The sequence below is a fragment of the Larimichthys crocea genome, chromosome X (assembly GCF_000972845.2).
Source record: "Larimichthys crocea isolate SSNF chromosome X, L_crocea_2.0, whole genome shotgun sequence".
In the NCBI taxonomy this organism is placed as follows: Eukaryota; Metazoa; Chordata; class Actinopteri; family Sciaenidae; genus Larimichthys; species Larimichthys crocea.
The window spans coordinates 36427322-36499410 of NC_040020.1; the positions used below are offsets into that span (position 1 = coordinate 36427322).

Below are 72089 nucleotides of genomic sequence, written 5' to 3' on the forward strand. Positions count from 1 at the left end.
CATGGCCCATTGTGGTCTTCTGAGAACCAGACCAACAATGTCATCAGCTTACCATGACTTTGACCAGCAGAACAAGACTGTTTCCTACAACTCCCATGACCATCTCCAGGCCCAACACCGCCACCAGCAGCCACTTCTCTGCCTCAGGCCACGGACGTTCCACAAACACAGTCCCATTAACCCACTCACTCACTGCAGGACAAGGAATAAAGAAAATGAACTACCTGTGTAGAGTTAGGGGAACTTACTGTGCGTCCACCAGACTACAGCCAACATGAATGCCTGTTCCTTTAAGTTTTGTGGTGCCATTAATTGGAATGAGTTGTAGTAACAGTAAGTAGTAAGTAAAGTAACTGATACATTTTTAAATATTCAAATATAACATGTTTGAAATCTTTTTTTTTTTTTTTTGGGATGTCTGAATTGCAGTTATCGATGATCATTTAGGTAGATGATGCCACATGGACTCAGCTGCATCTTTACTCTCTTTATGTCATGTGTGATTTATTATCAGCTGTTATAATGTCAGATAAACTGAAACCAATTTTACAGCTAACAGACTGTGATAATTCATAGCACAACAATTAGACTGCAAACGTTAAATGATGTGATACAGCAGGCATTAGGTATATTAGACACTCAGTGTACCTGAGAATGCAAATACTGTATATGAATGGAAAATGTGAATTACTATGAATCACTGCATCATCTGAATGTGTGAGCAGATTAGCAGCAGAGGACAAAAATCAAATCATTCTAAATTATAAGTGCACAATAAACATGCAGTTTGTTAATGAACGTTAACACACTGAAGAAGACATATTCATAACATATAAACAATAAAGACAACAAACATCTATTTGCTGTTACTGTTTTCATCTCACATCTTACAGCTCTGATGTTTTCATACAGATGAAGACCGTTCCTCATACAGGCAGATACAGAAATAGACATATTTGATATTTGATAGAGAAATGGATAGCCTTACTTTTACAGTGAGCCCTCAGTCCACAGCCTTCAGCAATGGTTACTAGGCGTTATAGTAGAGAGCTCAGCTGGAAGCATCATCAATTAAAAGTCACATGCTCCATTAAACTAGAATGGCTCTAAAGCACATTGTGTGTGTGTGTGCGTGTGCGTGTGTGTTCAGCTTCTTCTACTACAGTACTACTAACTTTTACTATCATTATCCTGTAGCTGATGATAACAACAATAACAACAATAAGGAAAACAAGCTGCTATTAGGAAGCAGGTACGATTGTTGCTGTCACTGTAGCAAGAATATTATTTCACTTTAAACTCAACTGTGGCATTTTATTTTAAAGTTTATTACAAAGTTATTTATAACTTTAATTATAAAGTTATTTATAAACACTGATGACTTGATTTGAGGTAACATTTCAGTTCAGTTTTATTTACATAGCGCCAACTCATAACATCATCTCATGTTCAACATCATTATCTCATGACACTTTTCATATAGACTGTACTCTATATAAAATTATTCAGAGACCCAATAATTCCCACAATACTGGTAAAGAAAAACTTCCTCTGAGAGGCAAAACCGGGCTCATTGTGGAACAAAACTGCAGCAGCAGTAATAATAATCTAATGATGTAATATGTAATAGTAACACGGTGGATGTTTCCACATTAAGCACTTTTACATTTGATACTGTATTTTGCTGGTGATACACTTACATACATGAACATTCATGCATACATCAATGATTTAGCTGGTAATATTTTACAGTGTAGTATGATTACTTTTATTGATTTTTTTTTCTCTTTATGATGTTCTTTTAGGATGTAAACACGTCCTCAACCACTGAGAAATGCAGTGAAAATAAAGCTAAGTAAAAAATGTTACCATGATTATAATAAGCTCTTGTAAAAACCCTTCAGCACAGGTTTCCCAGTGAAAACACAGTCAAACAAAAAAAAAAGGTTAGCTGCTTGGGCAAACTAAAGTGCACATAAAATATTTCAGTTTGCACCTGTAACCAGAGTCCACATCCAGGCAGCATTCACATGTAAAATATGACCTGGGCACATGAAGACATCATACATTTGATTCAGTGAAGAAGTTTGTTTCATGTCAAGGTATTTTTTCATAAAGACATTTTAATTCAATGGCTACATTTCTAATAAAATGTGGTTTACACAAAAGGTTAGATTGACGTCTTACTACAGCACAAGTAAACTAAACATGGTATGTTGTCTTACAAAATGTACTTAAAGTACTCATTCCACATTAAAATGGCCACTTGAAAAACTCGCTGAAATATTTATGACATTATTATGATCCGTGGTTCCTAGTTTATATAGAGGTCAGGGCTCTGGAAAGGTAAATCAGATGATTAATGGGAGGGAAAGAAAAAATGGTCGCCATTCCAGCCGGCGGCCTTTGTTGCATGTCATGCCATATCTTCATATCTCCTCTCACCCTGTTTGCATCTCAACATCAATATTGGCATTAAAATAACAATGACAGCAACAAAAAACAAAATTAAATGTGATGCTCTTTGATACATATAATTATGTGTTTCATGCTGTTTGTGACTGATAGCACCAACTGATGACTTCAAATGTGCTGCCCAAGAGGGACAGCTTTACCAAACCTGAGTTCAGGTAAATATTCACTGAGGGAGCATTTCATTTTTTGCACATGGTCAGCATGATATGAACTGAAGACACTAAGACAAAGTGGCCATAGAAGAAAAAAAAATGAGGTTAGGAAGGTTTTACTACATCAACCTATACACATTCCAACAGATATGACTATCCTTCAGCCTTTCCCTCTTGAATCCAAATTCAAATCCCATCAATTGCTGCTGTCATTTGACCAACTCAAGCATGTCCATTCAAGTCTTCCACTGTGTCTACTTCAAGCAGCCATTAATATGGGAAACAGCTGTCACTACACTGTGTATATGCCTGTCACATGTCACTTGACAGTGGACACAGGTGGATGATCATGGTGTCTTTACCTGTCCTGATGAGGGACGCACACTGACTTGAATCTTTTTAGGTCTTTTCTGTTTTCTCGATAGTTACAGCAGCAAAGTTTCTGGCCCAAATTATTCATTTAACTGCTAAAGAACAGCAGCAATCAGCAATCAACTTTGGTGAAGTTTGTCAAAATGTAGACTGTCTTAACTGTTCTGACCTTTTAGGGAACACAGAAATCATCTGTTTGTCACAGGTCAGTTAAATAAAAGAAGTTCTATAACTGCATTGATTATGCTTTATAAATACACTCATAACCACACACTCAAAACTCATTCATATTGATGATAGCTGTAATACTTTTATGTACAGTGTCACGTCGGACTCGGTCCACAAGTACCCCTGGCTGCAGCCCGCAGATCGGGGTGTGCCTCAATGTTGAGCCACGCCCACATTGAGCCACGCCTCCCACGCTTGACTCCTTTCTGGGGGCCATCTGGTGGCGGAGACTATGAACGGCAAGTGGCCGCTCTGTGGACCGCTAAAGAATAATGTGCGCAGACGAAGACGAAATAAATCAGTTTGCAAAATAGAAGTAAGCAAGGTATCTTTTTTTTGTTTTGACGTGCTATTTTGTGATATTTGTGACAGACAAGGAAGGAAGTAACGTTATTTTATTTCTGAAACAGGTTAAGCTCTGTATGTATTTGTGTTCTACACCCTGATGATCCACCATGTATTTAGTTCCTAGATTACCAGGCTTTAATCTGGTGTAAACTATGGAGCATTTTTTTTTTTAGGCTGCGTACTGTAGTCAAGCCAGTAGCTCCAACATTGATTGAGAAAGCCAGCACTAACCTACTACAGAATGTGGAAATGTCCAGTTTTCAAAACAAACGAGGACTGCCAAAATTTCATTAAAAAGCCTTGTCTCATAAAACAAAATATTTGAAATATGAGAATTTAGCTTAATAGCTTCAAGGTCGTGTGACAGCTCTTAGCATCCATGAATCAACATTTGTTGTTGAGGTGAAAAATTCTTTAATATTTATGGTCTTGTGGATTTCTAATTATTATTTTTGTGTCTATTCTTTTCCTCTCTGATATGTAGAGACATGTCACTATACTGCTGGAAGGTGATACACCAACCATGCACCAACAGTGCTATTCCACTGCCCTTTTTGCAAGTATGCGGCTGCAACGAAACTGGACTAGACAGAGGTGCGTCATACATATTGTTTGTGAATCCAGTCATGTTTAGTTTATTTTGTTTTGTCTATTTTGTCTTTTGGATTCATATTTTATTTGGAAATGTATCTCTGTCTTATTTAATTTCTCCAACCCTTACTTACATCATAGAGGCAGCAAAGTGGTGTACCACACAAACATTCAAGGGGAAACTTTCCCTTCCCCAAGTCATCTCAATGGACCAGAAAGGTCGCTTGAGGGCGGTGGAACGCCTCAGAATGTCTGAAGGCCTGGATGAAGAGGAGAATGAAGGGGTCTGGGAACCGTTCATCTTCCTGTTCAGTCTGCAGGAAGACCATGAGGCATTCTGCAGTGAAATTATGGACACGCAACATATGCAGGCATTTTCTGCTTTTGAAGTGTAGGCTACTGTCATGGTCTGTGTCTTTTGTTTCCTGTTTTATTTTGAAGTTCAGTGTTAGTGTTCGTGTTCAACTAAGACCGGAATAAAATATTGCACTAAATGTAACACCTGAAACTATCCCAGTGTATATATTTTTCTTTTTTTTAAACAATTATAAAAATAAATAATATTTAATTATTATTATATATATATATATATATATAATATATATATATATATATATATATATATATAATATATATAATAAATTAATAATTTTTATATTATATTTATTTATTATATTATATCCTATTATAGTATATTATATTATATTATATACACATAATTAAAATATTATTTACACAGAGCGGCCACTTGCCGTTCATAGTCTCCGCCACCCCGGGGGCGTGGCTCAATGTGGGCGTGGCTCAACGTTGAGGCACGCCCCGATCTGCGGGCTGCAGCCAGGGGCGTCGGTGACGTTATCACGTTGTGTCACTTCCGGTACGCGCACGGTCCGTTTCTGCAAATCGTCCGCTGTTCTGGTTCAGAAGGCCAAATAGCGACATTTCGGTGAGTTTGAACCCATTTCATGTTATAAAATACTTATTTCTTACAAAGCTCATTCACGCCATATTAATTACTTAACTTATTATCATTCATATGTGGTCTAGAAATGTTTATAACCATCCTTAAATCACCTCACGCGACCTCTGTCAAAAGTCCTTGACAGTACAAGCTCGAGCCCGCTACAGCAGCGCGAGCTCAGCTCAGCGGTAAACTCTGAACATCATAAATGAAACTACAACTGTGTGTGTGTGTGTGGAAGTTTAGTCATTACAAAGGTGTTTTGTGTGTGTGCTCGCTCTTTGCACGTTAGCGTTGGCTAGCTGAGCAATGTCATGCTAGCCTCACAGCGGGATTAGCTCGGTTGAAATGCAGCTCTCGGTGACTGTGAGGTCAGTCCGTCAGTCAGTGTGCCTCACTTTGACTTCATGACACACAGTGAGACCAGGTTATGGCTGACAGCAACAGTAACGGCACCGTGCACAGCAGCTCGTGTTAGTCAGTGGGTTGTTCTTGTGGCGGGTTTAACCTCAGTGTCTACTTCACTAACAACGTCCTTCAGTGTCCGTAATGACTGCTTGCTCACACACAAACAATATAATCACGTATTGATACAGATTTTCTGAACTGTTCCTTTTCATTCTTTTCATGTGTCATTGCAGCTTTGAATACGGGATGGCAGCAACGTTGCGTTTACTGTACTCCGTGTCAAGACCAGGTAGGAGACACACATACACATTCACATGCACCTACAAAGTTACCCGAGGTACAAACAGGATGTATTATTAGCATCATTTATGATTATTTGACAAGTAATCACATAAAGTTTGATTTCCTGTCAGCCTGTCTCGGTACTGTGACACTCACACACCGTACACTGACTTCAGTCACTGTTTGTGTACATGAGCAGAGGGCTTGTTGGTCTCAAGTGGCAGCCTCTGTGTCTGTGAGAGGAGGCCAGCGCAGAAGTGCTGAAAACTGTCAGTCTTCAAACGTCCACTTGAGGCTAGCTACAAAACATGTCTCTCTAGATAATTTCCCCGTTCATGACAACTGTACTGAGGATGAATTTATATACAACTCACCTGATATTAAGGCTTAAAGTTATGCAGGATTAACAGTGCAGTAGGGATGGGCGATATGGACTAAAAAATGTATCCCGATAATTTCTAAAAAAATAAACACCAATTCAGCCTAATCTTTTTGACTATAAATCTATCACCACAGAAAAATAAAGGCTAGGGGGAGCGTGTCTATTCCTGCTGAATGTAACCGCTGTGAAACAATCAGGAAATAACTTTTTAATTCTCTGATTAATAACAGCTTTATCAAGGCCAGTGCTCGCTCTCTGTCATTGTTATCTGTCTGTCTGTCTGTCTCTCTTTTTCTCTTGTTCTCTCACTCGCTGTCTAATCATCGGACACAAATCTAATTCAGCTTCTTCGTGTCATTATTTTGGGCGTAAATTGAGAGTCAGACTCAGATTTAGAAGCTGGTACATGAAATAAACAAAGTGAGAACACACACACAGGTAGATGATCAGAGTTTAGTCAGTGAATCCACCTGGATAGTCTCTTGATTGGTGGCCAGAGTGTGAGGAAAGAGCTCCACGCTGCCTGCCGTATCTGCTCTCGCCTTTCGCCATGTTTGTCAATATGCATGTTGGGCTGTGAGTGTGTCGCGCACATTCATACGTCATCAATGGGAATTTATCATTTTTATCGTGGGATGACATATTCTTACCGTGGGGAATGTTTTTGACAATATATCGCACATCCCTACAGTGCGGCCTCTTAGATTGACAGGTAGGTGCCCTTACAGATGGCTTATTTAGAGCACCCAGGTGTCATTCAGCCCGCCTCAGTTCTGCCGATGATCCACGTCTTTGCTGATTTATAGATTATTTTGGAGGCGGAAGCCGCAGGACAGCCAACATGGCATCCGCGGTCACATGCAAGAAGTTGTCATAGTAACACGTCATAAGCACACTGTGTAATATCCTTCAGTTATGTTGGCAGTGGAATGTATAGCAGTCTTAATGAGAATGTACTTTGTGGTTCATCTCTACCTGCAGGCACTTCTGTGGCCAGCCAGAATCTAGTGAGGTCCTTCAGTGTGTCTACACAAAGGCAAGGATTCAGTAAGTACCACCACAGCAAACACACACTTACCTCAGCTCATTGTGTTGTATTGTTGTCTGTGTTGTGTCTCCTCTTAAAATACTTTCACTGCCTGTACGGTGACGTGAGGTCAGACAGTTAGCCAGCTGTCTTTGTGCTGAACTCACTCACTGAAAAATGGACATAAATGCAGAGCTTGTGATGAAGAGCAACAGATTTAGATCTTTCAATAGTTCAGTAGAACACGTTTCTGTTAGCAACTACTTCTAAATGTTTCTCCATCACCTCCATGTTAAAAGTCATTTCTGGTCTGCTGTTCATATTTTCCTCTTTACTTTAATGATTGTCTATGAGTTGTCTTAATGTTACAGCCTGTAAATCATTTATTTTCTGATGCAAACATTTGCCAGTGATTATCTTAACTAGGGCTGTGCAATTAATCGAATTTTGATTTCGATTTTGTTGTCAAACGATCTCAAAAATCATATAATGGAGTTTAAACGATTTATTTTCCACTTTTCATCACACAAGTTCTGAGAGACGCGCATGCGCAATACATTCCATTTCAAGACCATCAACCATCTCAAACAAAAGCACAAAGTCACTCACGACGAATTAATAAAGAAACAAAAAGACAAAGCCAGTGCCACAACCAGCAAGACGTCAACACAAACTCAGTCATCGATCACAGACACATTGTTTAATGCGACTCCTTATCCGACAAGTTCGGAGAGGCACAAGACATTAGGCTACGTTTACACATAGCCGGGTTTGTTGAGAACCTAATATTTCCCTCCCTCCGTTTTCCAAAATAACATCGTGCACATAGCATCGTTTTCAAAAAAGTTTTCGTTTACATCAACCCGCATAAATACGCCATCGAGCGCCATCATAACTACACCAAGCCTATGGGCGGCTGCTTCCATGGTCATCGTCATAGCGAACGGTAAACATTGGTCGCACTTTTGGTGCATCAGCTGCCTAAAACTCGATTCATTTTCAGAGGCGAATTCACCGTTTGCGTGTAAAAGATCGGTACAAACGAAGGGAAATGTCTCCGTTTTTTAAAATACCCGTGTACGTGTAAACGGGGCCTAACAGCTGCCATTGGATATTTCTTAGCTAAAGATATGCAACCCATTAATACAGTCGAGGGTGAGGGTTTCAAGAAGATGCTTATTGCTTATTGATGCTTATGCTTATTATTATATTTATTTTGTTCTATAAATATAGAGAACTTGCAGAGCAGCTGGATCCATAGTTTATTTTGGATACAATTATGTTTTTCTATGCCTTATTTAATGCTCCATAAAGTATATTTATTTTATTGATTTAATGCTTTATACATTGCAAAACAGCTGTAAAGTACATATTTGTAGCCAAAATTTTATTTTCAATTTGCATAAAGAATCAATAACAAAGTGTTTTTTGAGAGTTTCAATTTGCATAAAGAATCAATAACAAAGTGTTTTTTGAGAGACAGAGAAATGCTGAATAAATGCATTGTGAAACTCAAAATTAATCATTTGAATAATCGTGATTTCAATATTGACCAAAATAATCGTGATATTGATTTTTTTCCATAATCGAGCAGCCCTAATCTTAACTGCATACTCTTAAGTTCCAGTGTGTGACATCTATGAGTGTTAAGTCATCTTAAAAAAAGAATTGTGACGTTTTTGTTATCTTACGATCAAAGTTTGACATTCACAACCTCTTCCACAGAGTCCGCAGCAAAATAAACACTGACTCTAGATCGGGACTTTTGTGTTTTGGCGAGTTCACAGCCACTGTAAGCTCTCTTACATACACAGAAGGGAGGATGATGCAAGGGTTGATTTGTTTGGTTGCAATATTTTCATATAGAGGATGATTCTTGGGTTGCTCCCATCCCATCTATGTTCTTATATTTCTCAGAAGCATGATGGACGGTACTCGTTGTGATCTTCTTGTCTGTACCAAATGTTCGTACAGAACTTGAGAAGAGGGTGTTTGGCTCCTTGTCACCCTCCGACTGAATGTTTTTTAGATTGTTTGAAAATCTTCATTGACAGACCTCAAGATAGAATAGTGTGGATGTCGTTGCTTTAACTGATACTGCTGAATTCATGGCTTGTACCGCAGTTATTATTTTGTTAGAAGCTATGTGTTTCTGTTTGTTTTGTATCTTATTTCATTTACTCGTTCAGTTTGTCCTGCTGCCAGGACTCCCTTGAAAACAAGGTTTTTTAATGTCAACGGGACCATTCCTGCTTAAATTCAAATATATATCACACAGTACTGACATGGAAATTACACCATTTTCAAAATATGTCATTATGTTAGCACACACTGACTGGCAGCTCTCTCTCCTGTGTGTGTGTGTGTGTGTGTGTGTGTGTGTGTGTGTGTGTGCGTGTGCGCAGAGTATGTGAACGCTCAGGAGATGCCCACAGACATGAAGTCCATCACAGACCGAGCAGCTCAGACACTGCTGTGGACGGAGCTGTTCAGAGGTCAGCTGAATCCCACACACACATCAATAACAATATGAATGAATATTTTACATGTGACAAAGTGAAGTGATTAAATGTTTCACAGCAGTTTATCTCAAGAAGTTTACAGACCAGGAAAGAAAAAACAGTCTTGAGTCACAGAGGGACCAAAAACACGTTTTATTTCAACCAACAGTTAATCAGTTTCTTTTTAATCAATTTCAAAATGTATTTTATGTTTATGTTTTTTTTGTCTGCGTGATGCATGTGTGTTTATGAAATGTTCCTTCTCATTCACACATGAATGATTGTGTCACAATGTCAGGTCTGGGCATGACGATGAGCTACCTGTTCAGAGAGCCCGCCACCATCAACTACCCGTTTGAGAAGGGGCCGCTGTCACCACGCTTCAGAGGAGAACACGCCCTGCGCAGGTGAACAACACTCCATCAGTGGATCATATCAAGTCAAGTCATCTAATGATGTTTTATGGCCAGATTTCATTGGGCACGGATGCAATACATTCTGGCTTACGGAGCTAATTGCAGCCATTCTAGTCAGTGTTTCAAACCCCACCAGTCCCTGCCACGGTCCGTTTCAGAAGCTCCGCAGAGAATACTCAGCTGTTCTATTTACGATGGACGCTGCAAGCAGCCCGCGTCAATCTGCACAGAGCAGCTGAGTGCCAGGAAGTCAGACACAGAAACGCCATAGAGAATCCGCTCAAAATAAAACACCCTGTACAAACTGCAGAGACAGCCAAGAGGGAAGCAATCTAAATACATAGCATATTTACATATTTAAAAGCAGATAAACAAACAAAAAAGAGACCAAATCTGAGCAAGTTGAACTCTGGCGATCAAAACAAGATGCTTCTGAGACGTACCTGGTGGGGTTCTGCTCTGTCTGAAAGTGCCTTAAAATCTACATTTGGAGTGAACTATAATCGAGTGGCTTAGCAGCTCAGTTTATGTTGACCGCAGCTCATAATGACTGTATATGCTGTATATAACTGTATATAAGAAGCTCTTGGTGCAGTAACAAAATGATGTTACACCAGGTACCCTTCAGGGGAGGAGCGGTGCATTGCCTGCAAGCTGTGTGAAGCTATCTGCCCTGCCCAGGTACACACACACACACACACACACACACACACACACAGACTTGCATTCATTTCCCAGACTCACCATAACCTCGACCTTAACCACTGACCACTAATTGCAATTGAAGACACAGCTTTTGTCTCCCACTTGGAAAAGCTGTCCCTATTTAACCTCTTTTATCTGAAATGTGTCCCCATATGTAGCTTAGGTCAGACACAGACACTGCCCACATATGATCAGCTGGTAAACGCTGCCTGTGCTGATGTTTTAATTTGAATGGGGGGGGTGAGGTGAGGTGCAGTGCGTTGTTCTTGGGACACAGCTTGAGGTTTAAATGGTCTCAACTTTGACCTCTTGTCGATGCTGACCCCAAGTGCAAGCAATTAGGTCACAGCTGCATGTGACATAGCCGGAAGTAACACAGGCAATCGAGGGAGGTGAAGAACAATACGTCGAAATCACAACAGTAGAAACAAAACGTGAAAGATGATCAGCGGTCAGACGGGAATAAGCATGTAGCTTCTAAACTTAGCTAAATACAATGCTAAAGTTAGCTTAACACTTTTTGATGATGTATATGTGCGCTGTGCTTTTTGTGTCTGCGCCCTACCTCTGTCCACTAGATGTGGTTTGACTGCATCAAGCACACATACGTATGTTTATACAAGTCTTCACTGTGAATAACGTGAAACCTGTGACTATATGTACAGTTTCTGTAAGCCATGAATAAAACTCTAAGAAAATACTGTGTGTGTGTGTGTGTGTGTGTGTGTGTGTGTGTGTGTGTGTGTGTGTGTGTCCCTCCTCATCACCAACTATGTGTGTCCAGGCCATCACAATCGAAGCAGAGACTCGTGCTGATGGCAGCAGGAGGACGACTCGCTACGACATCGACATGACCAAATGTATCTACTGCGGCTTCTGTCAGGAGGCGTGTCCTGTGGATGCCATCGTAGAGGTGTGTGTGCAGTAAATTCAGATTTTCACATCATGTTAAAAGATGGCTCTTATAGCTGACTCAATGCAACGGCAGTAGGCGTCCAGCAGATGTCACCATTTTGACTGCTTCAGAAAGTTTCCTGGGTGTGTTGTCTGTCCTCTTTCTTACCAGTTCTTCCGCCCCCCTCTCTGTCTGTCTTTCCGTCCTTCTCGTCTTCAGGGTCCTAACTTTGAGTTTTCCACCGAAACCCATGAAGAGCTGCTCTACAACAAGGAGAAGCTCCTCAACAACGGAGACAAGTGGGAACCAGAGATAGCTGCCAACATACAAGCTGATTACCTCTACCGATAGACACTACACACACACACACACACACACACACACACACACACACACACACACACACACACACACACACAGTGTACAGCATAACCTCTCTGACGTGCACATACGTCCATACTGTACATACTGTAAGAAGACAGGCTCAGCTGTGATGGATGGAACATAACCAACACTTTTCCTCCTGGTATGATGAATATACTTTGATTTTTATTCTGGCATTGTTTGGATGACATATTTCTTATAGAATGATGGACACCACCCTGGCTGTCTGGGTGGTGAGTGTACAACAGTCCAGCTGCCTCCAGTGAGATTCATGTAAGTCATGCTGTGGTGGCAGTACTGGTGCTGTACGCTGGTCACAGATATTAGACTGCTTTGATTTTGATGTCTCACACGTGTACATGGTTTATTGTTATCTTGGGTCTCAGTGCTGTTTCCACCCTGACTCATACAATAAAGTTCTGGAAGAGTCACTAAATGTGTCGCGCGTAAAAGTTCCATGTTGAAAAAAAATGACCGCACATCAAACATCTCGACGTTTTCTAACTGAGCAGACGATGTCCATCGATAGACTGTGACCCCTCTGCATGAAATAACATAAATGTAGAAGATGCCCAACACAGTGAAAGGTCCATCCTACATTTAACACAAGTATTAAAGAGTTTTATGTGGACAACTCATCAAAAATGAAGAACAAACTTCAATAAATGTTTTAAATATTTAGAAAAATATCTCATCTATCTATCTAATGTCTAATATGTTATGTCTGACCTTTACTGCAAGGTATAATTTTTGTTGATGTGTAAAAAGAGACATATGATCTCTGAAAAAAAACCCGATTATATTTATTATAAATGATCTGCTTCCTACACTGAACATTCACATAGCAACAGATGAAAAGCCTTTAAAGCTGGAGGCTCGTGAAAGCAGCCTTTATATGAACTAACTCGCTGATTTTGATTTGATTGATTTAACACTGTAAGAAATAATCAAAAACTATTCGATTGATTATTACTGTGGCATGTCTTCTGCCACTGTGGGTAACTCAGCAAAGGACACAACACAGACTGGGGACTGTTTCAGTATAAACACTCCAAGCATTCACAAGCATCACTGCTCTCTACCCGCTGCCCGGCGTCTGCTTCGTAGTTGCTGCTGTCTGGACGTGTTTGTTCCACCTCCTCCTCACAGGTCCAGCACGCTGCTGTCTTAGTGATGACGGTGATTAGCCAACTGGTTACAGGTGTGTTCACCTCACCTGATGCTGCATATGATCGTACTGTTGACACTGAAATTACATCATAAAACCAGTAAACAAACAATGTGCTTAAAGGGTTGCGGTCCCCTATCTTATCCAGACTGTCTGAAAAAGGTGACATGTATATATCACCATGATATTGATTTTCTGTTAACGTAAATACTAGCATAATATCAATATTAATGCACTATGCTTCCTATGATGAACTCCAGTTATTATACTGGGAGGCTCTAAAGAGTAAATAGGTGTGAACTTAAAATGACCTGAGAATATATATATATAGATAAAATGAGATGTGTGTGAAGTATCATGTTGCGTCTTTTAAAAAGGGGTGTAAAGACAGGAAGACAGTTGATGTAACTCAAATAATAAATCATTTACTGAATGATTTGTGTTTAATATCTACCCAACTACAAGCTGAACAAGGTCAAAACGAGATCATCAACATCTCTTTATTATTATTGTAGACAAAGAAGAAGGTTCTAAATGAACAGATGTTATATGAAAGGCTTGACATTATAACAACTGAGGTCAGTTTACAGCTCCTATAGCAGAAGTGATGTGGGTGGTTTTGTGAAATACTGTCGAGCTGGTTGCACTTATGCACCAGAGATTAATAAACCACCATGACAGCCCACAGACTTTAAGTCCACATCCACGTTCTATGTGGGCCCAATCTCCATGTGCCACAGTCGCAGGTGTCTGCCCCCCGTTAAGACATAAGTAGCAGGTTTGTCACAGGTCAAGGTGGCCAAGTTAGATCATGTGTGGCCTCATTTCCTCATCAACCAAAGTCAAGTCTAGAGCAGCAGAAAACTAAAGGTGCTTGTCTCCATCTACGCTCACATCCTAAAGCTGTACAGGAGGTGGAGCGGGCTGGCTCACTGTTCAGCAGGTAGCCAAGCCGTTTGAGACCTTCAGTGCAGCTGAGTCCTTGGAGGTGTGGCCTTTCTGGCTGGGTCCATGGTCAGTGGCAACTTCTCACCACAGAATATAAAATAATTAAAAATAAAAATGATTCTCTTCTTTGCTGTAGTACTCTCTGTATACTGCCAGTCATGCATGTGTTTATGAAGTATCATGTTGTGTCTATATGTATACACACTACTCACCAAAAGTTCAGGATATTCAGCTTGGGATGAAATTCCAGAGTGCCCCTAAAATGCACTCTAACCTTTCCAGGTGAACTTCATTTGACCTTCTCTAAACTTTTGAATGCACTTGTCCAACTGTTCATTGTTTCAGTACTTATTACATAACATGCTGTTCTCTAACAAACAAGTGATCCATGAATGTTCCACTAAATGTTCTGCTTCAATGACAGTTTGTATTGAAACAGTCCTCTTCATCATGCTGTTCACATTCTGACATCATGACAGCAAGACGACACCTAACAATCCATCAGCAGTACCTGGTCAGTGTGAGGCTTCAAACAGGAAGTCCTCAGAGGGAAGTTACCACTGAGCGCTGAGTGTCACAGAGTGTCATCAGCAGGTTGGAATAAGTCCACTTGTGAACAGCATGAGACGTCTCGTCGAGCTGCAGTTGATGCTCAAGGTCACATGACAAGTTACTGAGACATTCAAATGTTTTGTTGTGGTATACACACCACTGTTGTTAACTTTTGTTTCAATTCATTGTTTGAGATGAAGAAATGACCATTACCCTTTCTATTGTGTGTGTGTGTGTGTGTGTGTGTGTGTGTGTGTGTGTGTGTGTGTGTGTGTGTGTGTGTGTGAGTGAAATGACTAAATGAAATGAGAAGACAACTAAACATCCAGCAGGTGGTGGTAGACATTGAAAAATGAAAATTAAAAAGTCATTACTGCATAATTTGTTGTTATCTCATTGTATAGGGCAGCATTTATGTAGACTTGGCAGACTTGAGAACAAAATGAAGAGAGCTTTGTGTTCACAGAGAGGAAATAAGAGACTCAGGACGAGCCTTGCACTCTGTAAAATCACTGGTGAGAACTTCCCTTTGATGACTGCGTGGAGCTAAACCTGAAGTAAGAGGTGTAAACAATGGAAAGTTGGACACAAAAATGATTCTCAGAGTACTGCACTGCAAGCAGATAACACATCAGTGCTCCAGTGCAATTTGCATATATTTAAATTAGGCCAGGCACACATTTGGTGCAAAATTCTCCCCCTTCTATTAAAATGAACCTCATTGCAAACATTTACAAACACCAGTATCAAAAGCCACACAGTGAAATGATTGTCTTCAGAGAGCTGGCTGTGATCCAGTATGATGGCAGCTGTGAATGATCCCCTCACCAGAGCCCGTCATAGTCAGAGTTTTTGAGGCAAACATAGCTTCACGTCATTACTGGGACCACTACAGAAAATTGCAGCTGTGCACAGAGTTGGTAGTTAAGTGACTTTTCAGACCATTTTAGTGACTTCATTTCTAAAAAGTGAATAGAGACACATTTAGTGAATGTTTCAGACCATCAGGGAAAATGTTCCTTTACGGCAACCAACACGTTCAGAATCAGATTTATTTTCAAGTAGGTTTTCACTTACAAGGAATTTGTCTTGGTGTAATTGGTGCATAACAAACATTAAATAAAATACGAGGAAGATTAAAAAAAATCAAGTATTAAAAAATATAAACAATATAAATAAATATGTGCAAGTATTTAACAAAACAAGGAAGTCCAAAAGATGTTCAGTAAAGGCTGAGTGTTAATGTAATGCATATAGATGTAGATGTCCATGTGACATGTAGGTTAGGGTGGAGGATCTAGCAGCGGACGGTAGAAACTGTTCTTGTGGCGTGAGGTTCTGGTCCTGATGGACTGCAGCCTCCTGCCAGAGGGGAGTGACACAGAGTTTGTGTCCAGGGTTGGAGGAATCAGCCACAATCTTTGCTGTACGCCTCAGAGTCCTGGAGGCGTACAGGTCCTGAAGCAACGGAAGGTTGCAGCCAATCACCATCTCTGCCGATGTTGATCTGGGGACACACAAGTATTTTTAATAAAACTCTAACTCTTTCAGTTCACTGTGTTTTCTAGTAGTTCTTCTAGTTTTCTATTGCTACTTTTAAGTGTACTGTTTCCTTTTTTGGTTTGACTGGTTGTAAAACATTATCACCCAATTCTGTGTTTCTCCTTGTTAGTCAACTTCACTCAGTGAAGTTGACTAACCTCCTCCAGCTTCTCCTCCTCTATCTCCTCCAGTATCTCCTTCTGCATCTCTACTATCCATCACCTGACAAAAATATATTGATGCATGACATGAACAGTGGGACAGTTTGGGGTACAACAATCATCAATTTTGATTATACAGTTATAGAGGAAAAAACTTAGTTTCACAGTTATCATGACTATGGATGTATAAAATCACATTTGTAATCTAATTGTGATTTAAATCTTACATTGTTGGTGTTTTTTTTAAACAGTTGCTTCCTTTCAACATAAAAATGATACATGAAAATAGTGTATCTCATTGACATTAAATATAAGCTTTTTTTAAATGTTTGCATTGTTGAGGTTCTGCACTTATAATGAAATGATAATAATAATAATAATAATAATAATAATACATTGTATTTATCAGCACTTTCAATAAAACTTAAAGACACTTTATAGATTATTGAGAGCTTTGTAGTTGATGGAGGATCTTGAAGTGGATCTGTTGCTTTATTGGGAGCCAGTGAAGGTGTTGCAGGATGGTGTAACGCATTTCTCTGACTAACGTACACTTTGACTTCTAAAGTCTCTTATGTGCGCCTAATTACCAAACACACACACAAGGAGGAGCTTGTGGGCGGGTCTAAATTAAGGGAAACAGGCTTCAGCTTGAGCGGCCGTTTTCCATGTCCATGCCAGATGGTGATGGAGGAGGTGAGGATGGACTCAATGATGGCGGTGTAGAAGTGCACCATCATTGTCTTTGGCAGCTGCCACAGGAAATACATCTTCTGCTGGGCTTTCGTGATGAGAGGTCCTGGGAGACGATGGTTCCCAGGAAGCGTAAAGACTCCACAGAGTCGACTATTGAGTCACACAGGGTGGTGGGGACATGTGTGTTCAGTTCTTCCTGAAGTCCACAACCATCTCCACTGTCTTTAGAGTGTTAACTCTAAGGACAGTGGAGACGGTTGTGGTTGTTTCCTTTTTATCCCTTTAGTGCTGAAGTGAATACCAAACCAAAATGTTCTTCACAGTAGCAGCACTTTTAGTGCTCTGAAGAACATTTTTATGTTTAATATTCATTTTTTCCACTTTAGGTTCTATCTCGAACCTTCATTTTTAAGGGTGCAGTGAAAGCCTTCATGACCTACTGGATGTTCTGGTAACTTTCAAAGGCAACACTGACCCTAACATCTAAGAAGCTCTCTGACAACACACACAGGTGTTGTGGTGAGACTCACAGGGTAAAGGTTGTCTGTTCCACAGACTGAAAATAAGAATGTCTCGGGCTAAAATGAAACAGATACTCTCAGTTTCTAAGAGCAGCTCATTCAGTGATCTCCCACTTCTCGGTTCAGTGCTACATCATAGATCACAGAGTGACTGTGTCCAGTATATTAAAGAAACACTGGCACATAGCAGCATGGGTCCCTCTTTGGACTAGACCTTTAGTTAAGGACAGACCTTTGGCTAATGCGATTTACACCATCCCGTCTACTCTACACCACATTTTATGGATAGTGTTAGTGTTATTATTTCAGAGTTGAAAAGGTCAGCTGTCGACACCACGTCATCGTTACGTTCTGCCTCACTAGAGAAACCTTCCTCATACAGTATACTCATCTGACCCCTTCACACCATGGGCTCTAAATCTGGAGGCAGATTATATGGAGGACTTCAGAGCAAAGGCCAATGGCTTGATTGACGTTGTAATTCATTTAAGTGTTTTTCCCTGGATATTGATTCATCTTTTTCATTCATATGTGTACATTTGTAGTAGTGGCTCTTTGGTAGTGAGGCACAGGCTCTTACATTTTTTAATATGTACCCTCAGTGGGTTATTCATTGTGTTCAGCCTGAGCATTGAGTTTCTTTCTTTCTTTCACCTTCTTTCATTTTTCATTTTTTTGTAATTATTCTTCCTTTCCTGGCCCAGAGGCTGCTTTGTCTCCTTCTGTGGGGCTGCAGTCTGATGATCTCAGACTGAGAGCTGATCTTGCATATAACCAGGGCTGTGACTAAAATCACTCGTTCACTACCCCATACATATAAAACACATTTAATGGTTTACTCTATAAAAAGCAATAAATTGAGATTTTGAACTTGTCATTACTGACAGGTTTAGAGTCACACAATAGTCATTTTTTCTAAAGATTTTTTTTTGGCCTTTTTCAAGCTTTTTTATTTTTGACAGAGACAGCTGAACAGTTACAGGAATGTGGAGAGAGAGATATCGGGAACAACACGCAGCAAAGGGACAGGTTGGATTCAAACCCTGGGCTGCTGCTGGCCTTTGTATGTGGGGCGGATGCGCTACCAACTGAGCTAATCGACGCCCCATGATAGTCATTATTAAGAGATATAGTTACTGTAGATGGAATCTCGCTGGCCTCCAGCTTTACCCTAAAGAATCTTGGAGTTATCTTTGATTATTACATCTCCTTGCTGTCTCTTAGGACCTTTTGATTCCGAATGCTGCTGCACGTGTTCTGACAGGAACCAAGATCAGAGATCACATCTCTCCCATTTTGGCTTCCTTGCATTGGCTACCTATTAAATCTAGAATAGAATTTTAAATTCTTCTCCTTACTTACAAAGCTCTTCATGGTCAGGCACCATCATATCTAAAAGAGCTCATAATACCTTACTACCCCTCTAGAACACTGCGCTCTCAGGACGCTGGGTTCCTCGTGGTTCCTATAGTTTCCAAAAGTAGATTGGGAGCCAGAGCTTTCAGCTATCAGGCTCCTCTTCTGTGGAACAAACTACCATTCTGGGTTTGGGAGGCAGACACGGTCGACACCTTTAAGGCTGGCTCAGGTCATCCCTTACTTATGCTGCTACTGGATAAGAAAGCTGGAAGACTTCCAATGAATGAATGCATGTTACTAAATCAACTTCTTCCCTGGAGTTTTTGTGCTCTCTCGTCTCATCAGGTTATCATGAATCGTGGCTACACCTAGATCAGTGATTGGTTGAACCTGTTGCTGTGGTCCTGCTTGATGGACATCCATATACTATTATTATGATTATCATTACTACTACCTTTGGTCATATCTTTATTAAAGTTTGTTGTTACAGGTATCATTATTTTATTCCTGTTGTGCATTTGTGTCTGTCTTTGTCTCTGTATTCATTTATTTGTTTAATTTATTTATTAGATGCCCCTTAATGACACACTGGGCCTTTAAAATGGACATAAAGTACTAGTGACTAATATGATTAACCTTTTTTTTTAGCTGACATTATTTCACAGATATTCACTTACGTGAGTGCCACATACTGCAGTTTTTGTTTTTTGTTTTTTTACAGTATTTAAGTCAGGACTGGAAATTCAGAGGAAAAGATAGCCTGCGATGCTTATATTGTGATATGGTAAATGGTAAATGTACTGTATTCATATAAAGCCTTTCTAGTCTTTTGACCACTCAAGGTGATTTTACACATTCACCCATTTATACATTTTTAGAATTAGTAATTAAAGAAGTAATTTTAGATATCTTCAATGACGCATATATCTAAAATGAATATGTTAATTTGGGTGACATCAGTCCATCATCCACCATCTCCCCATCTCTGCCCTCTTCGTTCTTCACAAACAACTTCCCTGGATAAGAAGGAACCCTGCTGGCCTCCTGTTACCAGGTACAGGCCTTTATCTGGGAGGGGAGCTATGGAAAGATAGCCAAGTGTGCCAACACTGTAACCAACAAAAAGGTCAAAATAATCAAAGACAACGTCATTTTCACTGAATGAGCACTGGTAGAGCACAAAGCTGTTTATTTAGCTAAACTGGCACTGGAATATATATCTATATCTGTCTATCATTAAAAAAAAAACTTCTAAATGTGGTTTTAATGTTCAATTGATTAAAAGACACCACCTACCTCCTTCAGCAGACACTTTAATTTGGAGGAGGTAGGTGGTCTCTTTTTGTCAGTCAATAATATGAAGTTATTACAAGGTCATCTTTGATTAAACTGATGAGTTCTTTGGAGGCTTATTTACTGACTGCATTACATTGTTGTATCCAAGTCCACCACTCATGAGAAAATTGTTTTTACTTACTGCAGAGGTGGATGATGAGGAGTCATGTCTGAAGCTCTCACAGTCTGCTCGTGTTTATAGTTTGGAATAAACTAACATTGTGTCTCTTTGCGGTTTGTCTTGGGTTGTAATAGAGACTAGCAGTGAGGCGGTGGGCTGTGTCAAGATGTTCTTTACCAGGACCAGAAAAACCTTCTCCTGCTGCATCCACTGCTGACTACACAATACTGACTGACTTATACTACTTGATTATTGCTCTTAATTACAAGAAGTAGAATAGAGGGAGTGTGAAAATGATTGTGACTTACTCAAGGGTAATTAACTGCAGTGTTAGTAAGTGACTGTAAGTGTTGTTTTCAGTAATAACCACACCAGCACAAATAATGACAGGTAAAGTTGCAAAATAAATATACAATATTTACCCTCATATAAAGTGGGAGATTACTGAAAGTTTTGACATACAGTGCATTCTGAACTTAACAGAAACACATTGAACTAAATTTAGTCAGTAAACTATGTGTAAAGGAATAAAGAATTAATAAAAATCCATGTGAATTGAACAATAGAGTGAATAATTGTCATTTGATTTGATAAACTTAATAAACTTTTCCCAATAACTGACTGAGCTGTGTTACTCTCTGCTGTCCACAGTTCATCAATCACACCCAGTGACAGTGTAGCTTAATGAATTTATTATAAGTTACTGACAATAGACCATATACGAGTCAGTTAAAAATGGTTGCTCTTGCTAGGATCATATTTTTTATTTTCCAGGCTTCTAATATTCCAGGAGCCTGGTGAAGTTTTGATTTGGCAAAGCAGCCACATGCTTTGAGGCTCTGAAACCTCCCACTCATTACAGAACGCACACTCTCTGAAAGAACATCACAGTTTGTTGGACAACTGGTTTTGGCTGTGTAGACTTTCTGATGTTGTGCCAAACTGCGAGGAGGCAAAACAGTAATCCGTCACCTAGAAGTCAGTAAGATGTTATATATAATAATACAGGATGTTTTTGTATGTTTTAGATGTTGACAGATGGGCAGAGACATGTTGCGTTTTCATTGTGCATTTGAAGCACACCTTTCACTTTTTACATATTGGAATACAAATAACTCAGAAATGTACAACTTCAGCTGATGGTTTTGTAGACCACAGCACCCGTGCTAATTCTGACAGCAACATTTGAATCTAAATTCTAAATCTATGTGTAATCCATTATTGAAACATTTGTGTACAATTTCCAAACTCACACTCTGTGTGGCTGGAGCCTATCCCAGCTGACTTTTGGCTAAAGGTGAGGAGATATCCATTATAATTAATAATACTACTTTTTGCTTTAGACTCTTCCCATCTTGTTTTCTTGTTTTTGTACATTTTCATAACATGTAAGATGTGAGATTTTTTAAGATGTGGTGTCCCTGGTTTTAGAGTACAGTACTGGGCTCAGGAGATAAAGCGTGTCATCAACTACCCAGCTCCTCCAGTCTGCATGTAGAAATATCCTTGGGCAAGATACCTTGCATGGCAGCCAATGCCATCAGTGTATGAATGTGTGTGAATGGGTGAAAGAGATATGATTATAATTAAAAACTAGCGAGTCCACACCTTTGGTAACAGCCATATAAGCAGGTGTTCGCTTCACCTTTACCTTAATGGAATATAAATGAACATATTGGAAAAAATATGTTTAAAGTAGAGTTGCTCCAAAACAGATATAGGAGATGTTTTAATACTGGCTTAAATATGGTATTGGGTATCAATGAGTATGCATCTGTGCACTGATCTGATACCATACCCAGGAGGGTTAAGTCATGATCCACCTTACTCTGTCCCAATAACCAGCTCAAACCAATGAACACAATGAGCACTAGGTCAGAGGTATGCTAACATTAGCCAGTCAGAGTAGATAAGTAGGCATTCATTCTCTGGATGTTTTAACCTGAGCCAGCCTACAGTATACAATAATAGCAATCATATATGGTTAGAATGCAGCTATCGAAATATATTATATATACAGTATTTATATATAGATATATATATATATATAGATATATTAATATATATATATATATAGTATATATATATATATAAATATATATATATATATTGTGACAGAAGAAAGTCACAAAACAACAGCCACATTTGACAGCCTCTATTTTGTGTAATGGCCTTACGTTTCACTGGCTAAAGCAAACAGCTGCCAACTTTCATATCCAGCTGGAGTCATTTGGACTCATGGTCTGTCCAATATTCACTCTTCTTTTGGCAGCGTTTTGGTCTCCACACACAAACTATTTACTACTCGCTGGCATTTGGTGCTGAGGTAATATTTATACACATATGATACATTTTGTCTATATGATGTTAAAACGATGTCTTTAAGGCTTCCATATCAGCTCCTCTAGTCGTTGTATCCACCTCCAGGGCCAATGCTGATCAGACGATGATTGGTGGCGAAATGTTTGCCGTGTTGTAGAGCTGCCTCAAGTGGATGTAGACCGGCATGAACCGGTTTTCACTTGTTTTTCAATATTAAATTAAGAGTTTACTCTGTCATGGCTCATTAGCATAGCATTGTGTATATGATATTTTATTTTAATTTGTCTCTGTGTATCTAATAATATATAAAAATAGCTTTATATGAAGAAATTTCCATTGAATTCTGCTGTTTACATTCAGATTTTCTATTTTTGGTGCATACATTATTTAAAGAACAAAGCTAGAGATAGAGATGGATACAGAGATGGATGCTAGGCATAGAGAGAGAGAGAGAGAGAAAGAGAGAGAGAGAGAGAGAGAGCAGTGTTGAAACAGGGACTTCCCTGAGCCTCCATCATCTGCAGGGAGGGAAAAAACACTCACACACACACAGCCTCCCACATACACACACACACGCACACTGTGCTGAGAGCTAGCAAGGGGCTTTAAACTGCTTCACACTAAACAGAGACAAAGGGACTGTAACCTGCCACGATGGAGGAAAACATGGATGAATCGCAAAGCCAGAAAGGTAGGACGGACGAGGACTTTGTTCATTTTTATCTTTCATCTGCCGTGCCATTCTGCCATTGTTCTGTTCATGCATCGCTCTTGGTATCATGGGATTCCTTTGTGTGTGTGTGTGTGTGTGTGTGTTGTGGGCAGAGAGAAAGAAGACAGCATGTCCTGCAGGGGAAAAAACATCGATTTTACATGCATTTCATTTTCACCTTCTTCTTGGCGCAATTCACCAATTCATCAGCTGTTCCCTTGTTGTTGTGTCCTGCAGAAAAGCAAAGATGTGAATTTTAATTGTGCCGTCTGCTCCTGATTCCATAGATTATGCAACTCTATTCTGTTGTGTTCTGATGAATGGATGCATAAATGAGCAGATTGTTTGGGTTGAGGATGACAAGGGATGGCAGACACTGAAGGGTTGGTGTTGTTTTGGAGGCTGGACGGACAGATGGATGGATAGATGCCTGGATGGATAGATGGATGGAGGAGGTGGGAGTGGCAGTGGGGTGTGGGGGGTTCAAGGGGGTAAAAGACGGTGATAAAAGGAGGGAGCGTGGGGCAAAACCTTGCAATAAAGACTAAAAATCAGAGGGAGGAGGGATAAGTGGAGCAGTGATTGATGCCTCCATTGGGATTTTCTTTGTTAGCCTCCATTGTTGATGCTTCACGCTTGTCTGAACGCCTTTTCCTCTCCTCTCTCCCTCGCTCTCTGCACGTCTCCCTTTTTTCCCTCCTGCTGTCTGTGTCGCTCCCTACCCTTTCCCTCCATTTTCTTTATATCTCTCCATCACTAGTCCTCTGCCTCGATGTATTTTTTCTTCACTCACTCTGACTCAAACTGGATTTTCTGCTCTCTCCGTCTGTCTCTTTGCCTCTGCAGGTGTCTGTCTCCTGTCTCTCTCTTTTTCTGTCTCGCTCTCCCTAACCCTCTATTTTAACTCACCTCCATCTCGTACTGCCAGTTCCCTCCCTCTATTCCTCCCTCGTTCCCTGCCTTTTGTTTTTACTCTTTATCTTCTCCATCTATCTTTTGCCTTTTTCTAATCTTTCTCATTTCATCCATTCAAGGTTGCTGTATGTTTTTTTTTTCTGCACGTAGTGTATTGATGTTGTTGTTGTCTGTGGCAAAAATGGGCGTGTCCATTTTCTTCATCGCACCTTCAGTCTGAAATCAAACATAAGCAGTGCTGTTTGCATAGATTCAGGAATCTGAGCGACAATGGAGGCATTTTCCATTAAAAAATAAACAGTTATTTGCTTTTATCACAGTATTAACGTTTATTAATACTGTATCTATGGTAACACCATTATGGAATTGTCTTCTGTTGTGTGATAGGTGGATTCCTGTGTTTTTTCTGGAACCGACCTGCGTTAGCCAATCAGAAAGCTGAAATGGGGAGGCATGATGTTTCAAACAAACATGATTTTTCATTCCAGACACTTGTTTTTTTTCTTTCTGTCACCCCACTCCTTCTGTTCGTCCATTCAACTGGTTCCCGTCCCACACCCATGTCATCCTCTCCATCGTCGTTGCTTTCTTTATATACGCTCGTTTCATTTAACTGTCGCTGCTCTCTTCCCATCTCTCTCCGTCTTCTCCTGGTTTGAATAAATTAGATGCACACGGCTGACAAAATGCAGGTGTGTAGGATTAAAAATGTCAGGACAGGTGAGGATGTGAGATGGAGGAAAATGTGAGTTCATAAGACAGGTCACAGGAAAAGGGAGTGATGCAGAGTGGCTGTTAGAAACAGTTTCAGACTACAATTATCAACTCCATTTTGACCTGATTAACTACCTTTCATTTTCATAGTGATGATGATTATTCAGATTTTTAATGCTTGGATGCATTGTCAGTTTGTCAAAAAAATAAATCAGTTTAATCCAAGGTCTCGCTGTTAAGCTTGTTGCATAAACCGAGTCATTTATTGAACTTCTGATGAAGAAGCTGGCTGTGTCTTTGCTTATTATGGTGAACAGATGACTGACAGATGATTTATGGTGTGTTGTTGACTAATATCATTAACAATAAACAACTTTATTACAAACATTAGGATTCTGAACCTGATTAAAGGGTTTACTAATTGTCATGCAGACCAATTTAATAATGAAAATGGACTGAATGAATAATCTTTAATTACTTATCAGTTTTCAATATAAACTATTCTAGTGTTGTCACAATTTGTCACATGACCTAAACTTGTGTTGCTGATTGGTGATTGGCTCACTCCATTCTTGATGAAACATCAATTAATAAAGCCTGAAAATGATCACATGACCAAGTGTTGTTTACCAGATGTTCCCCTTCGGGTTTGCCAGTAGTTACTTTGTTGTCCCTATAGGATGTGATGTAATATCAGAAATTCAGGACAAATCTCAACACGCAGACGTGAAACAGATATTGATATGATCCAGTGTGACTTCCTGAGAATCCCATTATTTCTGACGTCCATCATGATTGCATGTCCAAAAATCCTAGAAATCATAGAGAGTTTCCCGAGAATCATCACATTTTTAGGTTTTCTTCAGTATTAAAGTAAATTGGTGATATCTGTTATCTAAAACTCTGTTATTGTGATGACAGATTATTGTGTGGTTGGGCAAAACTCAAATCAGAAGTGCTGATTTATCATTTAAAGTAAATGACTAATACAGAAAGCCTCTTCTCTGTTTGGATGAAGACTTCATCAACACAGGTGAACACAGTCATTATCACTCACCTCGTTTATTTAGAATGTTACAGAGAAATGTCTTTGATTTGTCACCATCTTTTCTTTGTGCGTCGATGAAAGAACCATACCATGTTTTTGCAACATGTATCTCATTAACTAAAGAATTGTACAAACACTGTACTTGTGCTCATCATTTACCACAGAATGTGTCTGTACTATCTTTTTTTACAGGCATTGATCTCCATTCATTTCTGTATGATATGAAAATCATTTTGAGTCATGAAACCTGCTTTGGGAAAAAAAAAACAGAGCTTGAATTTGGCTCTGCTTCAATCTGATGACTCTGCTAATTGATTTTCATTCTGTGAGGAAGTGAGTGGAAGTCAATGGCATTTCAGGAACTTGCTGTTAGCAAAATAACAGCCACTTTAAACGCTGCCATGAAAAAGTGAATGTAAAAAAAGATTTAAAAAGAGTCAGATTTAAAGGGAAGCGAAGACACCTGCACTCACTGTCATTATTTTTTTTATTTTATGTAAAGTTATCCTCAATACATAATTTCAAATTCAGTTAATTATGCTGTTGAGCTGTGAGTTATACAAATATTCTCATTAGCTGTCAGAATCTGGCCTTTCTCTGCAACACAACCACTTTATGCTTTAAATATTTACTCTCTAATTACAACAAATCGTAAAAAATAATACTCTGTTATATCCAAGCCTTGTTTTATATATTAGAGTGAGATGACACGGACATCAGGGTGTGACCAACACCTCACTTGTTCTGTCTTCACAGGACTTAAGTAATTGTCCTCATTAGGTGAGTGATAGTCCTGTATTACAGTCCGAACAGTGTGAACTGGGCCTGACCGTGAAGACTGAATATGTGTCTATGGAAGAATATTAATTCACAGATGTCGTCTTTAATGTAAGAAAGAGAGCAAAAAAATACTGAAACAAAAGAAATCAAAAACACTACGTGAACCTGCTGTGGTCTGATCTTCAATTGTTTGATCTGTCTCATTTCCTGTCCAAACAAGGCGCACATCACAACTATGATGCAGTTATTGTTAAATTTGGTTCAGTCAAGCAGGAGACATAAAACAAGGATCTTTCCCAGGAAAGACCTGCTTGTTGCTTCAAGTGTCACTGAGAAAATGTAAATGACGTTTTAACGAACTGGCTGAACACCGACTCACTAGAAAGAACTGTTACTGTACATGTGAAGTAACAGCAGAAGTAAGAAAAGGATTATGGGGCGTACTCTGACTTGGTGATTTATCTATGGATGACTTATATGAGCACCTCCTAAATATGCAGAAGAGGCAATAATCACTTGCCTTGGACAATTTGTAAAATAAATTTCTAATTTATTGTAGAAGTCAATGTGAAAACTGACAGGAGTCATACAAGTGGAAGTGGACCGTGTGTGTTTGCCTCATATCCATTTCATTATTATGACCACTAATAGAAAGGAACTTAATGGAGTGAAGAATAAGTCAATACAAATTGACTTAACAGACCCACAGCGGGTGAGAGAGAGAGAGAGAAAATAGAGAGCAGTGAAGGAGGAGAGAGGGAGGGAAACAGATACTGGACAGCAGAGGAGGAGGCCACTGAAATGGGGTTTCTCCCTTCTCCTCTTTGGAGGTAATGTCATTACCATCCATTGACATAAGAAATGAAAACTAACTCAACACAAGGTCCATTCTTCTGCCTGTGAGCGGATCACATTTACACACTGAGCAGACGGCCAATTGGGCTCCATTCTGACCCAGAGTGTAGCCCAAGTGTGTAAAATTTCTCACATAGTTTTAACATAGTTTTTCTAAATATTCGGCTGTTCTCACTCCCAATTCACCAAATACAGCAGCTTGGCTCAGTGGTCCTATGCCTCAGAATGTGACAGTGTACCCTTTAGCGTCATGATTGGATGCACCAGAGTAGCTTAGTGGTTTAATGTACTCTCCAAATCAGGTTACATAATATATGGGCGTGGGGGGGTTCATGGAAGAAAGGAACACGGGTCTTTAAAGTTCGTCAGGTACATTATGCAACTTTGTAACAATCTTTTTCTCAAGTGTGACAGTTAGCTCCCCCAGTTTCAGAGTGTAATCCCACTGTGGTAAATATGTTCAGCTGTACATGTTTTTGTGCTGATTACATTACTTATGATCAAAAACTACAGAGTCAACAACTTTGCTAACAGCTAAACATCAACAAGGTCGACAACACAAGACAGAGCATACTAGTCCAACAGCAGTCAGCCCAGCTCAGTGTCCACTAAACCAACACACTAAAAGTCAGTCCCACATTTACTCTTATCCGGCACCTTCTTGCTCGCTCACTCTCTCCTTTTCTCCTCTTAGCTTCCTCTGTCACAATCCTCTTCAGTTGCTTCACCATTGGCTGCACCATTGTACTGTACATAGAGGCTACTGAGCCCAGTTACATTGCCAGCCCACCCGGCTATGGTTCTGGCACTATACCGACTCCACGCCTGAAAATCTCCTTTTCCCGGTGGTTCAAAATACCTGTGGCGCTCTGAGCTCACAATCTGGGCAGCCTGGCTAACAAACTGAATTAATATCAGTTAACAGTAGCTATAGCTTGCTGCTGTTTACTTTTGGGCCCATCGGGAAACATTTTCTCCATAAAATATGATCCAGTTTCACCAAAATCAGTGAAACAGTTGGATGCAGATGCAGAGTGGAAATGACAGAGACACCCTTCACCTGATTACAAGCAGGACCAAAATGCATGTCATTGTCAGTAATTGACGAGTTGGGAGTGAGATAATGTTGTAATATTCCCTGCAACCAGGAGCTGTAGTTGACTCCATCGCTGCACTATAAACACACACACATCAAGACGGCAGGTTTAGTGTTCGTGCTGGATCAATATATGAGCTTGCTGAATGTGTGTTGACTTGTGTTTGAATTTCCACTCATATCACCGTGAAGTCACCGAGGCCGCTGTCATAGAGTCCTGGCAGTGTTTTCATCGCCTCTGGAGCCGCTCCAGCATGAATCTGTGGATGACATCATCACTACAGTCTGTCTCTATGCTTTTGCTGAGGCAGGGAGTGGTTCACAGTCTCCATCTACACATTTACAATGAAGGAAAAGATCACTCCGTTTATGAATTCTGTTTCAGGGGAGATTTTCCTTTCAACTCGCTTAACTGTAGCTCTAATATGTGTTTAATGCCTGTGGTGATGAATTGGTTTCAGTAAAAGGTCTGTAATGTGTGTATATAGCTGTTTTAAGGAAAAATACAAAAATCCCTTTTTCCAGTTGTGTTCATTTACTAAGTTTGATGTTCACACATTGGAATTGGATTTTATACGTTAAACCACAGGAAAGACAGATACTGTACACTTTACATTTCTGTCCACCATTTTGCATTTTATCATCTTTTCCACTCATTTCAAGCAGAATGAGTTTTTCTCTGGTGAGTCACTTTTTGAAAACGTCTTGGTGGAGCGTTCATGGACACACTGAGTTTAAGGGCAGGCTGCTGACTCAGCAGCAACTTTACAGTGAAAATAAAAAGACTCAGAAAAACAGTCACAAAAGACACACATACACACACATACCTTCAATACTGCATAACTTCAGTGAGAAAACATTTTTTTTGTTGGAGTGTTTTGATCCTTTGTTTAATAAATAAGGGAATCACATATTCCCTCCAGAATGTTCATGTGTGTTAAACCTCTTTAATTTGCGAAATATCTAGATCACTTTAACACCTCAAAATGTACTCCTTGTAAATGCATTACTGCATTTCATTTAACACAAGCAGTACGTGATCATTCCAATAGATTGGTTTTTCACAATATCAGCTGTTTAATGATTGTTATAATTTGTCCTGTTTACAGCGTGTCTGGGCTCTGTGTGCCTGTCTGAAAGGCATCCATCACTGAAATGTGATTAGTCTCACTGGGGCTTCCCTCTCCTCCTTTCTCTTTTTATTGCTGCTCTCTATCCTCTTCCTCGTGATTACCATAACTCTTCATACATTTGCACAGATCTGTGCTGTAGCAGACATCCTTTTCTCCAAATATCACAGCTGTCAATATTTTCATAAACAGAAATGGATAAAATGCCTACATCACCCTACATTTTTGCTCAGACGACGGCTGATTCTAAAGTGCAGAGAGCCTCACAGAGACAAAGCCTTTTGGATACTTGTTCACATGAATATGGAATGAGGGGAAGGATTGATTCCAGTTATTGACTTCTCTAATAGTGATTTCGCAATTCATCCAGTCAGCACTTTTGCACTGATCTCCACCTGCTGCAGGTGATGAAGAGCACCAGAACAGCGAATGATCTGCTGTTATATCTGAGATGTTTAAACAATCTAACAACATTGGCACATCACACTCAGAACAGGAACAGGACCTTTGAGGCTGAGGTTACTTCTCTGTGAGCGAGCGATGGATGGAGAGATGGAGAGGCGAGCAGGGATTTGTGGATGAACAGATAATTTGATTGGCAGCTGGGAAAATCATTTCAGGAGGCCATTCCAGCAGAGGCGACCACCATTAACTCTGTGTGTGTGTGTGTGTGTGTGTGTGTGTGTGTGTGTGTGAACATATCCATATAATCCATATGAAAAGGGGCCTTCTGAAGGTCTGCCTCACACTTGAACAAATTACCACCTTTTTATTAATCACAGCCTGAAGACAAATGTCACCTGCAGCTGAACTTTGATTTTCAGTCTACATAATGTAGATGTAGACTGAGAAAATCAAAGTCTACATCTACATCTACATCTACTGTACATTCAGATTTATCTAGGTTATACTCCACTGTGCTGAACTGCATCTCACTCTAAATGGTGCAGTGGGGCTGAACATGTCATTTTCCATTAGAACAGGGCTTTTTACTCTTGAGTGCATCTTCAGGCCACAGTTTCTGTCTCTGTATGTGTGTGTGTGTGTGTGTGTGTGTGTGTGTGTGTGTGTGTGTGTGTGTGTGTGTGTGTGTGAGAGAGAGAGAGAGAGAGAGAGACAGAGACAGAGACAGAGACAGAGAGAGACCTCAGTAATCTTCTCTCAGAGCTAAGGCACAAGTGATGCAGACAGACACAAACACACATGTGGCAGCTCTGTCGTCTGTGAGACAATCAGGCTGGACAGAGCTGTCCAAATTGTTGCCTAATGAGCACTAAGACTGGATGTGAAAGTATTCACAGTGTGTGTGTGTGTGTGTGTGTGTGTGTGTGTGTGTGTGTGTGTGTGTGTGTGTGTGTGTGTGTGTGTGTGTGCACCACAGCCAGGTAACACACAACATGTTCATTTCAATGAACATATGATCCTGCCAGAGGAAAGATCACTGAATGATTCAAATATAAAGGGTTAATTCGTGTGAATGTATTAATGTATTAATTACTTTTCAATGTTCTTGTGAGTGTGGGGTAGTTCTGTCCTTGTCATGGTGGTACCAGATTCAAAGTTTTGTCATAAATCAACGAGAGGTGAAATAACATGACACATCAGGACGAGTGTGTTGGATGAACAGACTGATGGATGTTGCCTGGTTGACTGTCATCTGCACGTAAATCACAAGAAAGTTATACAGAGTCATTCCAAAATTCTAATTATACAAACAATTCTAAATATACAATATCACATCATTGACATAAAATATAAACATCTAATTTATGTGTACTAAGACAATTTGTCAAGACGTATGAATGACATTTTATCTAAAAATGCCCGAAATTAATAAACAAATGAACAATAAATAATATATCATGGTTTGTTGACATGATGTCACATTTATTTATCATGTTATAAAGTGAAATGTTTATTGTTATAACAAGGTAAATGGTGTATTGTTTTAACAAGAAGTTCCTCACTGTGATGTATTTGTATTTGTAAAGAAATTCACTAATAGTGTTTCACAGCGTCTCTCGCCTTAAGTCAGCTGATAGGCTGCAGCTCCCTGCAACCCTGATGAGGATTTTTTCACAGTCCACCAACCTTCATAAATCATATAAAAACATATAAAATCATATAAAAACATATTAGATTTACTATGTACGTCCCTGGATAGGCATCAACTCCGTGATCAGTGCTGCAGTCACAGTCTGAATGGATGACTGTCATCAGATGGTGTCTGAAAATATTCACCTCTCCTTAAACAAAGAAAACAGCCACACGAATGGATTCTGTAAACAGCTGTTTGTGTTTAGCGTGTCCCAGTTTTTACCGGGTCACTGGGTCTTCCCCACGTTTAAAGCCCAAATATGGAAATATGACGAGGATTATAACATGGCTGAAATTCAGGGCACACACGCGCGCACGCGGTCAGAAAACACAGCTGTATGGTCACATGCAGATATTTGCAGATCTGAAAATACTCAAACAAACTGCATCAATTGTCAGAAACACTCATCACACTTCCCCTCCACGAGCTGCCTTACTGATGTGGCCTCATATTCTTGTTTATGTGTAAGAAGTAACGGACACCAAATGACTCAGGTGTGTGTAGAGACCCACAATTAGCATGTAGCATGTTAGCGCTGAACGTTTTACTAAATGGAATCAGGCGGTGCAAAATGGAACCATCCTGCTGGGCATGGCAGAGGATTTCTGTTCCTCTGTTAGCGGCTCAGATTCCGTCGAGAAACACAGAACTCGCACACTGAGAACAGACAGTCTGTGCAAATGGCTGCTGTGTGAGAGTGTTTCTGTGTGTGTGTGTGTGTGTGTTTGTGAAAAATGTGCATTGGTGTGACTGTAACGCTTGCAGAGCCGCGCTGTTGCCATGACAACGCTACAGGCAAACTGGGTCAGCAGGCTCCCGCCACACCCCTGTTGGCATGGCAACAAGGCTGGTCAATTAAACCTGAGCAGCATGATGACTCACACACACACAAACACACACACACACACACACACACACACACACACACACACACAAACCTCTTTCTGTGCAACAGGGAGGTGAAGGAGGGAAGTGATGTGTGTGTGATTCTCTTTATCTTTCTCTCGCTTTCTGTAGCATCGATGCTCTGTCGACATGGAGGCTAAATGTGCTCTTATTTTGAAGGCTCTCTGTGTGTGTATGTGTGTATATTACTTTATAGATTTTAGACTTTTGAACTGAAAATGCTGGAGTATTATATATGGAGGCAGCATCTAAAAGAAGAAGTGCAGCTTAAAACACATCCACAGTGAATTTACCAGTCATGTTTCCACTTCATTAAACTCAACGACCCCTCACCATGGACTCTAAATCTCTCCTGCATTATGTATGTGTGCAAGACAAACGAGTTCAACAATGTAACAATTCACATTAAATCGAATGAAGTTATGACTATAGACTAAACACGGATGTCATATCTGTGACGCCAACCACAGGTTTCTGAAGCTCAGAGTGTGGTAGCTCTGGCTGATGCCATGTCGGCAGAGTTGCCTCCACCAGCTCCACACTATTTCAAAATTGGGCAAAAAGATGGAGCGTTGGTGGACGGGCTGAATGTCAGATCACCTGTAAGAGCACCCACCTGTCAATCAAATTTCTTTTATTGTTAATTCTGCATAACCTTAAACCTTAACATACCTCATCCTGTTAAGATGGTAAGACTTGTTTTGTGTTTTCAAAGGGAATACATGTATCTCTGTACTGGACAGATGAAATCGATACTGATCATCCGAGCTGACTCTGGGTCAGATGGAAACACAAGTGTCTTGTTATATATGTTCCTCATACCGCCATGGTGTGTGTTCTTGCTCGTCACCATCAGCTTTCTGAATCACCTGAATGTTCTGCAGACTGCTGTATCCTCCTGCTCAGTGTGTTACCATTCTGTCTTTCTGTCTGTGTTCAGGCTGTAAGGAGTGCTGTGAGCGATGCGTGGGCAGTCTGCCCTGGGCCTCGCTCATCGCCACCATCCTCCTCTACATGGGCGTGGCCTTGTTCTGCGGGTGTGGCCACGAGGCTTTGAGCGGCACCGTCACCATCCTCCAGAACTACTTCGAGGTCATCAGGGCCCCTGGAGAAACACTGGATGTGTTCACCATGTGAGTGACTTGTTTTTAACTTCATTTGTCAGGAAGATTAAAGGAGCATACCAGAGGACTTCCATGGTTTAGCACATTAAAAAGGTTTCTCAACAACAGTCAACAAGCAGATTTTGCTGAGTTTGTCAGAGAACAGACATCATGTACTCTTCAAACATTACAGGCACTGCCTTACGCCCAGTGAAAGAAGAGCTGTACAGCGTTTCAGACAACAATTTTGTCATTTTAGTGTCCATATTGTCATGGGACACCCATGCTGGTCATAAACCGAGGTGTGGTCAGGCACTTGTTATCTTATCTATCTATTATTACTGTCTTTATTGCTTCCATATCTGCTACTGTAATCATTTTATCAGTCATTGTAATTCATTGTCATTTTATCATTCATTGTAATTCATTGTCATTTTATCAGTCATTGTAATTGTACAGTATGTTTGTGTTGATTTGTCCTGTACACGTGACATCCATTGCACGTCTGTCCGTCCTGGGAGAGGGATCCCTCCTCTGTGGCTCTTCCTGAGGTTTCTTCCACATTTTTTCCCTGTTAAAGGTTTTTTGTGGGCAAGTTTTTCCTCACTTGAACCGAGGGTCTAAGGACAGAGGGTGTCACTCCCTGTACAGATTGTAAAGCCCTCTGAGGCAAATGTACTTTGTGACTTTGGGCTATACAAATAAAATTGATTTAATTTGATTTGATTTGATTTGATTTGATTTGATTTGATTTGATTTGATTTGATTTGAGGCAGGAGAAGCGATTGAGCTGTTGACCAACACTATGTTCTTCTTGGAATAGTGCACTCATTTTGGCAGGGTAGTGTCATCTCATTTCAAGTGCAGCCATGGCACGATTAACATTTCACTGCTTCCTCTTCTTCTTTGCTGAATTGCAGTGAAGTGGGGCATTAGCATTAGCATTAGTTTTGACCACCAACATATAAACACAAAACATATGTACAACTTACATTTGTATATTGCTGTAATCACAGCATCCACTTCAGCTCCAGCCACTTCCTCGGCCAGCGTTTTCACAAAGCCGGTGGTCCCGCTCTTTCTGCCATGTAGCCAAAATGGTGACCACTGAGGGTGAGGAGTGTCCCGCACTCAACCTTTTGACTGTTACGAGTGCACCATCTTCACAGTAGACTCCGTGTTGCCATAACTGACAGTGAAAGCACTTATAGGCTCAAACACTGGCGAGTGTAACTATATGAGTATGAGAACCGATGCACAGCACTGGGCTCAGGTCAGCTTTATGCTGTTTAATGGCTGCATTTCTCTAACTTGCCAAATCCGTCAGTGCGTCAGATGCAGAAACACTTGGATTTTAAAGGCAATGGGAGACGACACTGATTGGTTTGATTTAATCATGTTATGTCCAAAACACATCTATGATTAACTGTAAGATTAAATTAAAAAAAATTTCACCTTGTGCCGTACTTTGGGCTTAGATCATTTCACTTAAAACAAACAAGTAAATATGCATTAGACCACATATCAGACTATAGATTGTTTAAATAGGAAATGAGACAAATATTTGACTGAATCTTTGACAGTTGAGACCCAAAATACTATGCTCCTATTTCTGAATAATTCTCTCATGGTTTTAATATAGAAGATTTTTTGTTGGAAATATGTCAGAAATGGACTTCCATAGATAAAAAAAAATACCATGAACACAAAGCACACCGACCGTCCTGTTTTAGGTCACACAATAAATCTCACAAATGTTAATGTGAGAGAAATTTTTCACTCATCATAAGAGGAAAAGTGCTCGCTGTGCTGCCCGCTGTCTCAACTGCCTCCATCCTTAATCCAAATACATCCTCCACCCTCACTTATTATCTCTGACTTGTTTATGGCAATTAGACATGGTAATTTAGCTGAAGATACATGGTTAGTCTGCAAATAACACTTCAATATGCAGCCTAGCATGAAAATAAACAAATACTTATTAATCAAAGACACTGTGTGTGTGTGTGTGTGTGTGTGTGTGTGTGTGTGTGTTCTCTACAAAGTATTGACATCTTGAAGTACATCATCTACGGCCTTGCAGCTGGATTCTTTGTGTTTGGAGTGCTGTTGCTGGTGGAGGGCTTTTTCACCACCGGTGCTATCAGGGATCTCTATGGAGAGTTCAAGATCACCGCCTGCGGACGCTGCCTGACTGCATTCGTAAGATATCTCCCTAACCAGTAGATCTAATATTATATTTACGTTTAAATTATATAACGAATTATTATATTACGTTTAAATTGTATTTTGAGTGTTTGTAGCAAGATATTTTTATGTAATTGGCAGTGCTTGATTATGTAATCAAATAACGCTAAGTGATTTTATATATATAACATTTTTTCCTTCTTATTTTATACTTTTCTTTCTTATTGTCAGCAATTGCCATGAGAGGACCAAAAAACAACAATGAATGTATCTGTGTATCCAAAGATATATGTTCCTCCTCCCCATTGTTGTCCAAAAATGAGTCAGTGACTCACACTGTTACACTGTGCGACATGTTCCTCCATTACCATGAACACACGCACTGTAGTTTATTTGGACTCAGTCCCACACACACCGCCCTGCTGCCGGAAATTGCCGCTAGAGCACCAAATGTGTGATAATCTGCAGCTGAAAATAGTCCCTGACAAATCCAACGTTTCCTCATGCTTCACTAAAAAAACCACAGTGAGCAGCTGTCTATGGCCATTTGGTAAAAATGATCTCTGCATTGTGACACCTTTTTTTCTTTTAAAACACTATGTAATGTGATTTTGTAATGTAAAAAGTTAGATTTTCACACAATGTAATCACACGAAGATGTAAAATAAGAGCAACGCTAACAAACGCAGCTCTTCCTATTAACGTATGTGTTACATTATCTGAGCAACTGTGCTCCATCAGAGCTGCTTATGGGTGAATAAACTGTTCTTTTTATACATCCAGTATCATAGCAACATGTAAGGACCAGTGGGTTCCATACTGTATATATTATTCATTTAAGAAATATGTGATCTGTACACTGAATGTAACAAGAACATAAGATTAATGTCAGTCTCATCCCTGTCACTGACACAAATGTTTCTGTCCACATCTGCTAAGAAAATGTTTCCCTAACATCTGTAGTTCTGGGCTTCTACATGCGGGCCTCTGGAGACTGCCAGCCCACACACACACGCACATATGCACACACACGCACACACACACACACACGCGTGCGCGCATCACACGCATGCATGCACACACACAAACACACACACACAGGCCAAAGACCTGTGAGAGAAAGCTAAAAACAAAAGAGAGAGGTGCAGAAAGAGAGAGAGTAGTCAGTTGTATAAAATGTGTTTTTCTGCCTCACTGTGAACTGATGCAGACACACACCTGTGCAATGAATCACACAGAGCATGAATTTCATTTCAAAACAGTTAACAGCACAACAGGAAACAACGGTTGCAGAGAAACGTTGTACATTTTGCATAATGTGCATACACGTGTCTACTTTACATGATAAATGCATTAAATGTCATTTGGTCTGTTGGTAATCAGTCCTGTGTGCAGGTTTTAGTAGCATCTAGTGGCGTAGTTGCAGAATTACAACCCTGTTGCCTCACTCTCTCCACCATTCAGGATTTATCTACAGGCGCTTTTTATTTTGTTCGCTGTAGAAACATTCTGAAGCTACAAAAAATACAACGGTTCTCATTTTCAGCTGATTATAAACTAATGAAGACAAATATTATATTTCATTTCTGACCTTTTCTGTAAATAAAGCCCCTTTAATCTGACACACAAGATTACTGCATCTTATTTTCTTATTTATTCCTTTGCAGCTCATGTTCCTGGCCTACCTGTTCTTCCTGGTGTGGCTCGGAGTGACAGCGTTCACCAGCCTGCCGGTCTTCATGTACTTCAACGTTTGGTCCATGTGTCAGAACACCAGCTTGGTGGAGGGAGCCAACCTCTGCCTGGACCTGCGTCAGTTTGGTATGTGTCTGAAAGAGATGGATGGATGTGTCAAATCTACCTGTCATATTTATTTGCATCACTGAAATAGTGAGTTTACCATCTCTGCATAATCTTAAAGTAGCTGATGACTCTTTTCCACAAATTACAGCTGTAAGAAATAATCTTTGGTGCTGTTTGCCACAGGGGCATGAAGTCTGCTCTCACATTCATATTTCACTCACTTCAGTTCAAACACACTTCAGCTTTACTGAACAGATTTACACAATAAAGAAAAATAAGAACAAACAAAAAAACTAAATTCTTCTTCAGTTTTTAATTAAAGGTTAAAATTCAATTTAAAGGGAAACACATTCATGCTCCATTCATTTGTAAAGGTGCACATATCAGCAGGATTTACCATCATCAGACAGAACCCAGAAAGCCCAAAGGCTTCGTCCACTGTGCTGCTCTGGCCTGAGAAGAACTACTGATCTGTGTGTCTCCAGCTATAAGTCTTATTTTGAAAGAAAAGTCTATGTTTCCTCCCTTTGGGGTTTTGAAGTGGAAGCGCTCGTCTTATTATCCACAGGAACTCTTTTCACTGCACCGCCCCATTATCGATAGAATACATACTGTGTGCATCCTCCTGCTTAGTGCAGGCAAGTTAATGGCAACTCACCAATATACCAAACTGGCACACGCGATGGAAAAACCTGTGTGTGTGCAACAAAACTGCCAAATTACCAGTAGAAAGCCAACAGTGTACCGTGTGCCACAATGAAGCCCAGACCTCAAAATCACTGAACACAGTATGTGTGTCTGTGCTGTCAGTAGATGTTGGTAGAAGAACTGAACATGATGGGCAGTGGTAATCCAGACATCACACATATGGAGGTTAGACATGAGGACAGGAAAAATGTAGCTGTGATTGAATAACTGTTTGCTGTCTTCAACAGCTATGAGCTGTTTTCTGACACCCAGAGAAAAGATTTCTAGATCTACACGTGTGTGACTCCACACACTGACATGAATGACTGGTGGCACTATTAGTCAGTAGAGAGTAACGTTTGCAGAGCACATAGGATCTATGATACCATGATAAACAGTTAAAAGAGTGAGTCATTCACTGTTGCACATGTTAACACCACACACTGTATTTCAACTGAATATTGTCATTGTTGCTGCATGTTGCATGTTGCATGTTGCATGTTGCGTGCTCTTCCCACCACGTTGTTCTCCAGCATGCCCACATTAAACCAAAGGACACACACCAGGAGACATTTTGTAGAGTCTCTTGCAGCACAGTCATCCTCCCACTAATTACACTAATGAGCCTTTCTCATGAGGAATATATACATTATTTCACTTCAAACATAAAGTTATGTACAGGTTTAACACAGTTAACCTCCAGCAGCGCACTGTGATCATACTGGACAGTTCCCAGTGAAGCATTCATCTCTGTCACTTTTAATTAAACACACACAGGAGCTGGGAATTAACCAGCACAGACTGCAATGACTTTACACTGACTTTATTAGAAAGGTGAACAGTTATTAAAAAACATGCAAAATTACAGTTTAAAAAAAGAAGTTAGAATGAATACAGAGTTAGAAGAATGATACAATTTCACATAATATAATAAGAAAGAAGACACACACATATAGGTCCAAACTACAAACACACACACACAAAAGGTCCCAAGTCCTAAGTCCCCCCCAAAGATACCTACATATGAAATTGACTGACTATGATGTTAAATATCTATCAGTGCTACAGCTGTTCTTTTTGAATGTGAAGGCTGAGTGTCAGGGGACCTAGTGTCTCTCTCTCCCTTATCCAAGCAGAGAGACATAAATTACTATTTTCACATCACTGAAAAGAACTCAGATTGTGTATTTCAATAAAAGGTTCAATTGTGTTCGAGTCATAAATCCAAAGTGCCTCTCTTCATAAGAGCTGATGATCAAATTACATGATACGCAGAGCCCCTATGAGGCCTGCAGGCACGCTTCACTCAGTTCATTCATCATCTTGCAAAATATGGATGGCAGAGTAATGAGTTTGTGTTTTCCATGTTTCCATTTTATCAGGAGCCGTGACCATATCTGAGGAGAGGAAGGTGTGCACAGGATCTGAGAAGTTCTTGAAGATGTGTGACTCCAATGAGGTAAGAGGAACCATGATGGAGAGACGGAGGGAGGGACATGGCTGCTGGTTTTATGACACTTGATGTTTGTGTTGTGTTGTATGTTACAGCTGGATCTGACCTTCCATCTGTTCGTGTGCGCACTGGCAGGAGCAGGAGCTGCTGTCATCGCTATGGTGAGGACCATTATCTTCATATCTGATGGCTTTGGGCCTGGAGTACTAATTGGTACTGATTTCTATAACTTCCAACCTGCGGGCTCACCAGAACACCTCTTGTGCTCTATGCCGTCTAGTATTGAAGACTTTATGTGATGTATCTTTCAAAGCAAACATCAGTTACTGTCATCGTCATTAAAATGCAAATGACAGAAACAGAGCTCATTGTCAAACCCACCTAGAGGGAGACAGAGAGCCGAGTGAATCTGCAGTAACACAGACGATGAGTCACCAAGCTGTTGGTGTGGAGGGGGGGGGGGTCACCTGTGTCAGGTATCCTCTCTGCATTCAGCAGCTATTTTCTAACCCGGGCCCTGAATGTTTCTTCATGTTCTCTCTCCCTCTCTCCTGTCCCACCGGTATAATAAGCAGAGCCTTACCACACACATCCATCTATTTTCTGTTCTGTTTATTCCTGCTTGGAGTCACAGGGGGTTGGAGTCTATCCCAGAAACACCTCCCCCACTGTTCTCGCAGAGAAACAAATCGTGCAGCCTTTAAACGCTAAGCAGCCTCGGCAGAATGAGGGACATCTAATTTGACAGCAAATTCTGAAAGTGATGAATCAGGTGTATTTCTGCTTTGTGGAAGCTCAAAGCTTAAGATGTGTCAAACAGGGTAATATGACAAAAAATCCCTCTCAGTGTGCATGCTTTAGGCTGTTTATAATACATGCAAATCAGTTTCTACCCACAGTGAGAAGCAACAGCATGTCACGCACACAAGAACATGAAGAGAAAGCATTCATAACTCTACATGTTTGTTCGATGATCTGCGTAATATGAGACAAATCAATCACCTGGAAATAAAAGTAACAAAGTTTTGATCAAACACAGTATGCAGCCAGTATGCAGTGTTAAGTGAAGTTATGTACTATTTATTATTTATTTTGTGCCTTTACTGATAGCTGAGATGTATGGGGGCGGAACATGCAACAGCAAACAGAACATGACTCCAAAGAAACGTTCGAAATTTTGAGCATACTGTTGATGCAGCTGATTGTCCCACAATGCAATGAACATGGGAAATAAAATGTGAGTGATTGTGATATTTTATCTTTGGAAACATGTTGCCTTCATTCATATTGCACCAAATCACAACATGACACCTTCCATACAGAGCAGGTCTACAGTGTACTCAGTGACAGTGGCATTGAAGAACTTCATTGAACAGAACCCGGCTCATGGTGGGCAGCCATCTGCTGTGACTGGTTAACTTATAGAGAGCGAGAGAGGAGCGTGTGATGATGATGGAGATAGGTGTAACCATGATCCATGACAGGAGAAAGCAGAAAAACATAACTCTTAGTAATATGCATCGATGCGGCATGAATGTGTACAGATGGAGGGAGAGAGAGAGGAAGAGAAGAGCTCAGTGCATCATGGGAAGTCTAGTCCAAAGCAGCATAACTATGGATGACCTGAACTATAAGCTCTAATAAGAAGGAATGTCTTAAGTCTACTCTTGAATGTGTTGAATGTGTCTGCCCTCCGAACCCAAAACGCCCTGGGGAAGTTTAATTTGCGTTTCATCAGGTTGATCGATGTTGCTTAGGTTTTGAACTTTCCTGTTGGTACAAAACCGTACATATACATTATTACCAACTAATACTTCACTGAAACCCCACCCTTTCCTCTCCTCCCTCAGGTCCACTTCCTGATGGCTCTCGCTGCTAACTGGGGCTACCTGAAGGACGCCAGCCGGATGCAGAAGTACGAGGACATCAAGTCGAAGGAGGAGCAGGAGCTGCATGACATCCACTCTACACGCTCCAAAGAACGCCTCAATGCCTACACATAAACACACACCTACAAGAAGCGGCACACACATACACACACACACACATACACACTTACCTGTCAGACACACACGAGATGATACATGCATGCGCAAACACACACTCACACACATACACAGGGATCTGACCCGACTTTAAGGATATCAGAAACACACACAAGTGAAAAATCAACAGGAACATTGAAAGACACAAACACACGAGTAGGCAGGAACGAGTTCGAACGAAACAATGAGAACACAGACACCATCGTCGTCCTCGTATCCGCAGCAGGTCATTGGCTCAGGTGGTCTATGCCTATAAACACTTCAGCGTCCGCTACATTACATGCTTACTTTTTTTTAACTTTTGAAACCAAACGTCTGCTTTAGAGTGAGAGGAAGCCTTCAGCTTTACACCACCTTTAGAGAGATCAGCAAGCAGAGAGCGCTGTCCTCATGACAGGATGACGGTGTACTGCTAAAACTCCCTGATTAGAAGCTAAGCACATACATTTAGCTACTTCTAAACTCTCCATCCCGCTTCAAACCCCCAAAGTAGAGCAGAGTGTGAATGTGCAGAACAATCAACGACGACTGGACAAAAAAAAAAAAAAAAAAAAAAAAAAAAAAAAAAAACCCAGAAAGAAGCAAAAATGGACCAAAAACCATGGACAAAATGAGTAGAGTGAGATAGCACAAGAAACATACAGGATAATAAAGAAATACCAAAAAGACAAATAATGAACAGAAGAATCCAAAGAAATGTCACATTTGAATTTGCATGTTTGTGGCCCGCTTTAAGGATTGAATTATGAATGGATGAATTATTGAATTAGGTTGCCTATGTTCTGGCTGGCTGTTCGTCTTTTCTTTATTCTTCAGTTTTACTGGCTCATCATCTCTCTGCAGAGCTGCTCTGAGGTGTTAGCACAGCACACTAAAACCAACAATCTGCAGCGGACATATGAATGACTGTGGTGTCTATGACCTCATCGTTTAATGTGGGGAGCCGTCCAACAGGACAGTGTCACTGTATCCCCTCTCCAACAGCCTCAATACCTGCACTACACATATTACATGTGATCCATAAACACACACACACACATACACATACACATACACATACACATACACATACACATACACACACATACAGTTGATGTGGCTGAATGATCGGTGTTGTGCAGGCAGTGTTGTACGGTGGTGTCATGCTGTGTCGTGTCGTTTCGCCACATTATGATGACTGGTGTTGCAGAGAAATATGGTCCCCGAGGAAATCTGTACCCCCCTGGGTACAAATGGGTAGCTTTGCTAACGTTTTCCTACCCATCCCTCTCTTTTCACGTCCTTTTCCCCTCAAACCCCACTCTTCCTCTTTCTCTACTCTGTGACCTCTTCATCTTGAGCCCAGTTTCATTAGTTGTTTCTTGTCACATACCGACCGGAATGTCCCAGTGGCCGTTTGCAGGGCGGGGGATGGACTTTTCCTGTGAAAGACAGGCTGAAAAGTTTGTTGTAATACTAATTGATGTTATAAATTCTCTTCTTTCCCAAATTTCCCAAATTATATTTGTAATGTATCACACGGCGGGCTTCTTCAGGTCACGTGAACTTCCAGAATAAAAGCACTTAAGATGGCAGTGGGGATTTCAAAAAGGCCATTTAAAACAACTAGTGAAACGGGGCTTTGTGTCCGTCCCCCCTTCATCCCCGGTTTGTATAAACTTGTGATTTGTCCTCAGAAACAGCACATCTTAGCAGCACAAAGTCTTTTTAACGCGTGTCATGTTCTCATCAGTCTGATAAATAATGTTTTTTCTCACTTTTTGGAATTTTGCCTCATTTTTATCAGTATTATTTATGTGTAACTTTAGCATCAGGGGTATTTACGTGGGGCAAGTGTGTTTTTTGGGGGCGGGTGAGGTAGGGGGGTTGTTTCACTTTCACATTTTCATGTAACAATTCTGTAATTCAGTGATTCTGCACACACACAAATACACACAAACACATGCGTATACACAAATCATCGTGTTTTTCTTTCGCTCCTATCGTGACCAAAACAAGCTTTTATTTTGTCATCTGAATTTGAAAAGTTACAGATACTAATAGTTGACCTGTCATTGGTGACATGGACAGATGATTACTGTGAATTCTGGGTGGCCTCGTTAAAGGTTGTTAAGGCTGAACTCGTTAGTTCTGGTCTGAGCAGGATGTGTTTCAAGATGGAGGATGCATTTCCCAGAAAGAATTTTCTTGTGAAGAACTTGATTGAGTTTGTGAGGCACTGGAAATGATTGTAAAGGGATGGAATGATGTAACCTGAATTATACTTTTAAAAAAAAGCTGCAGCGATTGATTTAACTTGAAACGTGTTATTGGTTATTGTGACCAAGGTGAATGATGTCCCAGCGAATAAGCTCATGATTTAGTATTGATATGTTTAGAGGATGGTTTGTGGTTTTAGAGGATGTTCCCAACTTAGACTTATCTCTCAGGTGCTTCTATATTGGATGCTGTATTAATTATACTTGGGATACAACTTTAAGTAATCTGCTCAGATTGGGTTTTAAAATTAGTGATTTTTAAGCAAGATCAAATAAAATGTGATCATTCATTTCAGGTTGAAAAAAGGGAGATTTGATGATGAAAATACTTTAATATCTGTCACCAGTGTGCAGGGCTGTTATGTTTGTATTATATGTTAAGTTATCCATTAGAATTAGAGGGTTGTAATGTGTTCTGGTTCTGGTTCTAGCTGTGAAGGAAAGTGATGATTCTCTATCTGCCAGTAGAGACGATTTCTGTGTTGATGATGACGAAGATGGTGATGATGATGAGGGTGGTGACATTGGTCTTTGAGGGGTTTGATTTGATAAGACTACCAGCACACACACACACACACACACACACACACACACACACACACATACACACATGCACACACTCCACCACCGCCATCACTCTGAGCCATAATTCTTTGCTCTTTTACTTTTCACCGATGACATTTCACTATTTTATTATCAACTTTAAAACTTTGAAACTTTTTAAATGTGAAATCATTTAATTAGAAAAAAGAAATGTTTTTTTTTTTTCCAGTTTATTTTTTTTCTGTGTGGGCAGTATTAAGCACTGTACCTACTAACTCTGTATAAAGATATACATATATGTGAAACAGCTGAGGTGAGCAGCCGGGAGAATGATTTCCTATTGGTTACAGAGTCTGGAGGAGGTGGTTCAGTCCCAATGTCCTGAGCTTTTACTCCCTAAGAGAGCTGCATTAACACACACATCAAAGATTGGAGCTTTTTCAAGTCTTTTATAAATTAGAAAAAGAGAAAAAAATTACACATGTATAAAAGAAAAAGAGACGTGTGCCACAAATCAGTAAGTTTTGCATCTCTGCATGCTGATTTTCACATATCAGTGGACATATTGGCTGATTTAAAGGTAGTAAAACATTTCTAAAACTAATGCTGTGTTTGACAATAATTTAAAGCACACAAGATGTTTAAAAAAAGACCTGTGTAGTCCTTTAAGAGGCAGAAATGGTCACAAGATGGCGCCTCAGCCTCCAATGAAATGTGTGTTGGTGTTTTATTATCAGAGCAGCGTCACATCACATGAAGACTCTGCGACCTCACGGCTGTCTGTTTGATATGTCTGTCGGTATTAGTCAAGCAGAGCCTGGGAGGTTTTACACTTAAGCAGAGACCGGTACAGACACCAAACTGATGTCAACAAAACATGCAATAACACATTTCATGGCTGAGCGTCCAAAAAAGGCGCCAAAGTTTGTGCTTGTCTGGGGTTTTATCCTAAGATTGTGTGCCATCTGATTTCTTCCAGGACTACATCGGTAAACAGAGTTTGAAGCTGGTTCTTTGTGTCTTGTAAATGCAGCTGAGTTTGACAAAGCTAACATCAGTGTCAATGACAGGAGACTCCACCAGACTCGTGTCCTGTTCAGGTGCGTTTCGGCTGCATACAGTCAGTATTTTTAAGGGTCTAGTTTTACAGTAACAGTATTTTATCATTTCATTGCCTGACAATGGATGTCTTGTCAGTGTTTTTAACCTCAGATAAAAGAAAAAATAGTTTTTTGTGCACTTATTGACCATTGTGAGCTCTCTCTCTCTCTCTTATTCTTGGTGTGTAAGTGCATTGAGATCCCCTTTGTGGGACCTGTGTATAGTCTTGCAGCATTGGTTATAACCTGAAGAAATAACAATGATGAAAACGAATGAATTCATAATAATGAAGATAATCTTATACTAGGTTAAAAAAAAAAAAAGACAGTGAATCTAGTTGTTGTTTGTGGCATGGTTATGCATTCAATGGTCATAATTTTAATGATTAAAACAATACAAAAAAAAAAGATCCATTCTTTTCCACTGGCGCTGTTCTGCTGTTTTTGTTTTGTTTTCCACTTTTCAGTGTGCAGTATTGCGGTTCCTGTTGCTAATGGTGTTGCTAAGCTATCTTGCTTGCTCAGTTGTTTACCACCAGAGCAATATATTGTAGCAGTTTGATGAAATCAAGACATAAACAAGAAACCCATAGCCGCAAAATTTCTGGCATACAAATGCATGAATCTATGATTGCAAGTCTTAAGTGATATGATCATGGTGTTCTTTATTGTTTATTCTAATAATGCGGATTTGCAGATGTGGTGTAATGTATTGCTCTGGCCATCCATTATCCTGCAAGCACCTCTGCTCACGTCCTCTTCCTCATTGTGGCTCTACGATGACACCACAGCTCCCGATCTCTCATTCAGATTCTATTGACCATATGTGAATTCTTAAAAAGTGACTCATGTCTGATTTCCTGTGTGCTTGAAACAACCTGCATGTGTGTGCACACAAGAGTAACTGATGCATAAGTAAAGCTCCATGTAACTAAGCAACAAGCACAGTCTGCCCAGCTCCCACTGCCAAATCACCATCTGTAATGGATGCTAACAAGGCAAAATAATAATTCAGGCTGCCTCCAAATGATATTTAGAGCTGCAGAAACACATTTGAAGGTGGAGAAGAATAAAGCCCGTAAGATTCCTTTTGAATTGGATGTCCAGAAATGGACCAGGTCTGAAATACATCTGAAAATATGTAGTTTTCATTTGAGCAAACATTTTAAATTGGATCATCTTTGCCAGGTGGTGTAAATGTAGCCAAAGCATCCAAAATCTAACTCAACGGCGGGAGAAGATCTGACCGCTGTCACAATCAGGGAGAGGATGTGAGCAACTTGCTTTTCATTATGTCTCCTCATTTACTCTCCAGCCCACGTCTCCTTGTAAAGATGAATATGTGTATTGACATGTACTAATCCTGCGTCCTTCTTGTCTACCCACTGACCACAGCTGAACATGGACTCACTTTACCATTCCACGATCCTGACCTCACACACACGTTTGTGGCAGGATTTAGAAAACTGACCATGTCAGCGTTAATAAAGCATGAAAATCAAAAACATGAAATCTGATTTCTGACCCTCTGTGAGAGAGATTTGATCTGTTTTTGACTGTTTTTGCAGCTATAAAAACCTCAGCTCTGTATCACAGGATGAAAAATCAGATCCTCTGTGCCTGAACACATTCAGCTCTTGTCCATCATGAACTGAACCACAGATCTAAAAGCTGATGATGTCAGTCTGTGATCTTAAACTGACCATCACGTTTCAGATCCATGCATTATGTCAGGTTGGACATTTTGGACGTTGGGAGTAGTTTATTCTTTTCTTTTTTTTCTGTTCCTCCATAGTATTCTAGACTTTTTGTACTCACTCTGGTTGCTTAGTAGCAGGCTTTATCTGATTCACTCCTCCATTTTTGTACATATCTGTGCCAACAGCTTGGGCAGACAGTGGCTTTTTTATTTGTAAAGACATAAACTTGCTTGCATATATAAATAAAATGAAATAATACACTTGTGTACTTGTTAATAAGGGAACATTTTGTTTTGCGTCTTCATTTCACGTTCTCTCACTTTTGCCGTTGTCTAAAAGGTTTTATAGATAATTTGAACATTTTAGAATTCTATTGATTTGTTAATATTACTATAACAAATAATCAACAAGGTACATGTCCTGACAAAGCCTGGGTTTTCATCTAAAACATCTACCAGAGGCAACATAATCAGCAGTGGTAGGAGAGCTTTATATCACTGGCTCTGGCAAAACCCTAAAATAGACACCATTCTACCAGATGAACAGCCCCATCTGCTGGAGAGTGTAAAACAATGCATTTATACTAGTCAAAATTATTTAGATTATTGTGAATATAATCATTATGATTCACTGAATAATTATGTACATTATTATATACAGATCTACGGGCAGGATGCTTTACTGTAGGTAATGGTGTTCACCTGCTGTAAATGTACCAGTTATTTTTTTGGCCTTTTCAAGCTTAATTTGGATAGAGACAGCTGAAGAGTGACAGGAATGCGGGGAGAGAGAGACGGGGAATGACATGCAGGCCACAGGTTGGATTCGAACCCTGGGCTTCCACAGCAAGGACTGAGCCTTCGTTATTTGAAGGGGTGTGCATAAGATTGACATAACACCATCATAACCATGACGTGACACCTGTCCTGAACATGAATGGCATTGTTGTTGACAGGTTGACATTCAGTCAAATGTGTCATGTTTAATACAAAGTGGGCATTGTTTGAGATGTCTTTGTCATGACAACCAAGACCACCTAACCATCTGTAACCAACTCAACAAACTAACTTAGTTCAATTCAGCTTTATTCATATAACACCAAATTAAGACAGAAATGATCTCATGACACACTGTACTCTTTATAATATTATTTACAGAGACTCAACAATTCCCACCATGAGCAAACACTTGGTGAAAGTGGTGAGTAAAAACGTCCTTTAAGAGGTAGAATCCTGCTCATGGTGGGCTGTAGCAGACCTATCAGACATAAATAATCTATTTACTAAGTTTGTGTTAAGATTCCATTGAACTGTCATATGTTGTTGGTTTGGACGTTGACAGTTGTCATAAGACCACTATAATTATACATGAATGAATATTTTCCTTGAGCTCAACTACTTTGGTACATTTTGGACTTGAAATAAAGATGACATTAAATGTTTGACAACAAAGCACAGTGCTGAGGTTATTTCTAATTTCTTAAAAGACGGATAGAATTACAAAAGTAGGCTAACTGCTAACTGCTGCCAACTACAGCTGGTGTTGTTGTCAGACTAGTCTAGGTCCCAGTCTGGCTAGGTTCACTTTTCATAATCACAACAGGTGTCATGTCATGGTTATGACAGTGTCATGTCATTGTATATTATATAAAAATCAATCCAAACAACAAGGTTTGGATGGGTAATGAAGTCTCTGGAAACGAGTCAGAGTTCTTCCTCTAAAAATATCTGAGGGATTTTCTACGTAGATTGCGTTTCCACATATGGAGTGACTAAGCTGTGTAAAGGACAGCTCACTGTCACTAAGGTAAGTTGGCACGATGCCTTCATTATAATCTAACACATATTCATGAAGAACAAACAGTTTACCGGCCTAATGCACAAAAGACCTTGAGAAAGAATTTGCCATTGATGTTCTATACAGATGCTGCCAAGCAAAACTGTCAAAGCTTCCTGCTTGAGAAGTCACCACTCCAGTGTTTGCTCCTTCACAATCCCACCCTTTAATGTGATGTGCTAAAATGTCCTGACAACAAATCTGTTTTCTCCATCTGCTGATGTAATCACAACACTGCAATCATTTAATATGGATGCTTCTACAGTACTGTAGCTCAGCAGGCATTGTGTGTCTGTAAAGGAGGGAAATCTTCTTCTTCTTCAATATGTATACAGAGTGTATTTGAAATGTATTTGCTTCTACACATTCAGTTTACATTCAACACTAACATCCACAATAAAGATGAAACATTAATATTTAAGGGAAGTGTTCATATATAAATTGCTCAGAAAAAGATTTGACTTCATACAACATGAAAAATGTTACATGGTTACATTAATATGGAGGTAATTTTGTCCTGTTGAAGGAGGATTTAAGAGCAGCAGCTTCATTTAGTTTTAACAATTTTTATTAAAAATACAGTGTACATGCAGTGATTACTCTGTATGTGGTATCATTTATATAGTTCATATAGAGAGGGGTGACAGGACAGCACTTGAACACTTTGAGGAACGTTCTAGATTTATACAGCACTATAAACAATTGAATAAAAAAATGAAAACAGAGAAAAATTAAATACCACGGAACATTTTCATGTAAACATTCTTATTTGAGTTGAGTAAACAATACTAAAAGCAAACCAACATACATGTATTTATTATGTCAATATTGTCAAATTAATGATGATACAAAAAAATGTTTGAATGTCTGAAATGTCTGTAGCTTTCCATGTAGAGCACAGATCTGATCAGGGCACGTTGAGTCAGGAATTGCTGTTGCAGCACCAGTTTGGTCTGAAAGTTTGAAACTGGTGTGGAGTGAGAAAGAAGTGAGCTAATTAGACCGCTCGTCATCTCTGTTTGAGGCTAGAAGCTCAAGGTTACAATGACTGCTACTAACTCGAATTTCCCACTTAAGTGTTAGTGGCAGAGTTGCATTGTGGGAATTGTAGGCACCAAGTTTTGATGAAGAAGAAGCTTTGTTTACATGACATTTTCTGGATATCCAATAACACAACAACAGCCATTTTCTTCAGAAATAATAAACAATTCCTTGTATACACATCCCACATCAGGGTGTGTCCATGCAGGAGAAGTGCTAAACCAGGTACAGTCTAATGCTTCGCAATGAATTCCCACAGTCTCTCACAGTTATTGTAAATACTGTATGTCATGCATAGATTTGGTTTAAGCATTTTAGTATTAAGCTACACATGAATTAAATGATGCCCAGGTTTTCATAGATTACATCATCCAGATCTGGGTCTGGGGCTTTTATTGTGCTCATACTGGCAGTAACAGAAGGAGAGAGAGCACGGCAGGAGGAGGTGGTGTTAGGAGGTGGAGAAGGGCTGGATGATGGTGTTGTTTTGCAGACTTGTGCATAAAGGTGGGCAAAGGGGTCTGGTTTGCTTTCATTTTTATGAGACACTTCCTCCTTACTGATGGGCACAGTATAAATGGGTTCATCATCTGCAAAACGCTTTGCTTTTCCTTTGCTCTGAATGAAAGCTTGTTTTTTGACAGGGCTGATTTTGTCGTACACCTCAGAGTAGACTGAATCTGGGTGATCGATGGTAAAGCAGGGATTTGAAGCAGCGGCGTTAGGAGCGGGGTTGACAGCGGGTGGGCAACTGGGAGGTTTAAGCGGCAGAACACATGCAGGGTCTACATACAGGCCCGTGTTGGTTTGCGGTTTTGGTACAGATTGAATGCAATCCGCTGGGTCAGCATATACAACTTCTGATTGGCCGCTAAGACTGCCTCCAGAGTGGCTGTCATGTGTGGGGACCAATGGGAGAGGCATGAGGGTGATGGGAGCTGGCTGTGCTGATATACACTCTGATGAATCCTTCTGAGCAGGCACACTCTCCTGTGTCCTCAGCTTGTTCTCTAGAATGGCACTGATGCTGGTCATATCAGGTATTTTGGGGAGAGGGGAGTGAGCCTGTATATTGGTGATGATAACTTTCTCACCCTCTTGGTTTTGGTTGCCTGAAGGAACAGTGGAAGTCTTCCGTTTGATGGTACTCTGGATCAAGGAGAATATATTTTCAGCTTGCTGTGTCTCAAATGTGAATGATCCAGGACCAGAGGTACAGCGTCTACCTGCTTCAATGGTTAAGGCCATCTGGTAAAAACAAGAGACGTATAAAACATGTAAGCAGCAATTCTATGAAAAACAAAGAAATTCAATAGACCATGTGATAACACCAACTCAAAAAAATGTTTTTTTCTACCTGGCCCTTATTTATACAGAACAAGCCGTTTGAGCAGTTAAAGAGGAAGTTTATGATTATTGATGGTATTGAGAGCCTTACCTTATCCTTTCCATATCGTCTCAGCAGTTCATATGGCCATTCTCTGACAATGTTCTTCTTCTGCGTTTCTCTCAGCAGCAGTGCCTCTGGCCTCACCTGCAGCCAGTATGACCCCTGCAGGCCGCAACGTGTCGCTGCCTCGGTCCTCTGGACCACCACCCAGAACTCTGAGGCTTGGAAGAACAGAAGAGAATATGCTTTGTCAATACTTTGCAAATAAAACAACTTGCAGAGTGTAAATGCCAAGTAAGCATTCTACAGGAATCATCCCTAACCCTGTCGACTATAGCTGAATTCTTGAATGTTGCTGCATTTCACTCAAATGAACATTTTTCTACTCAACCAACAAATAGCACGATCTCAAACAGAAAGAAGTTACCAAAGTATGGGGATAATTTTGTCTCAAAAAGATTTTAATGTGTACAATATGATGTGTATACATATGCATACATTTATAAATATCCAAATACAAAATACAAATATAAAAATGTGACATACAAATAAATAAACGAATTTGTATAAATAAATGTGGATTTGCAAATATATTTTCGAGATTTGAAAATAAATGTCCTTGACTTTGTGTGTGGAGTCAGCATTTGTGGATCCATTTTTTGCTTTTCTCGCGATGACGTAATTTTGAGACATTCCTACCGCTCACCACGATTCACAAATAAATGCCACCAGATTTGAATACAAATAGCGGTACACCCTTCACCGAACATCCAGCAGATGGCAGTGTTGTGCAACGGTGCCAGTCAGTCATTTGTAGGCTATCCAGTCAGAGACTTTCTTACAAGAGTAAATGAAACTGCATGATCAACATGGAAGCGGCCAGTGGATTAACTGCATGGGTAAGTAGTGTTATTTATTGCGTGTGTGTGTTATAGTGGATTTCCCCCAACTTGACAGTATAGACCTTTTCACCGTTGACAACAAAAACAATGTGTTAAAAGGGTCTGGTAAAGAACGTTTTTTTAAAATAGTTTATCGTTGTCTGTCCTTTGGTGGCAAACTAAGACAATAGTGGCTAGATTTTGTTCCCAGCCAAAAAATACCACTATTGTTAATCCAGACCGTGTTGCTGTGCTGTTGTGTGCGGAAGTGTACCGGAAATAAAGTTAGGGCCATAGAACGTTCGTACATTGTTTTTGTTGTCAACGGTGAAAAGGTCTATACTGTCAAGTTGGGGGAAATCCACTATAACACACACACGCAATAAATAACACTACTTACCCATGCAGTTAATCCACTGGCCGCTTCCATGTTGATCATGCAGTTTCATTTACTCTTGTAAGAAAGTCTCTGACTGGATAGCCTACAAATGACTGACTGGCACCGTTGCACAACACTGCCATCTGCTGGATGTTCGGTGAAGGGTGTACCGCTATTTGTATTCAAATCTGGTGGCATTTATTTGTGAATCGTGGTGAGCGGTAGGAATGTCTCAAAATTACGTCATCGCGAGAAAAGCAAAAAATGGATCCACAAATGCTGACTCCACACACAAAGTCAAGGACATTTATTTTCAAATCTCGAAAATATATTTGCAAATCCACATTTATTTATACAAATTCGTTTATTTATTTGTATGTCACATTTTTATATTTGTATTTTGTATTTGGATATTTATAAATGTATGCATATGTATACACATCATATTGTACACATTAAAATCTTTTTGAGACAAAATTATCCCCATACCAAAGAAATAAAAACTTTGATGCCAAATGTGTGGCAAATAGCACTCAAACTGTAGATATCCTTTATAAGAACAAACAACAGTTCAGCTACATGAGAAAAAAACACCCAGTTTATATGTGGTAATCTGGTCAGCCCTCCCTGCTGACTCTTCGGTGGGTTAGGGGTTAGGGTTACCCTTAGGACGCTGAGAGTTTAAAGGTTATTTATCAAAATAACAGATTGAAACCAGTGACAGCTATTGCAGGGTAGGAAGCAGAAGGGGAGAAAAAATAAGAAGATGAAAGCCAGAAGATTTACCTTCATCTGCTGAGGCGTAAATCTGGTTTTCCTCCATATGAAGCTGGTTAGAGCCTGAGCCACCACCTCTCTGAGAGGAGAAGAGAGTTTTTAGTGATTTATACTAACTAAAATTGGCATGCTGACCTTTGATTGCCATGTCAGTTCCTCTCACCTGAAATGTGCTTTGACACAGTTTTTCTACCCACTCCACACAGTCATCTTTGAGTGTAGCAAACACCATTGTTCTGTCCTGCGTCTCCACACAAAAAGCTGTCATGTTCTCCTGCAAAGAGCACGGATAGCAGCTTGTAGCAATAATGGAACTATCTTTGATATATAGGAACATAATAAACAACCAGAGCGGCTGACCATGGGACAGGCTTCAGCGTTTGGGGGGAGTCGGAGGACACTGATCAGCTCAGACAGTCGGACCACCTTCACCTTCCTGTCCACATGAACCTGGTGGTGTCTCCTGACTCCTGCACCATGATCACCTCCAACACCGACACCTGGAGGATACACAGTGGACCAATAAGATTATTTCTGAGAAAAAACAAAAAGATAATCTGAAGATGATTCATCACAGAAAGTTTGTGTTTAGGATGTAGTTGCTGATTGCAACTACCTCGCCTCACCCTCTCCTTCCTAGGGTCAAGGAGAATCTATGGTGGCTATTAAGCATGTGAAAAACACAAAAAGCTCTTACTAACTCCTATCTTATATCCAAACGCACACACAGTCTGGAGCTGGTTCACTTCAGAGTATATTTTGTATGTGTGGAGGCATTGCGGGAGGTGCTTCACCATCTGTTACCTGGCAGAGATCTGTACTCTCCTCAGTGCACTCTTCTACTTCATTAGCTTGGACAACTCCAAAACAACTATATTAATGTGGAACTAATGATTCATTAATCTGGATAGCAGTGGTTTCATAACAATTGGCAAATTGATCTGAGGCAGTCATATAGAATTTCCATTGTGGAGCTTTGATTCTGAGCAGGCAACTTGCTTCCCTGAATGCCAAATAGCTACAGGTGATCATTTAAAGAAGGAGTCCTTCACAAGGAGCCTGATGCTTTATACAAGAAACAGTTCTATGTGTAGGTGCAGGTCATAAGACACACTTTTTACTGAGATTTGAAGATAGAAAATGACAGCATTTTATAGCTCAGGTGTTGACTTCAGTTTTGTAAGCATTGTTTTATTGGATGGGGCTCATAGCCAAGCTCATCTTATATGGAAGCATCTAAGGTGTTTACACCACAACAAATCACGTGTACTTTTACTTGACAGCATGCACAGTAGGTGCTTATGATATGCAGCTACTTGGATGGCCTTATACAAGCATATCGTTTGCATGGAGCCTGGCTCTGCCACCCGTACGCTCAGGGCAATCCAGACTTTTCTCGTCTGTTGTTTCCAGTTCGTGGAACGTCCTACCAGTTCGAACAAGATCAGGCCCAGATCCTCTTTACCTTCAAAGACCTCCTGAAGACCTCCAGCTCTTCAGAGAGGACCTCCTCTCCAACACTACCAACAACTGTCCTAATCGCACTGTACCTTGATTGTTTCCCTTTTTTGTAAGTCACTTTGGATAAAAGCTTCAGCTAAATGACTAAATGTAAATGTAAATGTACTTTTTATGTCATACATGGCACATGCATAGCCTGGTTCCAGATGTGTAATCACTGCTCACAATTCATCACACAATAATATTCAAGAATATTCAAATAAAATCTGATCATTAGGTGGGCACATACATGCACTGCAGTACAGTGTCAGCATCAAAGCATATAGTTCCATCTTGTGTAATGTTTTCCTACACTGCAGACCATTATTATGTGTAGTGCTGCTATAAATTCTGCACACATGTAAATAAAGTTTGTGGAATGTCTTTAGTATTTTTAAGCAACAATTTTGCATGTTCCGCTCTGATAATCAATAATTAGGGTTCTGTAATTAGTGCGATATCTTCTTTCTTCTTCTAATATTTTCTTATTTTCTTGCAGAGACAAATAACTTACAGGACATTAACTGAACACACTAACTGTATCTGCTTCAAACATTCCATCTTCATGTAATTATTTTCAACAATACCTGTGTCTTGAAAGTTTTTACAGCCAACATGACCCTAGACAAACTCTCATAATCAACACAGTCTGTCTTGGTTTGAGCCCCCAAATACATTTAGACCTGTGTGTGAGAAACATCCTCAGGAAAAGATGTAAAAAGTGATTCATAGGGTGAGAATGTCACAGTCCTATGAGACTAAAATTGAACTCACGCTGAGAGAGACGGAAATAAATGATTTATGATTACAATTTTAATATCTACTGGAAAATATCTGCTGAGGAACAACTGTACTGTGAGGCATTGCAGGCATTAATGAATCTCTTTTGCTTTTAAACTAAAGATTCCTATGCAGGCCAAAGGAGACAGACAGGGAGGGGAGAAGTGGAGCTTCTTCCTCGTCCTCTCCTCCTAATTCAACCACTTAGACACTTTGAGGTCAACTCACTGAGTTGGGAAGCGTTCAAATGGACTGCAGTCCTACTATCCTCATGAACACCCTGCCTCAGCGTTCATCTCATTTCTTTGGGACCCGTCTCATCTGGCACATGGTCATCACACACACACACACACTGGAGCACCCTTCACCCTCCTGACTGCAGCTGTGCAGCTCGTCACAGTTCAGTGAGGCACTCTTGAAGTTTTTTGTTTAGTGTTCTCCACCGCTTACCATGTCACGCCTTTCATTCCAATCTAATGGCTGATGCTCTGGGCTGCAGTTGCTCTCCTGGCTGTTCTCATTCTAAAACTCTATGTTACTTTTTGTGCCTTAGATTATTAAACATGTACACTATATGTAATACGTGTGCTTGTAAAGCCTATGTGACTGGAGAGGAGCTGGAATCGTGCAGATGCATCCACTGGGCTTACATAACGCCATCTACAATTCTGGGCTCTTATTTAAGCTGTCTAACTCATGTTCTACTGCTGCTCTTATATACATGTCAAATACATCCACCACCCCGCAGCATCCACCTGTGGGCTAATTCTTCATGATTCTGTATGACAGAGGCCCATGTACTCATCTCTCTCCCATCCCCGCTCATGTTTTTTCAGCTTAGTGAGCTGACCTGAAAAGTATTTGAACCACACGGCTACCCAACGTCTGAAAAACATGAAGAGCATTTAGGATGCACGATGAGTGAGTGTGATATTACTTCAAATGAATAGCATATTCTTCATTCTCTAGAAAAAGCAAACTAAATGAACATGCTCTCTAACTTTAAGAATTATCTTACAATCAACCCCCCTTTTTTTATGACTTGTCTTGTTTTGATCATGCCTATCATAAGATGCAGTTGCAGGTTAAACAAACTTGTTGGGAAAAAACAGTAAACACTAAAATTATAACCCCAACTAAATTTTAAACTTCCAAAGGTTTACAGACCAACTTTCTGCAAGTGTAATGCTGGTCTACACTTGTCATGGATGTGTTCACATAATTTGCTTATAGTAGTGGATAGCTTGTGACTCAGGAGGTAGAGTGGGTCATTCGCTAACCAGATGATCAGGTTCAATCCTTGAGCAAGATGTCCAAGTGTCCTTGAGCAAGATGCTGAACCCCAAATTGCTCCACCTTCGTGAATGCATATGAATGGTTAGCTCCAAAAAGTGTTTGTAACAGTTTGTACCTTGCATGGCAGCCAATGCCAACATGTAATGTAATATGTATTTTTAGGAGGCTTGCGAGGGAACAGTCAAAAACCTGAATTCGCCTCAAAATACTCGATCCTCCATTTCCCATAATGCAACTAGCACCTTTCAGAAGACTTCACCTGCCTTGTGAAAGCTCACGTCTTTTAAACTCTATGCCTCATTTTCAAGAATTCTCCAGCTGAGTTATCCCTGGTAACATAATTTCTTCGTAGTAGTACCATACATGTATAAAATCAGTTTGTAGGTTTATTTTTATTTTTGCCCCATTGTGTTTACCAGATGTCAGTAATGAATTGGTGAATATGATGTCATGATCAATGATATAAAATGAGACCAGTTCTGAAGCTTCCTTTGATGCCACAGTGGGACAAAGTAGAAAACATGACTGTACCTCCCACATCCAGGATCTCCAGTCGACCCACTCCACTGCTGCTCTGAGGAAACAGAGACAACCACACAGGCTTCCATCTCTGACAAGAGACAGAGAGTAATGATTAATGATGATTGAAACTGTGTCACCTTATTAGCATGTGTACGTCACTGCACACGTGCACTAAGCTCAGCCTAACTCCTCTGTCAGTTTCAACCCTTCCACATGTGACACAGAGAGGTAAACATTAGTCACACACAGTGTTTTGCATGTATAAAGTCCAGAGGAGTGTCAGAAGGTAAACACAGACTAAACACCATGTACTTCCATGTACTTCTACACCAGTCCTTCCTTCATACGTGTCTGTTTGTCAGTTTCACAATGCTGTGAGGCAGCAAATGTTACAGAAGTAGAATCTTAATCTTAATCTTAGCTCAAATGGCCTCTGCAGTGACACCACATAGCACGAGTGTGTGCTACCAGTCAGTGCACAGGAATGTGTAACATGAAAACTGTGCTGTGTTTCAACTTGTTCATTCAGATTCCTGCTCTGAAGTCTCGTTTGAGCAACACTCAGAAAGACTGAGAGATTTTTCTACCAAAACTATGAAACGAATTTCACTCCCTGCGCAAACTGTGGAATCTGAATGAAACTGAGACTTTACACTCTGAGACTGACAAACTGAAACTTTACATACGTTATGTCTCACCTGCTACATACAGCACTGAGCCATGCAGTGTTAGAAACCAGTACAATATCTTTCCATCTGTCTTTAGTTACATATTTACTGCATGGTCAGACAGTTTTCTCATGAGATCGATATCTTTATTATTGTAATTATTACACAAAACATATATTATTCACTGCAAGAAAACAAGTCTGCGTATTCAGTCCTATGTCATAGTCTAAATCTACTGCTACTTCAAAACAGTTCAAATCAGTTATGTACTCACTTTTCCAGCTTTGCGTGGTTGGAGGTAAGCCTTCCCTGTTTTGATCTGAGAGTCCATCTGGGAAGCAAATGTGCCTCAGTTGTGGCTTTAGGATTCAGAAAGACATCCAAAGTTTTTGTTCTTTTCTTTTTTTTTTCTTTTGGTAAATAGTGAACTTGGGGCGTGTCCGTGTGAGACATTCTTGAAACATGATCCTCACCTGACGCACATACTCACATAGAGGTGTAGCTAAAATTGCATAATAGAAGGGGGACAGACTTCAAGACTAATTCAGTGTTTTATGTTTCATGAACATAAAAATATATACATATTTCTATGTATAAACATTAATTAGACTTGATTTTATTATTTATTTAATTGAAGTTCTGTTTACCACAACAGGACACAAAATATCAGCTGACATCAGCCTCAATAAAAAACATAAATATAAGCACCTCATGATATAATGTCATATAGTATAATACAACACAAAGGTGTTCTGGGTATTTCCTCCACAGTCTGCTTTTTTAGCATGACTAATCCATAATGACACCAGGTTATGAAAGAGGCTGCAGGAAAGGTCACTGCTAAATATAATGAGGATGTGAGTTTACATGCAAAGGAACAAAATCTGCTGCCAAGCTTCATTAAGGATGCTTCCTCTTCCCCGAGGAAGACAAGGAGGGAAGAATAAACACTGATCAATACAACAAACCCTTTGTACCTGCCATTATAATTGAACCCCATTGTATTTTCAGGCTGTACTGTAGATACACTGTATTTGACTGCATTACATTGTAATGTGTTCCTAATATTCTGTCCTCAACTAATTTACATATATGCAGGAGCAAGAAACAAGAAAAAAAGCTTTTTCTGTATATTGTGAAATGCATGTTTGAGTTTTATAGATGGTGGTTGAAAGCAAATGGACCAAAATACAATACAACAAATCACAATAACAACAATAACAATAAGTTAGAAGCAGAAATCAATAATAATTAGAATCACATGTGATGTGTACATGTGTGAGAGCCAAGACTGTTTGAGATTTCATTATTTTCAGAATCCTGACCTAAGAACAATAATATCATTTTGTGAAACCTGCTTAAGGATGTCCTGACAGCAGTTTAGAAGGTTACCTACATCTTGGAAATGATTATATGGGTCACAGCTTAGATATAGCTGGGTATCGTCTACATAAAAATGTAAACTGATATTATATTCATTACATTATGACCTAGAGGGAGCATGCAAATGGAGAACAGAATTAGAGCTAGCACTGAGCCCTGAGATACCCCACAGTGAACAACAATTGTAGAAGCATCAGCGATTCCAACACAGTAAGAAAAGATGAGCAGCAGTCTCCTCTGTTAGAGTGCAACTTTTTGGTGATCCATACACCCAGTGCCATCGCTACCATAATGTTCCATGCTGCACGCAGGGCACCAAGTGCTGAACGAGTGAGAGACAGCAAGTGTAGGCTATAGTGTGATCAAAAAATGGCCACGGTGTCTCTAAAGCCAACGCCAGAGCTCGAGTGTTATTCGACTGCTGAAGAAAGTGAAGGGGGTTAACCCCGAAGATGACGTGCAGTTCAGCCCCAGGAGACAGCATCTCCTCTGACAGGAACATGGTTAACAATTATAATTATGGTGATGAATTATTTAAATTTATTATGAATCCTTAATGTCATGTGCGTCATCAGTCTACTATAGGCAGATTCTCTCAGAATAATAAAATACATCATGGTTTAAGTGTGGTGCTGAGAAAAGGAAAAAGTTGCAGGTTTTTCAGTTGTAATATTATTGTTAAGTTGTTAAATTTTATCAAAGCAGATTGCACTTTTACTGTTATTTATTTTATTGTTATTGGGATATCTGTGTTATCTGTGTTAGCCCCCTTGAGTATGCACCCACCTCAAAACTCCTCCTTGGGTTGACTTTGTCCACGTTAATGTCACGTGACTTCTTCCTTTCCATTGTGGGGCAGTGGTTAGCACTGTCGCCTCACAGCAAGAAGGTTGTGGGTTCAAACTTTCTGTGTAATGAAGCAAAATGGCCCGATTATCATCATGTTATAAGAATAGCTGTGACAGGGGGTTCTCGGAGGGACGTGACCAAGATGGCGGCTTAGTAGAGAAGCTCCGAACCGTGGATTTATTTTATTTAAAAAAATACCCTTTCAGACGTTCAACATATCTTAATTAACGTAAAGTGCGGTATGTCAAAGCCTTCGGCGACGCGACAGTGTGATATTTTTACACGTGGAAGTAAATCATCCAAGCCAGCCAAGCCAACAACTCCGTCGAGTCCGCTAAGCAACGCAGATGCTAGCATGGTGAATATAACGGAGGTGCTGAACGAGCTAAAAGCATTACGGTCCGACTTTGGGACAAAGCTTGATAATATCAACACAGGATTGACCGGAATGGCAAATGCTTTGACTGCACTTGAAGGTAAAGTGACGGAGATAAAACAAGATGTTTCGACTAATACAGCCCGTGTTGAGGAAGCTGAAACTCGCATTGACCAGGCAGAGAGATCAATGGAGAAAGTGGAGACAGCCCTGGAATCGGCTACCAAACGAATCACTTTCCTTGAGGCCAAAACTGACGACTTGGAGAACAGGGGAGGGAGTAGAGGGAGAACAAACTCTCCTCAACTGTTACCGACATGCTGCCAAAATGGCTGGGATTACCACCAGAAAAAACTTTCACATTGGAGCGGGTTCATCGCACATTGGCCAACAGGAAACCGAATCAAAACAGAGCGGTGCTGGTTCGCTTTCTAAATTTTCAAGAGAAGGAATTTGTATACCGGGAGGCAAGGAAATCAGAAATCAAGCATGATGGTGCCAAGATCACATTCGCTCAGGACCTCTCCGCCGAGACTGTATGCATCTGACGAGAGTTTCACCCGGACTTTTTTTTTTTTTTTTCAAAGGGTTACAATAGCTTATTACCAAGTTATCGCCACGGTTGACGAATACTGTTGGAGTGCTATTTGTTGTGTTCACGTGGGTTAGTTGCTCCTCAGACTGTGGATCAACATCCTTCAAACCTACTTTGATTTAAAGGGAGGGGTAGGTATTTCAGAAAGGAAATGCCAGTGTTCAGTAAGGGGTTGTTCAAATTAGGTTTAATGTTATGTGTGTGTGTGCGTGTGTGCTTGAAGGTATATCTAAACTTGCATCTCTGTAATAAGGTTTCTCCCATTTCATTATTAATATTCCAGACATACCTGAACAATGTAAAAATTGTGTATGGATAAAACCGAACAGGAAAATAACTTGCTAGCTAATATTACGAGTTGGAATGTTAGGGGCCTGGGGAAAATTACTAAATTAAAACAAGTATTGAACAGGATAAAAGATCTAAAATCAAAGATTATCTTCATACAAGAATCACATATGACCGCAACAGACGTTCCAAGACTAACCAAAAGATGGCCTGGTCAGGTTTTTCATGCCTCCCTCAATAGTCAAGCTAGAGGGATTGCTATTCTTATACACAAATTGATACCATTCCAATCCATAAAAGTCATCAAGGACCCATATGGGAGATATATTATAGTACAAGGAAATATTCTGTCACAAAAAATAAATCTTATAAATATATATGGACCCAATGATGATAGCCCGTCCTTTTTTGAAAATCTATTCTTAACCATATCTGCTCTGGAGGGCCTGTACATTATAGGAGGAGACTTTAATTGTACCCTAGATCCAGTTTTGGATAGGTCTACTCAGTTGGACAACACCCATATAAAAACTAGAAAAATACTCCATAACTATATACATGATCTTAGATTGTATGATATCTGGATAATTAAAAACCCCAGTAAACGTGAATATTCATGCTATTCTAGTTCATATAAAAGTCATTCTAGAATTGATTATTTCCTAATATCTGAAGAGTTGCAGCCTCAGGTTAAAAAATGCTGGTATAACAGCATTGTAATTAGTGACCATGCAGCAATGTCTATGGAAATTCAATTAGATAAGATTGGGCACTGTCCAATGATTACTGATTAATGATTACAATCATTTTTGTTAAAGGATCCAAACTTTGTCAATTTTATAGGAAATTCTATAGACATGTATTTTGAATTAAATAAGAATGAAACAACAGCTAGTATTAGATGGAAAGCTTTCAAAGTCTACATAAGGGGGGAAATTATAAGCTACACCAGTAACAAAAATAAGCAATATAAACAAGCAATACAGTTATTAGAAAAACAAATCAAAAGCATAGAGAGTGAATTCTATCAAGACAAAGATCCCAAAATCACAAAATCTGACTATTATGAGAGCTAAATATGATAAATTGACTGCTGAAAGAGTAGCTAGAAGTTTAATGTGGACTAAGCAAGCATATTATGATCAAGGTGAAAAAGCAGGAAAGCTCCTGGCCTGGCAAATTAAGAAAACACAGGCTGAAAGGGCAATCCGTAGCATAAAGTCAAAAACAGGTAATTTAACACTAGACCCCAAAGAGATAAATGATAACTTTAGAGAATTCTATGAGCTGTTATATAAATCTGAATACAATGAAAATGAAGAGGTTCAAGACACTTTTCTTGACCCGTTACAATTCCAGACATTATCAGAGGAAGATAAAGCAATGCTTGATAATCCACTGACAATAAAGGATCTTGTAGATGCTATAGGAGATATGAATAGTGGTAAAGCACCTGGGCCAGATGGGCTGCCTATAGAATTTTATAAAGAATTTAAAAATAGATTAGTACAGCCTCTATTAGATATGTATAATGAATCATATGAACAAGGTATACTTCTAAATTCATTGAGAATAGCCACTATAACTCTTTTATTAAAACCAAATAAATGTCCAACTGAATGTTCTTCCTATAGGGGAATTAGTCTCATGGGATGTGATACCAAGATATTATGCAAGGCTCTTGCCAGAAGACTAGATAAATATTTTCCTAAATTGATAACTGATGACCAACAAGGTTTTGTGAGAAATGGACAAGGTTATCACAACATCAGACGGGTTTTAAATATATTATATGAGAAACGTAACACTAAAGACACAGCAATGTTAGCCCTAGATGCACGTCAAGCATTTGACAGAATAGAATGGAACTATCTCCTGGAATTACTTCCAAGATATGGATTGGGTGAATCATTTATCCAATGGATTCGACTATTATATACAAATCCTGCAGCACAAATTTTATCCAATAATAATATTTCAAAACCTTTTAACCTACAGCGATCAACAAGACAAGGGTGCCCTTCGTCACCACTACTATTTACATTAGCAACAGAACCTTTGGCTGTAGCAGTGAGATCACATGCAGGAATATCAGGCATAAGAATTGGTAGGAGAGACCACCTAATTTCTTTATTTGCAGATGACATCATATTTTTTTTGACAGATTTAAAGGTAGCATTCTAAAATCTGACAGGGCTGTTGGAGGACTTTGGAAAATCTATGGGTACAAAATGATAGATATTTATTATCCTAAATCTGTATTATGTTTCTAAATGAGGAAGAGAGGGCAACCCCACCATAACAACACCATTTACAACAACTACAGAGGGTTTTTAAATACTTAGGTGTTAAAATTAGCCAGAACTTAACAAAATAATACCATCAAATTATGATCCCCTGGTAGGATGAGTCCCAAACTATTAGACCGATGGTCTACTTTACCCATTCCCTGATGGGACAATAAATGTTTTAAAATGACATTTTGCCAAAATTTCCTGTATTTTTCCAGACATTCCCCTGCCATTACCAGCAACCTTCTTTGATCATTTAGCCAAGTTGTTTAGTCAGTTTACTGGAACAATAGGAAGCAAGACTTCGCCTAAATTACTATATGAGCCTTATGAAAGAGGGTCTTCAAGTCCCAAATCTCAAGTGGTACTATATGGCTGCTCAGTTGACATCTGCCGCATTTTGTACTTCACCCCCAGCTTGGGTAAGCATTGACAAGAATCTATTCCAAGCTATCCCTACACAGTTATCTGTATTCTTCAGATGAAAAAAGACTCAAAAAACATACAAAAAATCCCTTCCTAAAAAACACAATTTTAGTGTGGCATGCTGCACACAAACATTGGGACTTCCCCTGTACTTTCTCAATTCACCCCTATTTGGGGTAATGAAGCAATTCACACCTGGTTCAAGATGGGGGTTTAAATTATGGCATGCAAAAGGCATTTCAGAGAGTGCTGGATTTATATACAGATGGAGTGTTACTTACTTCATCAGTTATGTGAAAAATACCAAATTCCTTCAAAGCACTTTTTTAAATATCTGCAATTGAATTTCATTTCATCCAGATACAAGCAGATTTTGAAGGTCCCACCATTATCAAAAATAGAAGAAGTTTCCCTTGGGCGTATGGGAAGGAAACACTTACTCTCTATTTATTTAATTTAATAATATCTACCTCTAAAGAATCAGCAATGGATAGGTTAAACGCCGGAGAGTGATATGCAAGTAGACATAACTGAAATGGAGTGGAGTGAGGCTGTTTAAAGGCACCAACCACCCCACCATAAATACAAGGTTTAAACTTCTCCAATATAAGTGGTTGATGAGGACATACATGACTCCTGTCAAACTTCATTATATGTCTGGTAACATTCCAGATACTTGTACAAAATGTCTAGATAACAGAGGCACTCTTCTTCACTGTTTATGGGAATGCCCAAAGATTCAGAAGTTTTGGAAGGATGTTATAAATTGTCTGTCAGAAGTCTTTTATATTAATATACCACTAAATGCTAAGCTATGTGTTCTTGGGATTTATCCATTGAACTTCATACAAACGCAGAGACAGACTAAGCTACTGGACTTTGGACTTCAACAAGCCAGGAGAGTGATTGCACTTAATTGGAAGAGTGCAGGTGCACCTTTTATGAAACAATGGATAAAGGAACTATCAGAGTGCCTTGGACTGGAAAGACTAACATATATTACTAAAGGAAAACAGAAAGAGTTTGTGCATCTCTGGGAACCATATATGAGCATTGTAGAATCTGGAATGTAAATTTATTTATTTATTTGCTTTTCTTTTGTGTGTATATTTAAATGTTTTTTAAGGGGGACCCTTATTTTATTTTGTTTTGTTTTTTCTCTCTTGCTTTGATTTGGCAAACCTATACATTAATATTGTGCAACTTTGTGTGTGTGTGTGTGTGTGCGTGAGTGATTGTTGTTGGTTCTGTTTGTGAAGTGTTGCAGTAGTGTAATTGTTCTGTAATACTAATAAAAACCAATAAATATATTTTGGAGAAAAAAAAGAATAGCTGTGACATGTGAGTGGACGAGTGAGAGAGGGCAAGTGGACAGATGGGCAAGTGAGTCCGTGGGTTCGATCTTTCTGTGTGGTTGTGGGAGTTTGTGGAGTTCATTGCAGGTTAAGTGGTGACTCTAAATTGCCCATAGGTGTCAATGTGAGCGGGAATGGTTGTTTGTGTGAATGTGTCAGCCCAGTAATAAACTGGTGACCTGTGCAGTGTGTACCTCACCTCTTGTCCAATCAGTCAGTCTTTTTTTTTACATGAATGAATGACATCCTCCTTTGCTCTTATCATAATCACACGACCGCTAAAGGGAGCTGAAATGACTGATGATCCTCGCTTCATATAGCTTATGAAGAAGTGCAACATGCAAACCAAATCAACCACTTTATGTCTCTGTTTACCTCTCGCTTGCAATTATTTTTGACTGCGGGGGTGAAGGTGGCAGCTGTACTGCCAAACCTTTTCTCTGGGGAAATTTACTGTGGTCTGTGGTATTGACTGACCATCAACCATGTGGTGAAATAATCAATTCACATCTACAGACCTGCGTTACTGTGCAGACTACAAATCTATCAGTCTCTACAGGGACACATGTCCTGACTGGTTTGACGGGGTTAGTGTTAACAAACCATGTTGCTAGTTATTAAGAGACTAACAAGCTGAGATGAACAGGACGAGGCGTTCACATTCTGATGTGAAGAAGCACAGCACTACTCTTGGTTTCAAAACCATTGCATGCTACAGTAAGCTGACTACAAAAGAAATCTGTGTCACCAGTTACCAGAATTTGTGACATGCATAGGGACCAGTTGTGAGTATTTAGGAAAAAGATGGTGAACTCTCTTTATTTTAATGTTTTTGTCATGATGCTATTATCAGGAAGAACAGAGCTGTCATGGTTTCAAAGTTTCTTGTTTAGTGTTTCCTGTTTTATTTCATAATTCTGTCTGAAACTTTACTTCCTGCTGTTTTTGCATTTCCTGCCAACCTTTTCCGCTCTTATTTAGTTTCAGTTTTCTTGCGTACTTGTGTATTTAGTCCATGTGTTCCTTGGCTTCAGTGTCAGTTTGTCTTCATATGTTCAAATGTTCCAGCTCAGTGTTGTTTGGTTTGCTATTTTGGTTTCTTGAACACTGCCTGCCTTCTGGACATGGGCTCCTTTACAGATTTGTTTGAAGTGCTTTACCTGGTTTTGAATCTTAACCTGACTGAACCTGCCAGTCTATTGGCAAGTTTTTGTACATTTGCTAATAAGCCATTGATCCACATCAGTTCAGCCTCTCAGTCTGCATTTGGATCCTTCCCTTGTATTCCCTGCTTGAACTGTGACAAGAGCAGCCACAGCCAACATAGTTACTCTCCATGACCATAACAAAGCAATGAGAACATTTTCAGTCTGGGTCATTTGATTGCCAATCTTAGAACCAATTCTCTATCATGTGACATTGATGTGTAGGGGGAATGGGAAAAAGGATAATGTGAATACAGTCTGATTAGCAAAATTACAATAACATTTGAACGGGGAAATTAGCTATAGAGACTAAAACAGTTTTTAGTACCAGGCTGTAAACATGTTTCCTCACTGCAACGTGATGAGGCGCTTGCTCATTTTGCTATACACATAAAGTCTGACCGATTGATTGATTGACAAATATGAATGCAGATTTCCAAATGTGACCTACACTGCAAATCTATGTGATCTCTGACCCGGAACATTCTTTTCTCTTTAGTGCTGAATTACAATCCCATGTTCTTACTGACAGATTGACTTTTTCTATACCACCAAATCTAAACATACAGGCATGATGTATTGCATAATTAATATACCAATTAAATTCATATACTGCACCGGGTGTAATTGGGGTCATTTTATTTCATGGCATACACTGTTTATGTTACTCTTGATGAAGCTCTGTTGGGATCACATCTGTGAAAGAGCTGTTTATAATCAGGATGCTGATAATTAACAGTTCCTGCCATAAGGGTGGGGGTTGATTAGGCCGGGGCATAATTTTATGGGGAAAGTCAGCGTGGAGTACGGAGTCTCGAAAATCATAGTCCACAGTCTAATTTACGGTCAAGACTGCTCAGTTTGTCACTTTTACTTAAAAGCAGATATAAGAGTGAGCAGATTAAGTGATACTATAAGAAACTCTGTTTCTTTTTTGCTTCCTGACCTTTGAGGATTTATTTTAGTGCTACATCAGCACCATAAGAGCAGATGAGATGAGAAGAATGAATTGAGTTTTTTTTTTTTTTGTTGTTTCATATTAACCGATCTAGTTTTGTGCTAGATCCTTCCCAGTAAATTATTAAAAACACACGTAACAAATGTAACTGCTGTTATAATTCAGGAAAAAACATTTTGACAATACCGGCCCAAGGGAACATAGAGGACAGTGTGCTTCTTGATTAGCTCTAAGGCTCGTGTTTTATGGATGGAATAAAGCCACTAATGACAATCAGAGGGTTAGCACTTTATAAAGTTTATTCAAAATCCCTTTGGCATGGCCAACCTATGTGGTTTTATGTAGTCTATCCAGTGTTTAGTAGGTTCATTCCTGAGTTTGAAACACCACCGTGAAATGAAGTAAGCACTAATGATGAGTGTCTGTTTATTGACATGTTAATAAAGTGCTGGAAGCATGTTCAGCTCCAGCAGCTGTGAGGAGGGTAAGAGAATAAAGAAGAGAGAGAAAGTATAGGACAACACACTACAGTGTGTGTGTGTGTGTGTGTGTGTGTGTGTGTGTGTGTGTGGGCATAACCTATGATTTGTTCAACATTTCACTGTCAGCTAGAGAATGCCCTAAATGAGGGTCATCCTTCCCTCAGAGGAAGGTCACCTCCATAGACCTCCACACACGCACACATGCACACACACACGCACACTATGTGCATGTAATGCCTGCTGTTTGGTGTATGTGTGTCATATCATGACTGTTTTTTCTCCTGGCTGATGGTTCACAGATTCACAGAGGATAACAGTTGTGTGATACAGATGAAATAACGTGTCATCGTGGTGACTGTAATGAAGGCAGCACACACTGGTTACAGTGGGAATGAACATAGCCAGGGCCATAACCAGGATTGTACTGTAGTAATACTGAGGTCATGAGTCCAACACCCCCGTAACATTGAAGTAAGAAAATAAATGGAATAATAAATTGTGAGACAGATTGCTGGTCAAGCATCCTAAACATAGTGTATCTATAAACAAGGATCACATCACACCACTGAGGTAGAGGAGTACATGTGTTTGTGTGTGTGTATGTTGAAATGAAAGGGCAAGTGAATCAAGACCTAACCTTAGCGGGTGTTCTGCCCTCTGACACATTTCTCAAAGAGGCGAATGAGAATCAGACCTGTTCTTTTTAAATTATGAAATGAGAGTATACCTCCAAACTACTACAGTATGTCAATTCTCAATCATCCTAATAATGTATTTTATTTAGTGGTGCCTTTCATAGCACTCAAGGTCACCTCACATCATAAAAACATCAGTACATAAATCAATCAAAACATATAAGCAACCACAAAGAAATGAAATCTCATTACAATCTACAAATAACGTGCAATAAACAACTAGGCAGGATAAATTAAATAAACATTATCATAAAATAAGTATGTGAGGGAGTTCAACAGTTTGGGTGCAGTATAGGCACCCAAACTGTAGTGAGGTTGTTGGCTGGTGATGCCAGGAGACCTGCTTAAATTAGGCATCTTCAGTAGAGTACCATGTTAAGGCGGGGGGTAGTCTGATGTTTCGCAAATGGAAGAAGCATTTTACATGTTGTTTATGTGGCTGGAGAATGAAAGGGCGCCACCTAAGATTACACCAAGACTCTTAGCCTGTTCTGCAATGGATATAGTGATTTGGGCAATGGGACGTGAGCAGATATCAGTCCTTGAGAGTGTGAAATAGCCAGTAAGGAGTATTTCTGTTTTGCTAGTGTTAAATTTGAGGTAGTGTTTTTTAATCTATAAATCATGGAGACAAGTGGTGAGGTGTTGGAGGGGATAGTGGAAGAGTTGTGTAACAGTCAGCATAGCAGTGAAAATACCATAGTGATGAAAGATGTTGCCAAGAGTAAGAAGGTAGATAACAAAAAGAAGACCCCTAACACTGAACCCTGTGGAACTCTGCCATGGATTATGGTGCTTTCTGACCAGTAGTTTTGTATCTGTCTGCAAGATAGGAGACTGGCCACTGATTAGGGATGGGAATTGATAAGATTTTTATGATTCCGATTCCATTATCGATTCTGCTTAACGATTCGATTCTTTATTAATTCTCTTATCGATTCTCATTTGGGGAAAAAAGGAGAACAAACAGTTTGATCAGCATCATCTAGAGGAGGTAGTGAACTGGAGCGAGTACTAGTACAGCTGCCAGCCTCTGAGCCAGCCAGACTCTCTCTCTCTTGTCATGGTCATCTTCTAAATGTAATGCAGAAGGCATTCGTTTAATGTAACTGTTATAGCATGTTTTACAAAGAAGCACATAATAATAATAATGCATTTTATTTCAAAGCGCCTTTCAGAACACCCAAGGACACTATACAAAGACAAAAAAAACATAGAAATACAAAGAAAAAAGGCAATACACAATAAAAAGCACAGGCTGTAAAATATAAAACAAAAAAAATAATTAAAAGTCAAAGTGCTAACATGGTAGGCAGTGTGTTATTTACTTTCCGTAGTAACCACAGAGCTGGGCATAGCCTGGCTGCTGCCGCTGCTAGGTTGAGATTCATCTCCAATCCGAAGCGCATCAAAAACACGACATTCATTTAAAAATATTGCATGTTGTGTGCGCAAATGTTTCTGCATGTTCGTCGTGTTCCCTCCCAACGCTGTTATCTCCACTTTGCAATGATTGCAAGTCGAGCTGTTGCCATTTTTTTTGTTAAAATGCAGCCAAACTTTGGAGCGTTTGAACCGATACTGATTGCACTGCACGTGCCAAACTTGCGTAAGTTACGTGGTGTAATTTGTCATACTTGCTGGAATTAAGCGTGCGTAACTTCTTGCGGAATTCCATCGATTTCCATCCCTACCACTAATACCCGGTACCCAAAACTGCTAGCAAAACGATCCATTAGAAGCTAATAAGATATTGTGTCAAAGGCTTTGTTGAGGTCTAGAAGGATAGGAAGAGACAGTTGACTGTACCTGCACAGAGGAGGACATTTGTGATCTTAACAAGGGCGGTTTCTGTGTTTGGGCTGGAAAACTGATAAGAGTAGAGAGTACTGTTATCAAGGTGGATCTGGAGTTGAAATGCAACTACAGTAAACTGGAAATGGGATGTACGTTGTTTTGGTAATTTGGTCATCGATATTATGTTATTTCTTTTCCCTGAAGCAAACCCAATCTCCATTCTGTCAGCTTTGATGTCTTTGTAGATCTGAGTGTAAGCATTCATTATGAGAGTGTTCCTAACTATATATATATAGTCTGTGCATTCAGTGTGTAACCTGAAGGTATAGAGTCA

The 72089-nt window shown here is 39.8% G+C and overlaps 3 protein-coding genes across 4 annotated transcripts; 2 read left to right on the top strand and 1 right to left on the bottom strand.

The window, feature by feature from the left end:
* The first annotated feature begins 4986 nt into the window (after window positions 1-4986).
* ndufs8a (NADH:ubiquinone oxidoreductase core subunit S8a) lies at window positions 4987-12563 on the top strand. Of its 2 annotated transcripts, none has more exons than XM_010729362.3 (8): window positions 4987-5112; window positions 5769-5824; window positions 7181-7246; window positions 9632-9721; window positions 10026-10134; window positions 10761-10824; window positions 11633-11761; window positions 11963-12563. In XM_010729362.3, exons 2-8 carry the CDS (start codon window positions 5782-5784, stop codon window positions 12092-12094), a joined length of 633 nt encoding a protein of 210 aa, XP_010727664.3. In that variant the 5' UTR covers window positions 4987-5112; window positions 5769-5781; the 3' UTR covers window positions 12095-12563. The 2 variants fall into 2 exon arrangements, with proteins under 2 accessions (XP_010727664.3, XP_027139367.1); XM_027283566.1 differs by lacking the exon at window positions 4987-5112 and adding an exon at window positions 5258-5315.
* Window positions 12564-23322: 10759 nt separating this feature from the next.
* Window positions 23323-48269, top strand: gpm6ab (glycoprotein M6Ab). Its single transcript, XM_027283590.1, has 7 exons — window positions 23323-23543; window positions 34047-34239; window positions 36255-36411; window positions 38064-38217; window positions 40269-40345; window positions 40435-40500; window positions 42190-48269. The coding sequence occupies exons 1-7, from the start codon at window positions 23507-23509 to the stop codon at window positions 42340-42342; spliced, it is 837 nt and encodes a 278-aa protein (XP_027139391.1). The 5' UTR covers window positions 23323-23506; the 3' UTR covers window positions 42343-48269.
* A 2074-nt stretch (window positions 48270-50343) lies between these two features.
* dok1a (docking protein 1a) lies at window positions 50344-59459 on the bottom strand. Its single transcript, XM_010729359.3, has 7 exons — window positions 59330-59459; window positions 58397-58475; window positions 54650-54789; window positions 54453-54563; window positions 54299-54368; window positions 52301-52473; window positions 50344-52110 (listed from the first exon to the last, which is right to left on the bottom strand). Exons 1-7 carry the CDS (start codon window positions 59384-59386, stop codon window positions 51199-51201), a joined length of 1542 nt encoding a protein of 513 aa, XP_010727661.1. The 5' UTR covers window positions 59387-59459; the 3' UTR covers window positions 50344-51198.
* Window positions 59460-72089: the final 12630 nt, after the last annotated feature.

What these genes read in the sequence shown, in the direction of transcription:
- gpm6ab (XM_027283590.1), top strand. Translation starts at nt 23,507, where the DNA reads ATGGAGGAAAACATGGATGAATCGCAAAGCCAGAAAG. An exon ending in TGAATCGCAAAGCCAGAAAG is followed by an intron (nt 23,544 to 34,046) that starts GTAGGACGGACG and finishes GTCTGTGTTCAG; the next exon opens with GCTGTAAGGAGTGCTGTGAG. An exon ending in CCTGGACCTGCGTCAGTTTG is followed by an intron (nt 38,218 to 40,268) that starts GTATGTGTCTGA and finishes CCATTTTATCAG; the next exon opens with GAGCCGTGACCATATCTGAG.
- dok1a (XM_010729359.3), bottom strand. Translation starts at nt 59,386, where the DNA reads ATGGACTCTCAGATCAAAACAGGGAAGGCTTACCTCCAACCACGCAAA. An exon ending in ACGCTGAAGCCTGTCCCATG is followed by an intron (nt 54,564 to 54,649) that starts GTCAGCCGCTCT and finishes TGCTCTTTGCAG; the next exon opens with GAGAACATGACAGCTTTTTG. An exon ending in TGTGTCAAAGCACATTTCAG is followed by an intron (nt 54,369 to 54,452) that starts GTGAGAGGAACT and finishes TTCTCCTCTCAG; the next exon opens with AGAGGTGGTGGCTCAGGCTC.
- ndufs8a (XM_010729362.3), top strand. Translation starts at nt 5,782, where the DNA reads ATGGCAGCAACGTTGCGTTTACTGTACTCCGTGTCAAGACCAG. An exon ending in GTGGACGGAGCTGTTCAGAG is followed by an intron (nt 9,722 to 10,025) that starts GTCAGCTGAATC and finishes TCACAATGTCAG; the next exon opens with GTCTGGGCATGACGATGAGC. An exon ending in GGAGAACACGCCCTGCGCAG is followed by an intron (nt 10,135 to 10,760) that starts GTGAACAACACT and finishes ATGTTACACCAG; the next exon opens with GTACCCTTCAGGGGAGGAGC.